The sequence below is a fragment of the Pan troglodytes genome, chromosome X, assembly GCF_028858775.2.
Source record: "Pan troglodytes isolate AG18354 chromosome X, NHGRI_mPanTro3-v2.0_pri, whole genome shotgun sequence".
Lineage (NCBI taxonomy): Eukaryota > Metazoa > Chordata > Mammalia > Primates > Hominidae > Pan > Pan troglodytes.
The window spans coordinates 88,621,826-88,693,914 of record NC_072421.2 but is presented as its reverse complement, the minus strand read 5'-3'; positions in this window follow the sequence as shown (position 1 = coordinate 88,693,914).

Sequence of the window (72,089 nt, the reverse complement as noted above, 5' to 3'; positions counted from 1 at the left end):
CATGACAGGAGAGTCCTTTTTAACCCCTCTCCCCCAGCGGGTCTCCAGATTGAAATGGGGAGCTGCCTGGAGACTGAGCAAAGGTACTGCTCAAGCCCACATGGAATCAACAAGCTTTTGATACCCAAGCAGCTCCATGCCAGCCACCACCGCCTTGCCAAGGAGAGAGGCCAGGCACTTTTGCACACTCCCAGGACAGATACTACCCTCAGGACAGATGCCACTCCCATTGTACAAAGCAGCAGGCGGATGACACATTACATGACCCTTCACCTCCATTGAACCCCACCAAATTGGGTTAGTCTGCTTTGGAGACAGGCCTCCAGCACACCAGCCCCATCCCCACCTGAACACTGCAACTGAAGCTTAACTCCCAGAGGCTGGTAATATGCTCTCTGCAGCCTCTGACACTGCTGCCTTTGCCTCTGCTATCCATGGGCCAGGCAGGGAACATGGAGGCAGGGCACTTTTAGGCCTGTCAAAGTAGATACCAAAATCAGGGCACAGAGGCATGGGCAGACTATGCAATGCATGATCCCCCACCTCTGTGGTTTCTTCCCATGCAGGGCTTGCCTGCTTCAGTGACAACCTTGTGGTGCAGTGCAGCTCCCCTTCCCCAAGTTGAACACTGTGACCACAGCTCAGCATTCCTCTGAGAGCCTAAGTGCTACCACGCCTGCCTCTGCCACTGCCAACCACAGGCTAGGAATGTAATGAGGAGGTGGGGCATTTTTGCATGCGTGTAAGACAGAACCTGCAGCCACAGTGTGGAGAAGAAGGCAGACTGCACACTGCGTGACCCCTTGCCTTTGTAGCTCTTTTCCAGGTGGAGCTTACTTACACAGTAACAGTCTCCCAATGCACCCACCCTGCCCCCATCTGAAGACTGTGGCTATAGCTGAACTTCCAGGGCCACTGATAGGCCATCCTGGGCATATGTCACTGCTGCCTCTGTCCACCCCTGCCACCCTAGGACCAGGGAGGGTATGGGTAGGCCAGGCAACTTTACATGCTCCCAATGGTGAAACCCAGTGCCACTTCTATGGCAGGAAACTGCAAGCAGGCCATATGCCCCGCAGCTGCCAGTTTTCACTGCCCCAGCCGTGGGGTCCTAACTTTCCCAGTAAGAAGCTCACAGTACAGCCATCCTGCTCTTTCCTGACCATTTCACCTGCAGCCCAGCCTCTAAGGCCTGTGATCTTCCCTCTGACTTCCACTGCCTGAGCATTCTCCCTGCCCTAACCTGACTGTTCTGTCAGTGACCCAGAGACAAATCCATCCCTCCTAATCACAGCAGCTCCTAAATTCTGGGCTGATATAATCCTGGTCTAGCCCCTTCTGGACTCATATATGCCATCCAGTGGGCCACTTAGGGGCCTGAAAGTCAAGAAGTTATCTAACCTGGTCCACCACTCCTGGCACCTGACTACCCACCAGGAGGTCAGGCCAGCCCAACTAGCGGATACCATCACAACTGCTGCCCACGTGCATGGGTCAAAAGGTGGAGCCCCTACCCTCCTCAGCACAAAGCAGCAGCCTTACGACATTGGAGAAGAGGTGAGCCATAAAGCTGTCTGTACTGGGCTGAGTGAAGAGGTTCCATCCTGAAACCACTCCCACAGAATGCTACAGTACAGGCATTTCCATGTGTCTCAGCTACACTGTAGCCTGAAGGTAGACAAAAGTGTGAATCTGAATCATAAGCAGTGGGACAGGAGTGTGATAGAAAAGCTAATCACATTCCTGCGTATCTAGCACATGGAGCTGGAACAACCATTCACCCCATGCAATGACCTCAGTGCATCTCACCAGGAGCTCCCCCAGCCACCCCAGTCATCTGTGCTTGTCACTGAGGAAACTGTGAGGAAGTCAGGGAGTCATGCTCTGCTCAGCTGTGTTCCCCCCACCACACTGAACCTGAAGCTCAGGGTACTAGGTATTCCAATGTGCAGCGCATCACCTAAGGAAAGTAGAAAATACTTCAAGTTAAACACAAATCAAATACACACACAGCGGCTCCTGCCTCTATTGCCTCTTAAGCATAAGCATCACCTACTGGCCTGCAGGTCAAACTGCACAGACCAAGAAAAAGCCTGCTGACAGAAGTGCAAATAGCTATAGGAGCAAAGACAAAGGCTCTACCCGACATACTCTATAGTCACACTCCCTAAAAGAAGAATATATATATTAAGGGTGGCGGGGGGGGGGGGGGGTGGAGAGAGAGAGACAGGGAGAGAGAGGGGGAAAGAGAGAGAGAGAGAGAGACCATCCAAGCAAAAATAAATTCAAAAAGAAGTGCCAACTTCTCCAGATGAGAAGGAAGCAGCATAAAAATTCTGGCATCATGAAAAACCAGAATGTAGTCACAACACCAAGAAATCATACTAACTCTCTAGCAACGGACCCTAAAAACATTTAAAACTCAGAAATGACAGATGATGTATTCAAAGCATGAATTACAAGGAAGTATAATGACGTCCAAGAGAAGGTTGAAAATTAACACAAAGACATCATGAAAGCAATTGAGGAAATAAAGGAAGAGATGATAAAGGAAAAACAACAAAGAGAACTTCTCAAAATTAAAAAAAAAATCACTTAAGAAACTTCCAAATACAGTGGAAAGCTTTAACAGTAGACTAGACTAAGCAGAAGAAAGAATTTCAGAGCTTGAAGACCAGTTTTTGAATTAAGACAAACAAAAATAAAGAAAAAATAATTTAAAAAACAAAGCTTTGAGAAATATAGAATTATGTAAAGTGATCAAACCTATGACTTATAGACATTCCTGAGAGAGAATAAAAAGTAAGCCATCTAAAAAAAATAGTAATTCAAGAAAACTTCCCTAATCTCTCTAGAGAAGCAGTTGTGCAGATACAAGAATTTTAAAGAAAACCTTCAAGATATTATAAAAATACACACATGAACAAGGCATGTAGTTATCAGACTATCCAAGGTCAATGGTACAGAAAAATTCTTAAAGGCAGCCAGAGAAAAGGGTCAAAACACCTATAAAGTTTATATGGTTTGAATCTGTGTCCTCATCCAAATCTCGTGAAACTATAACCCTCAGTGTTGAAGTTGCGGTCTGTGGGAGGTAATTGGATTATGGCAGAAGTGTCTTGTATTAGTCAGGGTTCTCTTAGAGGGATAGAACTAATAGGATATATATATATATATATATATATATATATATATATATATATATAAAACTATACATATATATAAAACTACACAAGCTGTCAGTGGCTTTACTATTCCAGGGTCTGGAAGACAGTGGTCATTTTGGTACAGCTCCTATATAACATATATATAATATATTCCATATTAACTTACATGATCACAAGGTCTCAGAATAGGCTGTCTGCAAGCTGAGGAGCACGGAGAGCCAGTTCGAGTCCCAAAATTGAAGAACTTGGAGTCTGATGTTCAAGAGCAGGAAGCATCCAGCATGGGAGAAAGTTGTAGGCTGGGAGGCTCGCCCGTCTCGTTTCTTCATGTTTTCCTGCCTGCTTTATATTCACTGGAAGCTGATTAGATTGTGCCCACCAGATTAAGGGTGGGTCTGCCTTCCCCAGCCCACTGAATCAAATGTTAATCTCTTTTGGCAACACCCACACAGACACATCCAGGGCTAATACTTTGTATCCCTCAATCCAATCAAGTTGACACTCAGTATTAACCATCACATTGCTCATGAATGGTTTACCACTATCCCCTTGTTGCTGTTCTTGTGAAAGCGACTTTTTATGAGAACTGATTGTTTAAAAGGGTGTGGCAGTTTCTGCCTCTCTCTCTTGCTCCTGCTCTGGCCATGTAAGATGTGCCTGCTTCCCCTTTACCTTCTGTCATGATTGAAAGTTTCCTGAGGCCTCTCCAGAAGCCAAGCAGATGTCAGCATCATGCTACCTGTACAGCTTGCAGAACCGTGAGCCAATTAAGTTTTTTTCTATATAAATTACCCAGTGTCAGGTATTTCTTTATAGCAATGTGAGAACACACTAATACAGAAAATTGGTACCAAGTAGTGGGACACTGCTATAGAGATTTCTAAAACTGTCAAAGCAATGTTGGAACTGGATAATGGGCAGATGTTGGAAGATTGTGGAGGGCTCAGAAGAAGACAAACATGAGGGAAAATTTGGAAATTCTTAGGGACTTGTTAAATTGTTGTGACCAAAATGCCTATAGTGATATGGACAATGAAGTCCTGGCTGATGAGGTCTCAGATGGGGATGAGGAACTTATTGGGAAGTGGAGCAAAGATCACTTTTGTTATGCATTAGCAACGAACCTGGTGGCACTGTGCACCTGCCCTAAGGATCTGTAAAACTTTGAACTTGAGAGTGATGATTTAGGGTATTTGGTGGAATAAATTTCTAAGCAGCAAAGCATTCAAGGTATCACCTGGCCATGTCTAACAGCCTATGTTCATAAGTGTGAGCAAAGCAATGATGAAAAACTGGAGCATATATTTAAAAGGGAAGCAGAGCATAAAATTTTGAAACTTTGCAGCTTGGTCATGCATTAGAAAAGAAAAGCCCATTTTCATGGGAGGAATTCAAGCAGGCTGCAGAAATTTGCATAACTAAAAAGATTGCAAATGCTAATACCCAAGACAAAGGGGAAAAGGCCTCAAAGCCATTTCACAGACCTTCATGGCAGCCCTTCCCATCACATGACCAGAGGCTTAAGAGGAAAAGATGGTTTGGAGGGCCAAGCCCAGGGCCCCGCCACCCTGTACAACCTCAGGACACTGATCCCTGTATCCAAGCCTTTCCAGCTCCAGCCATGGCCAAAAGGGGCCAAGGTACAACTCATGCTGCTGCTGCAGAGGGTGCAACCTATAAGCCTTGGCAGTTGCTACAAGGTGTTAAATAGAGTCCATAGAGTTAAATACGGTCCATAGAGTTCAAGAGCTGAGTCTAGGGAGTCTACTACTAGATTTCAGAGGATGTGTGGAAAAGCCTAGATGTCCAGGTGGAAACCTGCTGCAGGGGCAGAGCCCTCATAGAGAACTTCTACTAGGGCAGTGGGAGGGGAAATGTCAGGTTGGATCCCCCACACAGAGTCCACACTGAGACACTGCCTAGTGAAGCTGTGACAAGATGACCACTGTCTTCCAGATCCTGGAATAGTAGAGCCACTGACAGCTTGTACCATGCACCTGAAAAAGCCACAGGTACTCAGCACCAGCCCATGAGAGCAGCTGCACAGGCTGTTCCCTGCAAAGCCACAGGGGTAGAGCTGCCCAAGGACGTGGGAGCCCACCCCTAGCATCAGTATGTCCTGGATGTGGAGCATGGAGTCAAAGGAGGTTATTTTGGAGCTTTAAAATTTAATGACTGCTCTTCTGGGTTTCAGACTTGCATGGAGCCTATATCCTCTTTCTTTTTGTTGATTTCTCCCTTTTGGAACAGGACTATTTAGCCAATGCCTATCCCTCCATTGTATCTTGCAAGTAACTGACTTTTTTTTCTTTTATTTTGCAAGCACATAGGTGGAAGGGACTAGCCTTGTCTCATATGAGACTTGGGACTGTGAACTTTTGCATTAATGCTGGAATAAGTTAAGTCTTTGGGGGACTGTTGGAAAGGCATGACTGTATTTTGACATGTGAGAAAAACATGAGATTTGGAGGGGCCATTGGCAGGATGATATTGTTTGGATCTGTTTCCTCACCTAAATCTCATGTAGAATTGTAGCCACCAATGTTTGAGGAAGGGCCTGGTGGGAGGTAACTGGATCATGGCAGTGGTTTCTCATGAATGAGAGCACCATCCTTTTGGTGCTTTTCTTGTGATAGTGAGTTCTCCTAAGATCTGGTTGTTTAAAAGATTTTGGCACCTTCCTCCTCTCTCTATTACTCCCACTCTGGACATATAAGCCAAGCCTGCTTCCCCTTTGCCTTTCACCATGATTGGAGGTTTCCTGAGGCCTTTCCAGGAGTGATAAGATACCAGTATCATGTAACCATGCAACCATGAGGCAATTAAACCTCTTTTTTTTTTTTATAACCTATCCAGTCTCTGGTATTTTTTACAGCCATGTTAGAATGCACTAATCCAAAAGTAAAACTTATCTGATTAACAGCAGAATTGTCACCAGAAACCCTAATAGCCAGGAGAGATTGGGGGCCTATTTTTAGCCTCCTTAGAGAAGAAGAAAAGAATGTCAGCTAATAATTTTCTGTGCTGTCAAACTAAGCTTCATAAATGAAGGAGAAATGTAGTCATTCTCAGACAAGTAAACTCTAAGGAAATATGTCACCGCAAGACCATTCCTACAAGAAATGCTTAAAGGAGTTTTAAACATGGAAACATAAGGATAACAATCACCATCAGAAAAGCATACACAGCTATAAAACTCATAGATCTTATAAAAAAAAACCTGCAGAATTGAAACAGAATTAAAACATCTCACTTGCAAACATCTCACTACTTTAGGAACAAAACTTCACACATCAATATTGACCTTGAATGAAAATGGCCTTAATGGCTTACTTAAAAGATAGAGACTGGCAAATTGGATTTAAAAAAATGATAATAAGACCCAACCATCTACTGTCTACAAGAGATCCATGTACTGTTTCAAGGTACATTAGGACTCAAAGTAAAAGGGTAGGAAAAAAAATCACACAAATGCAAAATAAATGTGATCAGGAGTAATCTTTATCATATTGGATAAAACAGATTTTAGGCCAACAGCAGAAAACAAGACAAAGAAGGCCATTATAACATAAAGGTTTCTACGCAACAGAAAGATTTAACTATTCTAAATATATATGCACCCAACACCAGAGCACCCAGATTAAAACTAGTACGACCCAACCTAAGAAAACAGATTAACAACAGTACAATAATAATAGCGGATATCAACACCAAACTGACATCACTAGCCAGATTAATGATGCAGAAAATCAACAAAGCAACTCTGGATATAAACTGGACTACTGACCAAATACACCTAATAGACATTTATAGAACATTTTACTCCCAAACCACACAATACATATTCTTTTCACCTTTGCACAGAATATCCCCTGAAATTTACCACATGCGTGGTAAAAAACCAAATCTCAATAAATTCAAAAACATCAAAATCATGTCAAGCATCCACTTTGACCACAGTGGAAAAAATTAGAAATCAATTCCAAGAAGAACTCTAAAAACTAAACAAGTACATGGAAACTAAACAACTTGCTCCTGAATGGCTCCTGGTTAAACAATGAAATTAAGACAGAAATCAACAATTTTTTTTAACAAGAATGAAAATAGAGACAAAACACACCAAAACAGCTGGGATACAGCAAAACCAGCGCTCAGAACAAGTTTATAGCATTAAACACCTACATCAAAAAGCTAAAAATATTTTAAATTAACAATGTAGGGTTGCATCATAAGAAAATAGAAAAGCAAGAACAAACAAAACCAAAAGCTAGGGGAAAAAAAGAATTAACAGAGAATGCAGCAGAATTAAATTTAAAAAAACTATCCAAATAATCTGTTTCTTTGAAACAGTATATCTGGTTCTTTGAAAGAAAAAACAATATTGACTGACTGCGAGCTAGACTAAACTAGGAAAAAAAGAGAAAAGAAATGATAAAGGTGACATTACAATTGATATCACAAAAATACAATAGATCATCAGAGAATCCTGTGAACATCCCTACATGCACAAACTGGAAAACCCAGAAGAAATGGATATTTTGCTGGAAACATACAACCTCCAAGACTGAACCAGGAAGAAATAGAAACTCTGAACAGATCCATATTGAGCAATGAAATCAAATTAGTAATAAAAATATCTTCCAGCAAATAAAAGGCCAGGACCAGACAGATTCACAGCCAGTTTTTAACCAAATGTATATAGAAAATCTGATACCAAAATAATTTCAACAAAATTGAAGAGGAGGGATCCCTCTATAACTTATTCTACAAATCCAGTATCACCTTTGTACCAAAACCAGGCAGGGATACAACAACAACAGCAAAAAGGATAGCACAGACCAATACCCTTGATGAACATAGATGCAAAATCCTCAACAAAATACTAGTAAATTCAATCCAACAGCATGTCAAATAAATAATTTATTATGATCAAGTGGGTTTCATCCTTGGAATTGTGTGTGTGTGTGTGTGTGTGTGTGTGTGTGTGTGTGTAGAGAGAGAGATTATCAGGCTCAATCTATATTCCCACTTCAGCATCCTTAGCAGCTGGAATTACAGGCAAGAGTCACCATGCCTGGCCTGATTAGTGATTATAGCAAGGTTGCAGGATATAATGCAAGATTAATATAAAAAACAATTACTTTCCTATATACCGGCAACAAACAAGAACAACCTGAGTTTTAAAATACAATACCAATTACGTTAGCATGCTCCAAAATGAAATGTTTAGGTATAATTCTAACAAAATGTGTACAAGATTTTTACAGGAAATTTACAAACTCTGTTGAACAAAATCAGTGAAGAACTTAGTATATTTGGAAATATTTGCTGTTCATAGATAGGAGACAAATATTTTAAAGATGTGAGTTCTTCCCAATAATCTCTGCAAGTTATTTAGTGGTTATCAGCAACTTGATCCTAAAGTTTATATGAAAAGGCAGAATATCCAAAATAGCCAGTACAATAGTAAGGATAAACAATATGGTAACGAATCCTTAGAGATATGCAAATGTAAACCTTAATGATAAACCAACTAACACTCATTTTAATGACTATTATGAAACACACACACAGGCATACACACAACAGAAAATAACAAATATTGGTAATAATGTGGTGAAACCCTTTTGGACTGCTGAAAAGAATGTAAAACAGTGAAGACCCTATGAAAACCGTATGGCCGATCCTCAAATAATGTAACATAGAATTACTATATATTAAAGCAATTTTATTCCTCAGTATATATCCAAAAGGATTTAAAGCAATGTTCAAATAAATATTTGCACATTTATGTTTAGGACAGCATTATTTACATTAGCCAAAAAATGGAAGCAAGGCAAGTGTTCATTCATAGATGAATGAATACACAAAATGTGGTATAAACATAAAAGAGAATACTTGTTAATCCTAAAAAGACAGGAAATTCTGACACATACCACAACATAGATGAACCTTAAATACAGTGTGTAAGACTTAGTAAAATAAGCCAGTAACAACAGAATAGAGTTATATGAGGTGTCGATGAAAAGAGTCTAACTCAGTAAAATATTTTAAGAGATTCATTCTGAGCCAAATATAAGTGACCATGGCCCAAGACACAGCCCTCAGGAGGTCCTGAAAACATGTGCCCAAGGTGGTCGGGGTACAGCTTGGTTTTATATATTTTAAGAAGGCATGAGACATCAAATACACCTAAGAAATACATTGGTTTGGTTCAGAAAAGTGGGACAACTCAAAGCAGGGGCTTCCAGGCTATTGGTAAATTTAAACATTTTCTGGCCGACAATTGGTTGAGTTTATCTGAAGACCTGGGATTAATGGAAAGGAATGTTCAGGTTAAGATAAAGGATTGTGGAGACCAAGTTTTATTGTGCAGAGGAATCTCTCAGATAGCAGACTTCGGAGAGAGAGAGAGCAGGTTGTAAAATGTTTCTTATTGAACCTAAAAGGGTTCCTGGCTTTTAGTTGATTATCACCTGTATGGGAAAGAAAGGAGAGAAAACAAAGGGGAAAAGATATTCTCTATAGAACATGAATTTTTCCCACAAGAGACTTTGAAGGGCAATTTCTAGGTATAAGGAAATATATTTTGGGGTAAAATGCTTAGATTGTTCCCTTGCTATGCCAGAGTCACTTTGGAAAGTAAGTCACAATATACAGGGTTAAATAAAACCCATCTAATGAAAATTTATGGTTTGTAGGGCATGACTCCCCAGACCCCTTAGAAAGGAATTTGGGCAAGATAAAAAATCAGAGCTTAGTCCTCAGAGGTAACTAGAGTAGTCAAATCTATAAAGAAGAAAAATAGAACAATGCTTCCCAGCAGTTGTTAGTAGGGGAAAATGGTGAGTTACTGTTTAAGGGATATTGGGTTTTAACCTGAGAGGAAGAAAAATTTCTGGAGATGGATGTAGCAATGGATGAACAACAATGTGAATACACTCAATGCCACTGAACTATACCCTTAAAAATAGTTAAAATAGTAAGTTTTAAGTTATGTACATTTTACCACAATAAAAAATGTACAAAGAAAAATAGAGAAGATTGAAATTTACAGAAAATATCATAAAGGAGAATGCAGACATGATAAATTTTCCCCCAGTGATGAGTATGTGTTGCTGGACACAAATTTAAGAAAAAGCAGAAACTAGGAAACACCATAGTCCTAGTGTCTCGGTTCTTTCATGCTTCTGTCACAAAATACCACAGATTGCATAATCCATAAATAATATTTATTTCTCATAGTTTTGGAGGCTGAGAAGTTGAAGTTCAAAGCATGAGCATGTCAGTTGTCTGTTTAGGGCCCTCTTCTCAGGGTTGATGCTGTCTAGGTGCCCTAACATGGTGAAAGGGCAGAAAGAAAGAGGCAGCTCTCCGAAGCCTTTTATAGACATTAATCCCATCCATGATTCCAGCCTGGAGGATCCATGGGCATACAACTCAAACACAAATTCACATCAGAATTGGGATGACTACAGAGATCTAACATGGTGGTGGGGCCACCCATTGCATTGGGGCAGGTCCACACATCCCAGTGTATCTAAAAGGTAGGATCCCAACTCCAGTGTGTCCAGAAGAGAAGGCTGGGCCCTGACCCAGTATGTCTGGAAGGTGTGCCCATCTCCAATTTCCAGTTGGCCTGGAGGGCAAGCACTAAACCAAAGAAGATTATTCTCAAGCTGTAAAATTTAATATTATTTGCCCTATTGTATTTCATACTTATTTGGAAACTATTAGTTTTTATTCTCTTATATTTCTCCATTTTGGAATAAGAATGCTTATCCTATGTCTGTTTAACCACTGTATTTTGGAAGCACATAACATGTTTGACTTTACAATTTCACAGTTGGAGAGCAATGTTTCACAGAATAAAACTTACCTTGAATTTCACCCACAAACAATTTAGATGATATTCAGATGAGACTTTGTACTTTACAGTTTTGTGTTGGCGCTGGAAGAAGTGAAGACTTTTGGGGCTCTGGTGATGTCATGAATGTATTTTGTAGGTAAGAAAGACAAAAATTCAGGGGGATCAGGGGAAAATGCTATGATTTGAATGTTTGTATTCTCCGCAAAATTCATATGTTCAAATCCTAACCCTCAAGTTTATAGTAGTAGGAGGTATGGGGGTAAAACTGTCATGAATGAGACTAGTGCCCTTATAAAAGAGATCCAAGAGAGATTCCCCATCACTTCTGGTATGTGAGTTTACAGTGAAAAGGTGGCCACCTATGAGAAAGTGGGCCCTCATTAGACACCAAATCTGCTGATGCCTTCATCTTGGACAGCACCCCCCTCTCCAAAATTGTAAGAAACAAATTTCTGTCATATATGAGCTACCCACCAGCCTAAAAAGACTAAGAGAGTTAACATTTGTTTTTTCATGGGATACCTGGGTTTGTACCTTATTCTCTAAATACACTTGTTAGTAATTTTCTGTTGCCATAACATTATTCCATAGACTAGATAATTTATATATAAAATATTTTCATTTAACTCACAGTTCTGGAGCCTGGGACATCTACGAGCATGGCACCGGCATCTGGTAGGTGCCTTCTTGCTGAATTGTAAAATGGTGGAGGGCATCACATCACCAGAGGGCAAGAGTGTGCCAGATCAGGTCTCTCCTTATCTTCCAATAAAGTCACTAACCCATCATGAGGATCCCACACTCAGGACCCCATCTAACCCTAATTACCTCCAAAAGGCCCTACATCCATCTATACATGATCAATATATAAATTTGGGGATTAAGTTTCAAACACATAAACTTTGGGATACATATTCAAACCACAGCAATATTTATATTTTAAAACATATTTTCATAATAAGTAAAATAAAATAAGAATATTCATACTGGGAATGTTAGAAATCACTGTATAGAACATGACCTTGAAACTATAAGGTTAAATATATTTTGAAGCAGGTTTACACAGATGACTAATATAGTCATAAAATAATTTAGTGTACCACCCAGATAATATCTTACTTTGAGTCATGTAAGTGCCCAAAACCCTACAAAATCCTGAGATAATCAATAATTAATAAATACATGTGGAACAAACTCAAAAAGGAGAAAAATGTACATAGAATAAATACATTTGGAACAAATTCAAAAAGGAGAAAAATGTATATAGAATAAAAAATTAATAAAGAAAGCCAACAACCATAAGAAAAGATGATCATATCACCAGTCACTAAGGAAATGCAAATCAAAACCACAATGAGATATTACTTCACACCCATCAGAATAGTTATTTTAAAGAAAATAAAAAGTGGCTGGACGCGATGGCTCATGCCTGTAATCGCAGCACTTTGGGAGGCCTAGGCAGGTGGATCACCTGAGGTCAGGAGTTCAAGACCAGCCTGACCAACATGGTGAAACCCCATCTCTACTAAATACAAAACATTAACTGGGCATATTGGTGCATGCCTGTAATCCCAGCTACTTGGGAGGCTGAGGCAGGAGAATCGCTTGAACCCAGGAGGTGGAGGTTGCAGTGAGCCAAGATTGTGCCATTGCACAATCTTATTGCCTGGGCAACAAGAGTGAAACTCCCTCTCAAAAAAAAAAAGAGAAAAAGAAAAACAAAAAGTAACAAACATTGATGAGGATGTGGAAAAATCAGATCACCTCTGCACTGTTGGTGGGAATGAAAAGTCGTACAGCCAATGTGAAACACATTATGGTGATTCCTCAGAAAATTACAAATATTACCATAGGATCAAGCAATACCACTTCTGAGTATATATCCAAAAGAATTTTAAGTAGGATCTCAAAGAGATATTTGTACACCCACATTTATAGCAGTGTTATTTATAATGAACAAAAGGTGAAGCGATCTTAATGTCATATGCATGTGTGATTAAACAAAATGTGGTATGTCCATATAATAAAATATTAGCCTTAAAAAAAAATCTGACACATTACACAACATAGATGAACCTTGAGGATGTTACGCTAAGCAAAATACACAAGTCACAAAAATGCATATACCATATAGCTCCACTTAAATGCATGGACTAGTCAAATTTATAGAAACATAAGGTAAAATGGTGGTTGTCAGGGGCTCAAGAAGGGAAAAATGGGCAGTTGTAATTACTGGGTATAGAGTTTCAGATTTGCAAGATGAAAAAGCTTAACAGATTGGTTGCACAATTATGTGAATGTATTTAATATTACTGAATGGTAAACCTACATGTTCTGCACATATATCCCATTTTTTAGAAGAATTAAAGTAAAATAAATAAATGCTTTTAATATAAAAAAAAGAAAAAAGTCTCATGAGATTTTTTCTATTGAACCAAGTTCCATCAAAGCCAATGTAAATAAGCCTATATAAAAAATAATTATCCTTGCTGCACTTTATACAAATAATCTGGCCAAGTATAATAAAGCAAATTGATTCTACCATGATTTGTCTTTAGTAAAAATGGGAAACAGGAGAGAGAAAAATTAGGTTTCAAAAACTACAATACACCTGTTGTTAGATCCTAGTCTTGTCTAATGTTTTTCAGTTTTTATTATTTTCTACAGTTTGGGCTGAATTATAATTTTTCCTGGCAACAAATCTTTAAAATAATATTTTCATTTTTTCTTCTTTCTTTTCCTTTTCCCCCAATTTTTCCTAACTTGAAATCATTAAAAACTAAGCTGTGCTTTCATTAAGCCCTACAAACTATAGCTAGACAACTTAAATTTTAGAAGAAAATAACAGCAGCCTATTTACATACATAAGCCACTTTCATACCTGCCTAATGATGAATGGACTTCAGAGTTTTGTGGCCTATATTGATTTTCTAGTATTGTTCTTTTGTTTGTTGTTTTTATTCCTTCCTTCCCCTATGTTCTCTTCCTAGGACATGACTTCACAACCTGATAAAAACGAGCTTTCCTAATAACTCATGACCTACCTGTCTAGGAATAAACCATCCTAGCCATGCGAGATCAGAAGAAACCTGAGACCAGAGACTCATTTTCTTCTAAAATGCTTTCTCCAAAAAATTTTTTAAAAGAGAGAAAATGTGAAAGGAATAAAATCTTGGGGTCCCCAAATCACTAAGCTAAGGGAAAAGTTAAGCTGGGAACTGCTTAGGGCCAACCTGCCTCCCATTCTTTTCAAAGTCACCCCTCTTCTCACTGGGATAAATGCATACCTGATTGCCTGCTTTGGAGAGGCTAATCAGAAACTCAAAAGAACGCAACCATTTGTCTCTTATCTACCTGTGACCTGGAAGCCCCTTCTCCACTTTGAGTCATCCTGCTTTTACTTTGAGTTGTCCTGCCTTTCCAGACTGGACCAGTGTTCATCTTGCATATGTTGATTGATGTCTCATGTCTCCCTAGAATCTATAAAACCAAACTGTGTTCTGACTACCTTGGCACATGTCATCAGGACCTCCTGAGGCTGTGTCCTGCGTGCACGTTCTCAATCTTGTCAAAATAAACTTCCTAAATTAACTGAGACCTGTCTCAGATTTTCAGGGTTCACATCTTCTTTACCAAAAATACTTCTTTATATCTTTAACTTTCTTTACATCTCTTATTTTATGGTAACTTTTACCTTGTTTTATACATAACCTTTAAATAAGCCTTTAATTAGACAAAGATATTTGCCTTTTAATAAGAACTTTTTTAAAAAAATGGTTTTCTATAATTTTTAAATTGGAAATTACTCAGATACCTGATATCAATTAATAACTTTGAGATCCTAAATTATGACAAGTTTGTTTACAAGCATTTATTAAAATACATTTAACTGATTAATTTATTCAATATTAATCATTTACCTAGATTACTTACAAAAACTGTGATAGTCAATATTTAAACTTATTTCTTTGTTAACTGTTTTTACACCTGTGAATTTCAGGTATTTACTTAAGAACCTTAAAGTTAAATATAAGGGTCTTTTTAACCAATACCTCAAGATTTAGCTGTTTTCATTAAACCAACAACATTCCATGTCTTATTTATCAAAAATTATGCAAGCAAAGATCATTGTGTCTTGGGCTGGGTTTTATACTTATATAACCCTTATGGCAAATCGTATAGTATTCTACAGGAATAAGCATGAAACCACTTGATCAACAAATGGAAATAAAAATGCTATCGATTCTTAAGAAATTTCTAATATTATTTGATACGTTTTGGGTGTGTCCCCACTCAAATCTCAACTTGAATTGTATCTCCCAGAATTCCCACGTGTTGTGGGAGGGACCCAGGGGGAGATAATTGAATCATGGAGGCTGGTCTTTCCTGTGTTATTATTGTGACAGTGAATAAGTCTCATGAGATCTGATGGGCTTATCAGGAGTTTTCACTTTTGCCTCTAGCTCATTTTCTCTTGCCGCCACCATGTAAGAAATGTCTTTTGCCTCCTGCCATGACTCTGAGGCCTCTCCAGCCATGTGGAACTGTAAGTCCAATTAAACCTCTTTTACTTCCCAGTCTCAAGTATGTCTTTATCAGCAACATAAAAACAGACTAATACATATTTTACCTATAACTTTAAGGCCAACTTATTTATTAAAGATTTTACTTAAGTCATGTGAACTTGAAAAAGCATTTAGTTAGGCTTTTCTTTTAAGTATTTGATTTAGATTCTTTTATTTTTTAAGCCAATTAATTAGAGCACTTTTATATATTTTTAGTAGTGAAATATTATTTACACAGCACATAAACACATAGACATATTAGGCATGATGAATCTTATAGATTCATAAGACCCCTTTTCTTTTTTCTTTTTTTTTCTCCTATCATAGGCTTTCAAATTCTTCATAACCTGATTCACCTCCTTAGGCAGTTGTCAGCTAAACAGCCTTAACTCTGAATATTAAAGGAAACAACTCTTAGGTAAAAATCAGATACCAAAATTTACAAAGAAAAAAAGTCTGGTGTGCTAGAAAAAAATTAAAATGGATTTAATTGTCAATTAAACATATAATTATAGAAATTATAAAGGCATTTTAAATATACGCACACACACAAACACACACACACACACACACACACACTCAGATCACAGAGATCCTATAGCTTTTATTTCAGAACTTTAACCATGAGATAAATACAAATTCACCAGCTTGCAAAAAAAAAAAAAAACCTGTTAAATCCAAACAATGGTTTTTATTGCAGTAGAAAAAGTAACAGCAGATTTAAAGCAGGCAGAAAAGAAAAATAGAGAAAAACAGAACTTAGGAACTCTATAGTTTGCAGATCTACCTTAGGGGTATTTTTCCTCAATGTAAGTGTGCACAAAGACCATAATACTTCCATTTTATATGAACTCTGGCAAGTAGAGGTGTCATAAAGCCAATGGAGTGCCCCAAAGGAGGGTCATTCTTTTTTTTCCCCCCATTCTTAGACTGTTTCCCACTTTTTTTTTTTTTTTTTTTTTTTAGAAGGAACTGAGCTATGGCCTAGGGCTTTTGTGGAGTGGGTTGAAATGTGTGTTAGTGATGGCATTGGCTGCTGCCATCATGCCGGCTGCAGCAGGGAAACCCAGCTGGGCCTACACACTCTACGGAGTGAGTTCAAGCCCTGCCCCTTCTGAGTTGGGAAGGGAGTTCCTTGTGCTACTGCAGCTGCCCAAACCCCAAAGGGCAGCTGCAGACCCAGTCCTCCTTTACAGAGCAAGCAGGAGCCCCACCCTCCTGGGCGGGGCTGCACCTACCCAAACTGCAGCTATGGATCCAAGCCTCTGAGTGCTCTTGGCGGAGCCAGGAACAGGCCAGATCTGCTTTCCCGGTGCAGCTTCAGCCTATGCACCTGTGGCTGCAGACCTAGGCGTTCTGTTCCAGGAAGAAGGCAGGAGCCGGTGACAAGAGGGAGGGAGCCCTACCCCTTTTCAGTTGGTGGGGCGGGAGCTCCCAGGTGCAGCTGCGGCCACCCTCCTAGACACAGGACCCAGGCATCTCTGCAGCCTGCGCCCTCAGAGGCCCCAGGAAGGACCCCCTCATCCCTGCAGGTTCAGGGGTGTCTGCTTCCACCTGCCTGACCACTCTCCTCTCCGGTCACCTTCTCCAATTTCAGAGCAGGCTTTGGGCTGAGCCCCAGGGGCCATGAATGACAGCAGGAGGCAAACTGGTTCCTGGGCAGAAGAGGCTTGGTCCCCAGTAAGGCCCCACATTCAGGCCAGGGAGGGCATGAAGGCTGGGGGCTGGGCTACCAGTCCTGAGGACTGGAGTGGGGACTCAGGTGCCTCTTCTGGGCCCACCCATGGCTGCCCATGGACCAATCAGCATGCACTTCCTTCCCTCTGAGGTTTATAAAAGCCCTGGGCTCAGCCACAGCGGGGCAGAGGATGGCCAGAGGATGAAGAGAGCAGAGGACGGACAGACAACCAGCTGCAGAGAGGAGTACCCTCTCTGCTGATGGCTGGAGATGATGGGATGACCAGCTGCAGAGAGCTGCAGAGACAACCTGCCATGAAAGAGGTGCTACCTTCTCTGTTGAGAGCTTCAGAGACCTGCAGCAATGTCAAAATGACTTGCTGCAGAGAGGAGTCACCCTCTCTAGAGCCTCCTCTCTGCTAAGATCTGAACGTTTCACTGGGCAACCTGTCTATAGAGAGGAGCTACCCACTCCTCTGAGCTGTTCTAACATCAAATAAAACTCTTCTTCTTCACCTTTCACTTGTTTGCATACCTCATTATTCCTGGAGGTATGACAAAAACTCAGGCAAAGGCGCTGCGGCCATAGAGGTTTCCAATAAGAAAAATTGACACCCCAGATATCCTGTAAAATTACCACTGAGTCATTGCTGCCCTCTTACATGTATCTTTCCCTCTCCAGAGGTCTAAGCCCCTTCAGCAGGGCCCAAAGTATGAAGCAACCAGCTCCTGTATACACTTCCAGGACGAGCCTATTTTGAACTAATTTCATTGGGGGTTCCCTGTAGGGCTGCTGTAAATCACGGAGGGTCAACACCCCAGACAATCCCACGAGGCCCCCAGTAACCCAGGGTGCCTTTCAGCTGGAAGGAACAAAATGCCCTTTCTTTTCCAAGCTGAGTAAACTCAGTCTCTCATTTACCTATGAAAACAACAGTACCTCATGAGGTACTGCATGAGTACTGCATGAGGTCAGTTCCTCATGCAAATGCGCCCAGCCAAGCCAAATCAAGATTAATTTCGGGAGAAAAAGCAATGGAGAAGACCCTTTAAAATGCACCTCTGAACTAGAATTAGGATCCTTAAACAACAACTTCCTAGAAGAGCAAAAATAAAAGCTCAGAATAAATCAAGGACCTTTAATCAAAGGGAGGTTCTGGGCTCAGGAGGACTTAGCAGTTCCACCAGAGGAGAAGCTCAAAGTCGTGGAGGCTTCAATGGGCCCCTGCTGATACCTTAGCTCTGAGTTTGGGCAACTCCTTTGGAGTCCTGAGACTTCTCTGAGGCCCCACGTGTTTGGGTGCCAAATTATTATCGATGAAAAGAGTCAAAATCTGTAAAATATTTGAAGAGATTTATTCTGAGTCAAATATGAGTGGCCATGGCCCATGACACAGCCCTCAGTAGGTCCTGAGAACATGTGCCCAAGGTGGTCAGGATGCAGCTTAGTTTTATACATTTTAGGGAGGCATGAGACTTCAATCAAATACATTTATGAAATACATGTGTTTGGTCCAGAAAAGTGGACTTGAAGTGGGGCGTCTTCCAGCTTATAGGGAAATCTAAAATTTTTCTGAGTGACAATTGGTTGAGTTTATCCAAATACCTGAGATCAATAGAAAGGAATGTCTGGGTTGCAATAAGGTTGTGGAGGTGAAAGTTTTATCATGCAGATGAAGCCTCTAGGTAGCAGGCTTTAGAGAGAATAGATTGTAAAATGTTTTTTATCAGACTTAAAATCTGTGTTGATATTAATGCCAGAGAGGTATAATAAGGATGTCTGACCCCTATTTTCGATCATGGCCTGAACCAGTCTTTCAAGTTAAATTTTAAGAGCCCTGTCTGAGGAGGAAGTCCATTCAGATGGTTTGGGGCCTTAGAATTTTAATTTTGGTTTCCACAGTGCATTGCCAGCCAAGAAAACTCACCTGAGCTTTAGTTTCCATATTTTTGGAGGGCTTCATTATATAGGTATGACTGACCAAATAATTGGATATTTGAGCTCAATCTTCAGCCTCATTCCATTCTCTGGAGGTTAGACAAAGATATCAAGTAGCCCAAAGCCCCAACTCTCTGATGGTGTTTTGCTTTTTCTTTTATGACCAGCCCCCATTCTGTTGGTCATTTTATTACCATAAACTATTTAGCGTTCTGACACGATGTACCTCATTAGCATAAACTTAGGTTGGTTCCATATCCCACAATGAATAACAAAAACCTTCTGTCATTTGAAAAACTCCAGGGGTTTAGAAGTTACCTCTCAGGAACCAGGGACAAAGTCCCAGACAATGATGTTGTTTATGCAAGTTTTCAATAAACAAACTGCATGTGGAGCATAGTTCTAATTATTTCAACATATTTTAGTGGAAATATAATGGGAAATATATGCAAAATTATTATATGTGCCAATTTCTCTGTTGTTGGATTGTATTCTTTATGTTTTTATTTTCTACTTTTCTAAAATGAGCATACATTAAATGTATAATTACAAATATATATATTAATTAGAAATGACTTTGGAAGAAATGCATTTGGAGAAAAGTGTTAGTAAAGGTGATATTTCCTTTCTTGGAATTGTTTTAGATGTTTTTCAAGTTACTGAAAATTGATTAGAAAAAGTCTTAAGGTAAAACATTCAAAATTCTATTCCATAAAAGATATTGAAAATATGTGAAATCTTTTGATCTACTAATGTGAGATATAGTCGCTTTTAAATAATAAATTTCTTCTTTGGTAGATCCAGTAGCAGGCTTTGTTTTCAAAAAAGTGTCTTTGCAAATTGCATAAAAGATATTAAAGTAAAAGCATCTGAACTGCAGTAGTAGCTCTCAACATAGTTATTATCTTGCACTATGTTAAAATTTGAACTTAAAAATGATTCTTAAAACTAGTATATGTAATGAATGTCTTATTAGACAACATCTTATTCTCTACATCTCAGCATGTTCAACTATAAAAATATATGCAAATTATTCCTTTTCAAACCAGAATGTGAGGAACATCTTGAATCATCACAGGAGACTAACAAATTATACAGTGGTGTTCACTTAAATGAGTACCTGTTAAAGAGCTAAGGCACTTTTGTGGAACACTTAACTCTATGAATCAAACCAAAATATATACAGAAAATACATGTGAATGATTTTTCAATACAAATGAATATTGAAAATGCTGTCTGTTTGAAAATGCACAAACACATACACACATATGAATCCAAGATAAAAGTAAAAATAACAAAAATGACTTGAAAAAATAATAAAATAAACGTAACTGTGTATTATGTATACCTGAATCAAGTGCTCTTCAGAGAAGGCTTGAAAATGGTTTAGTAATTTATTTCCAGTCAATATACGAAATGAAGAGAAGAGAGAAGACCAGAAACCTATCTGAGGTCAAAAATAAAATCAATGGTAAAATCAGGCTCCTAGTTATTAACTTTACTCCCAGAGAGAACCATTATATTTGTTCTTCTATTTTTCAGGTCATGTACGACCACAGAAAGATTCTTTGTAAAAGCTCTTAATACAGAATGGAGAGCTCTGTTTGCTCATTTTTCTTATGTTTTAACAAAAATATTCACGTCACTACATTTTTATATGTACATTTGCCTTGTTAATCAAGAAACATGCATCCATTAATTTTTTAAAAATGTGTGTGTGTTTTTCACAATTCATAGGGTAACAATAAATACAAAGTTCTCTCTGTAGAAGCAAGAAAATTAGAAATTAAAAACCTATTATAATAAAGTAAGCTTATAATCTGAACAGACTTTGATATTTCATTTTAATCAAGAGGTAAACCAATTTATTTAAGAAAAACATGCAAAAGTTCATGAGAAGTAGCAATTTACTAACTGTATGAAGATATATCTTCTTTGTACCTGTAAGATAGCTCATAAAAGCACTGCCAAATCAGAATATTGTGGCATTGACATTAAGGCATATTGTTTCATATAGTCTCTGACTAAGCTATAATTATGCATATTTTCTGGAGATAATCTCTTATCCCAACTAGTGAAGTTATAGAATGAATAAAATATGCTATAGAGCCTAGAGAAGTAGGTTAAATAAACAACATAACCTTCATCCTACAATTCTGATTACAGCTTTCCAGGTTGTCTCTTTGTTCTGGCTTTAAAATTTAGTTGTTTTTCACAAAGAGGTTGCAATTATGCATTTTAGCTATTCAGTGTCTGTGACACTTGCACAAACTACTTTGTGAGAGTATAAAACATTTAAAATCAATGTTGCATTCCTTGCGTTCCTATTTTGAATTTTTTCTCCCGTGTTTATTTTTAAACTCCAAGCACAAATTTAGAAAAAAGCCTTAGGTGAGTAAATGTATATTTGCTTGTTCAATATTTATAATGTAATTTATTTTAAAATATTCTGGTAATTGAAAAATACTGCGATAAGAAAAATATACGCACATAAAATAACAAAGAAAACAATAAAAGAATAGAAATGGTGATCATACTTATATTCACTTTAAATAACCTGAGAAACCTCATATAACTGTAAGCAACGTTAAAAATCATGTATTTTAAAATTATCATTGTCACATCGTCCAAAATATGTGGTCCCATATTAAGTAACACTAACCAGGTTTTGATAATTCTAGCATATTTCAAATCGTTCATTGCATTTCTGGCTCATGTTAAGTTGAGAAGTCATACCAAGGAACTATTTATTTCAGCTTTTGGCTCTTATTCATGTATGAAGTTCATAACGTAGTTAAATTAGCCACAAATTGAACTGTGATTACACAGTAAAATGCAATGTGAACAATCTACTTGTGTAGATTTTTTAGTCTCAGTTGATGCTTGCTTTCAGAAATCATTTTTAAAAATTGATAAAATTTTAACTCAGTTTCTTTTTGATTCAAAAACAAATTAAAATATGTCTTCATATTACTGATTTACTCTGCCAAGAAAAAATTATATGTTTTATGAAATTCTGTTTTTTCTGTCAGTATGATAATTGAGAGAATATAAGGTTGTCCTAGGTCTTTATTACATATTTAAAAACTGTTTTCAAGGAGACTGCTTTTATGTTTTCCCATATAATATTTATTATATACCAAACATTTATATTTTCAAAATGTACAGCTAGTATTGAGGGAATGAGAAGATCACATAAAAAAGAAAACAATGAACAGACCATTGAAAAATTAATGGACTAAGTAAATAGATTATATTGGGGAAAAGAAAAAAAAAGGAGAAAACTAACATATATAAAGAAGAGAATGGAATAAAATGGTAATTAATCTTGCTAAAAGAGTGAAAATACACCTTTAGAAGTTGATTCAAACTGTTTTATCAAAATATAAACATAAAAGAAGAAAATGTTATTTCCTATAAATTACATAAATAATTACTCACTAGGTTTATTTATTTGTTCTTAATGGGAAAATATCTTCAAAAGGTCAAGAAAGACATAATTTCTAAAATGTGTTTTCAATATTCAAGAACATTGCTCATGATTGACCAAAGGTAGTAACTTGAAGAGAAAAAAAAGGCATGAGAAAAAGTGGGTTCTATACTTTTAAAAGTTGAAATTATATTCAGCAGATTTATGCTTTCATAATTTGTAAAAAGTTTAATTTTTATATATTTTCATTTATTTTTCAAGTATTTTTTCTAAATTTTACTGAGTATAATTTCCAATGGGGTTTAGACTATCCAAGCTTTAATCTGGTTATTCATCATTCAGAAGTAGAGTAACCTTCCAATACAAAAATGCCTTATATCAATGTTATTTGTTGGTTGAAGACTTTAAAATGAAAAATTACACATCACTTATGCTAGTGGGTAAATTCCAGATATATTAATTATTACTACAAGTTATAGATAATTTACTAACTTAAAGATAGCAGAGCTATGAGTTATGAAAGGTTACCAATAAGTAGAAATAAGTAGTGTTTTCAGATTTTGTCCATTGACTATATTGTTTGTGTAACATTTCACAACATATGTGGATGACTTTGTCTTTATTCTGGCTCTTAATGTTTTTTCTAAGTTTTAAACACAGTACTGTGACCGGAATTGGTGGGTTCCTGGTCTCACTGACTTCAAGAATGAAGCTGCTGACCCTCACGGTGAGTGTCACAGTTCTTAAAGATGGTGTGTCCGGAGTTTTTTCCTTCAGATATTCAGATGTGTCCAGAGTTTCTTCCTTCTGGTGGGTTTGTGGTCTCGCTGGCCTCAGGAGTGAAGCTGCAGACCTTCACGATGAGTGTTACAGCTATTAAGGCAGTGCATCTGGAGTTGTCCATTCCTCCTGGTGGGTTCATGGTCTTGTTGTCCTCAGGAGTGAAGCTGTCCTCAGGAGTGAAGCTGCAGACCTTTGCGGTGAGTGTTACAGCTCATAAAGGCAGAGCAGACCCAAGCAGTAAGCAGCAGCAAGATTTATTGCAAAGAGGGAAAGAACAAAGCTCCCACAGTGTGGAAGGGGACCCCAGCGGGTTGCCACTGCTGGCTCCGGCAGCCTGCTTTTATTTCCTTATCAGGCCCCACCCACATCCTGCTGATTGGTCCATTTTACAGAGAGCTGATTGGTCCATTTTACAGAGGAGAGCTGATTGGTCCATTTTGATAGGGTGCTGATTGTTGCGTTTACAATCCCTGAGCTACACAGAGTGCTGATTGGTGCATTTACAATCCTCTAGCTAGACATAAAAGTTTTCCAAGTCCCCACTAGATTAGCTAGTCACAGAGCACTGATTGGTGCGTTTAGAAACCTTTAGCTAGACACAGTGCTGATTTGTGCATTTACAAATCTTGAGCTAGACACAAAGTGCTGATTGGTGCATTTACAAACCTTGAGTTAGACACAAAGTGCTGATTGGTGCATTTACAAACCTTTAGCTAGACTTAAAAGTTCTCCAAGTCCCCACCTGATTCAGGAGCCCAGCTGGCTTCACCTAATGGATCCCACACAGGGGCCGTGGGCAGAGCTGCCGGCCAGTCCCGCACCGTGCGCCCGCACTCCTCAGCCCTTGGGAGGTTGATAGGACTGGGCACCATGGAGCAGGGGGCAGCACCTGTGGGGGAGGCTTGGGCCATGCGGGAACCCACCGCAGGGGGGCTCGGGCATGGCGGGCTGCCAGGTCCCAAGCCCTGCCCTGCGGGAAGGTGGCAGAGGCCCCACAAGCATTAGAGCGTGGTGCGGGTGGGCCAGCAGTGTTGGGGGACCCAGCGCCCCCTCCGCAGCTGCTGGCCCGGGTGCTAAGCCCCTCACTGCCTGGGGTCGCTCTGAGTATGGGGCTCGCTGAGTCCATGCCCACCCGGGACTTGCGCTGGCCCATGAGCACCACGCGCAGCCCCGGTTCCTGCCCGCACCTCTCCCTCCGCACCTCCCCACAAGCAGAGGGAGCCGGCTCCAGCCTTGACCAGCCCAGAGAGGGGCTACCACAGCGCAGCGGTGGGCTGAAGGACTCCTCAAACATGGCCAGAGCAGACGCTGAGGCCGAGGAGGTGCTGAGAGTGAGTGAGGGCTGCTAGCACGTTGTCACCTCTCAGTACCATCTTAAATCAATTTAACTAATAACAAAAAAAACCTTTATTTTTCAAATGTTATTTATTAAGACAATAGATTTCTCACAATTTGCAATTTGAGTTTAGAAAATGTATCTCAACTGTTTTTTTCCCAGAATCATCCAAATCACGGGAAAGGAGATAAATTATTATCTACCTAAAGTAATGGGCTAGGGAGGAGCTTCAAGATATCCAATGGGGCATATCTCAACTATAACCATAATTTATTTTGTAGACTTTTTAATTTAGTGATCAATTTTCTCTCTAAAATTAGAATAACTCATCAGATAAATTCATTAAAAGTATATATAACATACAGAGTATATATACAGTGTATATGGTATATGTATATTACATATGAGAAATACTTCCTTGTATTTTTATATTAGCCCTAAAATGAAGAAATGATTGATTTTATAAATCAGCGTGGACCTGAGATGAGAGTGTCAAAAAGAATAAAACTGACAAAAAAATCCCCATAACTTCTGAAGAGGGTCAGAATCAAGAACAATTCACCTAATCACCCAGGCTTATAATTTTTAATTAATTATCTACTATGAAAGGAATTATATTAACACCAAAACATAACAGTATTTTTTTCTTTTTTTTAAATTTATTTTATTTTAGGTTCTGGGGTACATGTGCAGAATGTGCAGGTTTGTTACATAGGTAAACCTGTGCCATGGTGGTTTGCTGCACCTACCAACCCATCACCTAGGTATTAAACACCACATGCATGAGCTATTTGATTTGATGCTTTACCCTCTGCCACACCCCCCCCGACAGGCCCCAGTGTGTATTGTTCCCTTCCCTGTGTCCATGTGTTCTCATCGTTCAACTCCCACTTATGAGTGAGAACCTATGGTGTTTATTTTTCTGTTCCTGTGTTAGTTTGCTGAGGATGATGGCTTCCAGCTTCATCCATGTGCCTGCAAAGGACATGATCTCATTCCTTTTTATGGCTGCATAGTGTTCCATGGTGTATATGTACCACATTTTTTTATCGAGTCTATCATTGATGGTGATTTGGGTTGGTTCCAAGTCTTTGCTATTGTGAATATTGCTACAATAAATGTATGTGTGCATGGATCTTTATAATAGAATGATTTATATCCCTTTGGGTATTATACCCAGTAATGGGATTGCTGGGTCAAATGGTATTTCTGGTTCTAGATCCTTGAGGAATCGCCACATTGTCTGGCACAGTTGTTGAGCTAATTTACTTTCTAACCAACAGTGTAAAACCATTCTTATTTCTCTGCAGCCTCTCCAGCATCTGTTGTTTCCTGACTTTTTAATGATCGCCATTCTAACTGGCGTGAGATGGTATCTAAGTGTAGTTTTGATTTGCATTTCTCTAATGACCATAAACTGAACTTTTACCATTGTATTACAAAGGTAGTAATGCTTACACATTTGGTTCATCTGATGAACTAATAATTTAGCTGCTACATATCAAAGCTGTCAGTGCACTGATTATATCTCCCATGGAAGATATTTTTCATCTTTTGATTAAATGAAAGTTTCCTGTATGAAACCAAATTTCATACAGTTCTAAAAACTCCTTTAGAAAGTTACCATTTTAGTTTTGTTTTCTAGGCTAAAGCAATTTACTGTCTACCATCATATGTCTTATGTTTCAAAAAAATGCCTTTTTTTCTACAGAAAAAAAGTTATAAAATTAAATATAGGTTTAACAAGTAGGATTTCAAGATTATACATGGTGGTTTTGTGCTAGTTAAAAAAAAGAATATATAATGTTTTTACCAAATGAGAACATTATGTATAAATATATATACATATAATACATATTTAACATTGAGTTTTTAACTGGGGTAAAGGTTGTGGTATAAAGCATGAAAAAGAAGAGAGCTGGGAGGCATTTCAGGCATTGTGAAAGCATCTTTATTCACATCACAGCCTTGTTACATACAGAACAGTGAGGATATGCTTTCATATAACTGGCTATATCTCCCTAATTGGCTATATAAATTTCATTAATGTCATTGCTAACTTATAGAGTAGTAACACATAAAGGATCTTGACTGCTTTCAAATACTATGGATAATAAAAAAATAATTAAACTTGCCATTCCACTTTGTGTATTTAAGTATTATAACTAATTAATTAAGCTATGTTGACTATTATGAAGTCACAGGCAAGCAGAAAGAAATGGTCTTGATCAAGTTCTAGTCAGTAGTCCTGTGGTAAACTGACTGCATGATGCATGTATCTGCTTCCTGTTGTTTGCCTGGATTCATGTGAGAGGTTTCCACCAGGGGATGCATCTGTAGTCTGACAAACTATGTAGATAGATATTGTAAATTGATCTGACCACATTCTAGAACTGCAGATTAATTTACTTGCCATTGGTACACTTGGTCTTATAACTCAGCCACTTACTCAGCCTAATCCTAAAGTTATTCCTTCCTGTGAATTGGAGAATGGTATCTTCAAATAAAGCTTCAAATAGCAAACATTTCATAAAGATCAACTCACCTTGAGATAACTAAAAGGTTCTTTCTACTTCAGCTCATTCTAGATGTCATTTCTCTCACAAACATCTCTGACCTACCCTTACTTCCATTTATTGCTTCATGCATAACTATTCATTAGTTTCTCACAAAACTAATCTCTGCTTGCAGAGATTGTTCTGTTTGAGATTTTTCTAAACCCCTAAGTAATAATCAATTCATGTAATAGAGAAGTTGAAACTTTCTGTGATAGTCTTAATGACTTCTTTATGATAAAAGATATTTAAAGAAATTATCCTGAGAAGAAACATTTGCTAAAGAATTTATCTTTCTTTTCAATTTACCTCCCAAATGCAAAAGCATGATAGGATGAAATAGTAATACGTGTGAAAAAAATATTTTTCCAAATAAGAAAAGCCCCTCTGGCATTCTTTCTGCAGGGAATAATAGACCCAACTATAGCTTTATATTGATGAAACACAGTTGGGTGGTCAATGCATTTTCACAGTGGAATGAGACTCAGTAGGTCTTTTTCATCTCTACTTCTAGATTCTCTGATCAAATATCAATACTTGACAATTTTAACCAGTTATATTTAAAAAACAGAAAACTACACATTGGAAAGAGAAATAAATACATAAATAAAATGTGTACAAGCAATGTGTACTCAAACTAAAAGTTCTGAATAAATTGTAGGGGATGGTATATTTAAGGCCTTACCCTTAAATTATAAGTTCCTAAACAGGAACTGCATATAAAGAGTTGTTTTTCTTACTTAAAGTTTTATCAGATTTTTTTTTTATTAAGTAGATTATATTGTTCTACTTAATAAATAGAGATATATGGAAACATATAAAAATGCTCAACACCATTGGTTATTAGGGAAATGCAAATTAAACCACAATGCACTACACAAGTATAAGAGTAGCAACAAAACAAACCACACAGATACCTGACAAGATCAAATTCTGGTTCGGATGCAGAGCAACAGGTTTATGGAAAGTTTTAATAACATAACTAGAAATAGCTACTTCCAAATTTAAAATATGATTAGAACTTTTATTGTCACTTAAATTGGACAGAAGATGAAAGTTTAGACAGATAATCTTTCACTTAAAGTTAAATGCAGTGAGAAGGAAACAGCCTATTAATAACATTTAACGTATCTACAGCTAGCATCTATACATAATGGTGAAAGAATGAATGCTATTGTAACATCAGGGTCAAGACAAATATCTGCTTTCACTACGCCTATTAGTATCACATTGGGGATCTTCGCCTGCAAAATAAGACAAAATGAAGAATTGACATACAGAGTGTATACTAAGAAACAAAACTGCCTCTATTTTCAGAGGACATGTCCATCAACATACAAAATGTACAAAAAGTTCTTAGATCTCATAAGTGAACTTAGCAAGGTCTCGTAATACAAGGAAAATATACAGAAATCAATCATATTATTATATTACAGCAATTAATACTTGGAATTTGAAGTTTTTAAATGACATCAGTTACAATAGTACTAAATATAATTAAGTACTTGGGTATAAATTTAACACAACATGTGAAGAATGTCTGCACTGAAACTTACAAAACACTAGTGAAAGAAGTCAAATATCTAAATCAATAGAGATGAAAAAGATATTTTTCATGTTCATGAATTAGAAGATGCAATATTGTTAAGATGTCCTTTTTTCTCATTTGCTATATGCACTTAACGATATTTCTATCATAATCCCAGCAAGCTTTTATTCAGATATCAGAAGCTGATTCTAAAATATATATGGCAAAACAAAGGAACTACAATAGCTAAATCAACTCAGAAAAAGAAGAAAAAAGCTAAAGGGCTCCCACTATCCAATTTCAGGACTTATTATAAAATTATAATAATTAAGACAGTGTGGTATTGGAAAAAAAGATAAACATACACATCAACGAATAGAATAGAAAGTTGAGAAATAGGCTTATATGAATATCATTTATTGCTTCTTTTTACAAAAATTCAATAATTTAATAAAGAATTTTTCAATAAATATTGCTGTATCAATTGTAAATCCCTATGCAAAATAATTAACCACAGCATATACCTGATACATTAGCCAAAAATTAACTGAAATATGCAATTTACCAAAATGTATAACAAAACTATAAAACATTTAAAAGAAAACATGAGGCAATATACATAATCTTTAGTTTAACAATAAGATTTAAAGATAAAATGCAAAGCATGATCTACTTTAAAAATGTTAAATTAGGCTTTGTCAAGATTAGAATACTTTGCTCTGTAAAAGACACTGTAAGGAGAATGAAAAGGTAACACACAAACTAAGAGAAAGTATTTGCAAATCAAATAACATATCCAATAAAATCTTACATGCACAATATATAAATAACACTAAAAAGTCAACAATAAGGAAAAAAGTGACAAAATTAATAAATTTTAATAAATTTAATAAATTTTTTAAAAGTCTAAAAAGACACTTCACCAAAATAGATATGTGAAAGCATATGAAAAAATGCTCAACATTATTAGTTATTAGGCAAATGCAAATTAAAACCACAATGTACTACACAAGTATTAGAATGGCAATAAGACAAACATACACACACCTGACAAGATAAAATTCTGGCAATTATGCATGTTAACAGCAACTTTAGTTGCTAGATGATATGCAAAATTGTTCAGCCACTTCTGAAAATGGTTTAGCAATTTTTTACAAATGTAAATATACATTTATCATATGATCCAGTAATTCCACACTTAGATATTTAACAAAAAGAATTGGAAACTCCTATTTACTAAAAGCATGCAAACACATGTTTATAGCACTTTTTCTTATAATCACAAAAGGAAGAACCAAGACATGCTTCAACAGGTGAATGGATAAACAACCTGTAGTATATCCATAGAATGTAATAGTACTCAGCAAGAAAAAGGAACGGTTGATTCACACAACAGTATGGCTAAATCTGATATACATTTTGCTAAGTGTTGTATTATTCCATTTGAAAGGCATTTGGGTAAAGGCAAAACTACAGGAATGATAAACAGATCTGTAGTTACCAAGGATTGTGAGAAGGAAGATTGCTTGACTACAAAGAGGCCACGCAGGAAAATGTTAGGAAGATGGAGCTGTTTTGCATGGCACTACGGTGGTGGATACATGACTAAGCATTTTTCAAAACCCATAGAACTGTACAACACAAAAGATGAACTTTATGGAAATTGCAAAAAAAAGAAAAAAAAAACAAAAGCAGGATGTCAGGAAATCCCAGGATGGATTGCAGACAAGAAAAATGAACCCAACTGTATTATAAATGTATAACATAACTTCACTGAAGGGGTTGAAGAGAAAAATAACAAACCTAAGTAACTTTGGCAACCAGTGTTTTGACTAGATACAATAAACAAGGAAGGCAAGAATAAACCCTGTGGGGCATAACTAGCTGAGAAATATCAGTGTTTAAGTTAACATAGACATGAATATATAAATACAGAAATAACTATAGATGTATGTATTTATGTATGGGTTAGCATACATGCACTCATACATATTCTTTCTGGCTCAGTACACAAAGGCGGCTTAGAAAGGAAAGAAAGAGGGAAGGAAGAAGGAAGGAAGAAAGGAAGGAAGGGAGGGAGGGAGGGAGGAAGGGAGAAAGGACTCATGCTAAAAAGACACAGGAGCCAACATGAAAGAGCAGCTCCAATGACCAAATCTGAAAAAATTTGAGAAACAAAATTAATAATGATAGTTTTGGATTATACGCTAGAAACATAAAGATTAGCAGTTCCATGGTTTCTCATTGTGGTTTTGATTTGCATTTCTCTAATGACCAGTGATGATGAGCTTTTTTTCATATGTTTCTTGGCTGCATAAACGTCTTCTTTTGAGAAATGTCTGTTCATATACTTTGCCCACCTTTTGATGGGGTTGTTTGTTTTTTTCTTGTAAATTTGTTTAACTTCCTTGTAGATTCTGGGTATTAGTCCTTTGTCAGATGGAGAGATTGCAAAAATTTTCTCTCATTCTGTAGGTTGCCTGTTCACTCTGATGACAGTTTCTTTTGCTGCACAGAAGCTCTTTAGTTTAATTAGATCCCGTTTGTCAATTTTGGCATTTGTTACCATTGCTTTTGGTGTTTTAGTCATGAAATCTTTGTGCATGCCTATGTCCTGAATGGTATTGCCTAGGTTTTCTTCTAAGGTTTTTATGGTTTTAGGTCTTACATTTAAGTCTTTAATACATCTTGAGTAAATTTTTGTATAAGGTGTAAGGAAGGGGTCCAGTATTAGTTTTCTGTATATGGCTAGCCAGTTTTCCTAACACCATTTATTACATAGGGAATCCTTTCTCTATTGCTTGTTTTTGTCAGGTTTGGTAGATGGTTGTAGATGTGTGGCATTATTGCTGAGGCCTCTGTTCTGTTCCATTGCTCTACATATCTGTTTTGGTAGCAGTACCATGCTGTTTTGGTTATGGTAGCCTTATAGTATAGTTTGAAGTCAGGTAGTGTGATGCCTCCAGTTTTGTTCTTTTGGCTTAGGATTGTCTTGGCTATATGGGCTCTTTTTTTGGTTCCATATGAAATTTAAAGTAGTTTTTATCTAATTCTGTGAAGAAAGCCCATGGTAACTTGATGGGGATAGCAAAGAATTTATAAATTACTTTGGGCAGTATGGCCATTTTCACGATATTGATTCTTCCTATCCATGAGCATGGAATGTTTTTCCATTTGTTTGTGTCCTCTCTTATTTCCCTGAGCAGCAGTTTGTAGTTCTCCTTGAAGAGTTCCTTCACATCCTTTGGAAGTTGTATTCCTAGATATTTTATTCTCTTTGTAGCAATTGTGAATAGTAGTTCACTCATGATTTGGCTCTCTGGTTGCCTACTATTGGTGTATAGGAATGTTTGTGATATTTGCACATTGATTTTGTATCCTGAGACTTTGCTGAAGTTGCTTATCAGCTTAAAGAGATTTTGGGTTGAGATGATGGGTTTTTCTAAATATACTATCATGTCATCTGCAAACAGAGACAATTTGACTTCCTCTCTTCCTATTTGAATGCCTTTATTTCTTTCTCTTGCCTGATTGCCCTGGCCAGAACTTCCAATACTATGTTGAATAGTAGTGGTGAGAGAGGGCATCCTTGTCTTTTGCCGGTTTTCAAAGGAAATGCTTCCAGTTTTTGCCCATTCATTATAATATTGGCTGTGGGTTTGTCATAAATAGCTCTTATTATTTTGAGATACTTTCCATCAATACCTGGTTTATTGAGAGTTTTTAGCATTAAGGAATGTTGAATTTTGTCAAAGGCATTTTCTGCATCTATTGAGATAATCATGTGGTTTTTGTCATTGGTTCTGTTTATATGATGGATTACGTTTATTGATTTGTGTATGTTGAACCAGCCTTGCAACCCAGGGATGAAGTAGGCTTGATTGTGGATGGATAAGCTTTTTGATGTGCTGCTGGATTTGGTTTGCCAGTATTTTATTGAGGATCTTCGCATCAAAATACATCAGGGATATTGGCCTGAAATTTTTGTTGTTGTTGTTTTGTCTTTACCAGGTTTTGGTATCAGGATGATGCTGGCCTCATAAAATGAGTTAGGGAGGAATCCCTTTTTCCTACTTTTTGGAATAGTTTCAGAAGTAATGTTCCAGCTCCTCTTTATACGTCTGGTAGAATTCGTCTGTGAATCTGCCTGGTCCTGGGCTTTTCTTCGTTGGTAGGCTATTAATTACTGTCTCACTTTCAGAACTTGTTATTGGTCTATTCAGTGATTTGACTTCTTCCTGGTTTAGTCTTGGGAGGGTGTATGTGTCCAGGAATTCATCCATTTCTTCTAGATTTTCTAGTTTATTTGCAGAGAGGTGTTTATAGTGTTCTCTGATGGTAGTTGGTATTTCTGTGGGATCAGTGGTGATATCCCGTTTATCATTTTTTAATGTATTAATTTGATTCTTCTCTCTTTTCTTCTTTATTAGTCTTTCTAATGGTCTATCTATTTTGTTAATCTTTTCAAAAACCTGGATTCATTAATTTTTTGAAGAATTTTTCATGTCACTATCTCCTTCAGTTCTCCTCTCATCTTAGTTATTTCTTGTCTTCTGCTAGCTTTTGAATTTGTTTGCTCTTGCTTCTCCACTTCTGTTCATTGTGATGTTATGGTGTTGATTTTAGATCTTTCCCGCTTTCTCCTGTGGGCAATTAGTGCTATAAATTTCCTTGTAAACACTGCATTACCAGTGTCACAGATATTCTGATATGTTGTGTCTTTGTTCTCATTGTTTTCAAAGAAATTATTTATTTCTGCCTTAATTTCCTAATGTACCCAGTAGTAATTCAGGAGCAGATTGTTCAGTTTCCATGTAGTTGTGCAGTTTTGAGTGAGTTTCTTAATCCTGAGTTCTAATTTGATTAAACTGTGGTCTGAGAGACTGTTATGATTTCCATTCTTTTGCATTTGCTAAGGAGTGCTTTACTTCCAATTATGTGGTCAATTTTATAATAAGTGCGGTCGGGTGCTGAGAAGAATGTATATTCTGTTGATTTGGGGTAAAGAGTTCTGTAGATGTCTATTAGGTCCACTTGGTCCAGAGCTGAGTTCAAGTCCTGAATATCCTTGTTAATTTTCCGGCTCCTTGATCTGTCTAATATTGACAGTGGAGTGTTACAGTCTCCCACTATTATTGTTAGGGAGTCTAAGTCTCTTTGTAGGTCTCTAAGAACTTGCTTTATGAATCTGGGGGCTCCTGTATTGAGTGCATATATATTTAGGATATTTAGCTCTTCTTGTTGCATTGGTCCCTTTACCATTATGTAATGCCCTTCTTTGTCGTTTTTGATCTCTGTTGGTTGGAAGCCTGTTTTATCAGAGACTAGAATTGCAATCCCTCCTTTTTTTTTTTTTTTTTTTTCCATTTGCATGGTAAGTATTCTTCTATCCCTTTATTTTGAGCCTATGTGTGCCTTTGCATGTGAGATGGGTCTCCCGAATACAACACACCAATGGGTCTTGACTCTATCCAATTTGCCAGTCTGTGTCTTTTAATTGGGGCATTTAGCCTGTTTACATTTAAAGTTAATATTGTTATGTGTGCATTTGATCCTGTCATTATGATGCTAGCTCGTTATTTTGCCCATTAGTTGAGATTGTTTCTTCATACTGTCAATGGTCTTTACAATTTGGTGTGTTTTTGCAGTGGCTAGTACCAGTATTTTTCTGTCTATATTTAGTGCTTCCTTCAGGAGCTCTTGTAAGGCAGGCCTGGTGGTGACAAAATCTCTCAGCATTCACTTGTCTGCAAAGGATTTTATTTCTCCTTCATTTATGAAGCTTAGTTTGGCTGGATATGAGATTCTGGGTTGAAAATTCTTTCTTTAAGAATGTTGAATATTGGCCCCCACTCTCTTCTGGCTTGTAGGGTTTCTGCAGAGAGACTTGCTGTTAGTCTGATGATCTTCCCTTTGTGGGTAACCTGACCTTCCTTCTGGCTTCCCATAACATTTTTTCCTTCATTTCAACCTTGGTAAATCTGACGATTATGTGTCTTTCTGTTGCTCTTCTCGAGGAGTACCTTTGTGGTGTTCTCTGTATTTCCTGAATTTGAATGTTGGCCTGTCTTGGTAGGTTGGGGAAGTTCTCCTGGATAATATCCTGAAGAGTGTTTTCCAACTTGCTTCCATTCTCCCTGTCACTTTCAGGTACACCAGTCAAACATAGGTTTGGTCTTTGCACATAGTCCCATATTTCTTGGAAGCTATTTTCATTTCTTTTCATTTTTTTTTCTCTAATCTTGTCTTCAGGCTATATTTCATTAAGTTGATCTTTAATTTCTGATATCCTTTCTTCCACTTGATCGATTTGGCTATTGATACTTGTGTATGCTTCACGAAGTTCTCGTACTGTGTTTTTCAGCTTCATCAGGTCATTTATGTTCTTCCCCAAACTGGTTATTCTAGTTAGCAATTCCCCTCATTTTTTTTCCAGGTTCTTAACTTCCTTGCATTGGGTTAGAACATGCTCCTTTAGCTTGCAGGAGCTTGTTATTACCCACCTCCTGAAGCCTACTTTTGTCAATTCATCAGACTCATTCTTTGTCCAGTTTTGTTCCCTTGCTGGCAAGCAATTGTGATTCTTTGAAGAAGAAGAGACATTATGTTTTTTTGAATTTTCAGCCTTTTTGTGCTGGTTTTTCCTCATCTTCGTGGATTTATCTACCTTTGGTTTTTGATGTTGGTAACTTTCAAATGGGGTTTTTGTGTGGATGTCCTTTTTGTTGATGTTGATGCTATTCTTTTCTGTTAGTTTTCCTTCTAACAGTTAGGCCTCTCTGCTGCAGGTCTGCTGGAGTTTGCTGGAGTTCCATTCCAGACCCTGTTTGCCTGGGTATCACCAGCGGCAGCTGCAGAACAGCAAAGATTGCTGCCTCTTCCTTCCTCTGGAAGCTTCATCCCAGAGGGCCACCTGCCAGATGCCAACCAGCACTCTCCTGTATGAGGTGTCTGTTGACCCCTGCTGGGTGGTGTCTCCCAGTCAGGAGGCATGGCGGTCAGGGACCCACTGTAGGAGGCAGTCTGTCCCTTAACAGAGCTCACTCACTGTGCTGGGAGATCTGCTGCTCTCCTCGGAGCCAGCAGGCAGGAAAGTTTAAGTCTGCTGAAGCTGCACCCACAGCCACCCCTTCCTCCAGATGCTCTGTCTCAGGGAGATGTGAGTTTCATCTATAAGCCCCTGACTGGGGCTGCTGCCTTTCTTTCAGAGATACCCTGCCCAGAGAGGAGGAATCTAGAGAGGCAGTGTGACTACAGCAGCTTTGTGGAGCTGCAGTTGGGTCTGCCCCGTTTGAACTGCTTGGAGGCTTTGTTTACACTGTGAGGGGAAAACCGCCTATTCAAGCCTTAGTAATGGTGGCTGCCCTTCCCTCCACCAAGCTCTAGTTTTATCTATAAGCCCCTGAGTGGGGCTGCTGCCTTTCTTTCAGAGGTGCCCTGCCCAGAGAGGTGGAATCTAGAGAGGCAGTCTGGCTACAGCAGCTTTGCTGAGCTGCAGTGGGCTCCACTCAGTTTGACCTGCTTGGCGGCTTTGGTTACATTGTGAGGGGAAAATCACCTACTCAAGTCCTCAGTAATGGTGGATGCCCCTCCACCCACCAAGCTCTAGCATCCCAGGTCAACTTCAGACTGCTGGGCTGGCAGCGAGAATTTCAAGTTAGTGGATCTTAGGTTGCTGAGCTCTGTATTGGTGGGATTTGCTCGGCTAGACCACTTGGCTTTCTAGCTTCAGCCCCCTTTCCAGGGGAGTGAACAGTACTGTCTTGCTGGCATTCCAGGTGACACTGGGGTATTAAAAAAATCTCCTGCAGCTAGCTTGGTGTCTGCCCAAACAGCCACCCTGTTTTGTGCTTGAAACCCAGGGCCCTGGTGGTGTAGGCACCCGAGGGAATCTCCTGGTCTGCAGGTTGTGAAGACCATGGGAAAAGTGTAGTGTCTGGGCTGGAATGCACCTTTCCTCAAGGCACAGTCCCTCATGGTTTCCCTTGGCTAAGGGAGGGAGTTCCTTGACCCCTTGCACTTCCCAGCCTGAGGCAATACCCCAGCCTGCTTTTGCTCACTCTTCGTGGGTTGCACCCACTGTCTAACTAGTCCCAGTGAGATGAACCAGGTAATAACTTGCCTTCTGCATTGATCTTGCTGGGAGCTGCAGACAGGAGCTGATCCTATTCGGCCATCCTGCCAGCCATCCCTCAACAGTATTTTTTAATTTGTTTATTATTGGTGGTTTCTTGTGAATATTATGCATTAATTTGGTAAATACAGGCTCTTTTATGACGGACCATAGTTCTGATTAAATGTAACCCTTATGATAAGCAGAACTTGATTTACCGAGCACATTTGATGAGCCATAATTAAAATTTTGGTAACCAAATTAGATAAAGGAATAAGCAACTCCTCCAGAATGGTGGCTAAATAGGCTTATTTGTGCCCCACTTGTAGAGACACTTCATTTACACAATCATAGAAGCTTGTTTGTGTAATTTTTTGTTGTTGCAAAAATTCGCATTCTATTTGAAAGCATTTTAAGACAATCTGAACATTGGTATGTATAATAATATGTATCTTATTAATAAGTCACTAGGCAAAAGTGAAATGGCTTCTTTGGGCTGAGTTTGAAAAAACATTATTGTAAATAAATTCAGTTCCTGAACAACAATGATTATTAGTTTTATTTACTGCCACTAATTGCTAAAAGAGTTCCCAAATTATTGTCTTATCAAAATCATTTTCTGTTTCAGAATAGCATAACTAAATTGCAGAAAAGAGCTGATCTCCATTTTTTAATGTTAAAGAATATGAAAGTCCAACAACAAGTGAGCACACATAATATTAAGAATATCAAATATTTATGCCAAGTGGAAAAACTAATTCTGATACTTGGCCACACTTTTTATGAGCATGAAAAACATTGTTCGAAAACTTTTCTTTATGTTTCGGTTGATTTTTTTTCCAATCTGTGTAGCCACCTAATTTTCACACACAAAAATAAGTTTTGGGTGCATGGAGAAATCTCTTAGAAATGGGGGAGAGAGAGTATTAACATCAGTATTTATAAACTGATAGAAATATATGAGCTTCAGAGCTGTAGGGAAAGCAGTATTTATTTCTTCATGAAGTATCATTGCAACTAACACCTAAGTAGTATTGTGGTTTATTGATAAATGGAACAAAATGGTTTTTATGCAACAATTAACATTAATATTGACCTTACAATAAGAAGTTTTCGTCTTAAAACAGTAAAAACAAAAACTCTAAAAAAAAAAAAAAAGAAAAGGTACACATAAGATTAAAAAAAGGTGCACTTTCTAACCCTGAGTATGTACATTTTAGCTAAGATAAATAACTTCTTATGTTTTTTAAAGACAAAAACGTTGATAATTTTAAAAAGTTTAGTTGCATGTTGGTGACATTTTACCACATTTCATACGCATGAATTGTGCATTACATTTTTAGAAATTTTAAAACTGCCTTTTTAGTATGATAAGTTCTCTATGCTTTCAAGAGCATATGTTTTTATTAAAAATTAAATAAGGAAGAAATCTAAGTGCTTAAATAAGTTTGTTCAATCAAGAAAAGTCCTTGAACAATGAACAAGCCAAAGAAGATATCAAGAAAACAGTCTCATTCATGATAGCTATTTAAAAAAAAAAAAATTCCAGGAATAAATTTAACCAAGTAAGTTAGAAAAATTATAAGAAAAATTATAAGTTAATAATGCAAGAAATTGAAGAGGACACAAACAAATAAAAAGACATCCTGTGCTTATAGATTGGCAGGACTAGTATTTAAAATGAAGATACTACCCAATGCAACCTACAGATTAAATGCAATCTCTATCAAGATACAAGCAACATTCTTCACAGAAATAGAAAGAAAGTTATTAAAATTTGTATAGAACCACAAAAGACCTCACATAGCCAATACAATCCTCAGCAAATTGAACAAAGCTGGAGGTATCACACTAACAGACATCAAAATATACTACAAAGCTACAATAACCAGAATAGCATGGGACTGTCATAAAAACAGACATATAACCAATGAAACAGAATAGAGGATCCAAAAATTGATCCAAATATTGATAGCCAATTGATTTTTGACAAAGTTGCCAAGAACACTCATTGGGGAAAGCACAGTCTCTTCAATAAATGGTGCCAGGGAAACTAGATATCTATATGCAGAACAATGAAACTACACTCCCTCCTCACTCTATACACAAATAAACTCAAACATAGATCAATGACCTAAATGTAATTCTGCAAAAGATAATATACAAGGAACTCAAATGTCTCAACAGCAAAAAAAAAAAAAAAAAAAAAAAGTCTGATTAAAAAATGGGCAAATAATCTGAACAGATGTTTCCCAGGGGAAGATGTATGAAAGGCTAGAAAATATATGAAAAGATTCTCAGCATCACTAATCATCAGGAAGTTGCAAGTCAGGAGCACAACGAGGTATGATCTCACTCCTGTTAGGTTGGCTATTATTAAAAAGACAAAAAATAACGAGTTCTGTTGAGGATGCAGAGAAAATGAAACTGTTATACACTATTGGTGGGAATGTGGAGTGGCGTAGTGCTAAGGAGAGCATTTTGTAGGTTGCTCAGAAAACTACAAATAGGTCAAGCGCAGTGGCTCACACTTGTAATTTCTGCACTTTGGGAGGCTGAAGCAGGTGAATCACTTGAGGTCAGGAGTTTGAGACCAGCCTGGGCAACATGGAGAAACCCCATCTCTACTAAAAATACAAAAATTAGCTTGGCATGGTGGTGGGCACCTGTAATCCCAACAACTTGGGAGGCTGAGGCAAGAGAATTGATCTAACCCAGGAGGAGGAGGTTGCACTGAGCCCAGATCATGCCACTGCAAAACCAGCTCATGATTCAGCAATCCCACTACTGAAAATGCATCCAAAGTAAAGGACATCATTATATCAAAAAGATGTCTGCACCCTCATTTTTGTTCACAATGACCAAAATATGGAGTCAACATAGGTGTACAGCAAAAGATGAATAAATAAAGGACCTGTGGTATATATACACAATGGAGAGCTATTCAGCCATAAGAGAGACTGAAACCCTGTCATTTGTGGCAAAATGAGTGGAACTAGAGGACGTTATGTTGGGTGACGTAAGGCAGAAACAGAAAGTTAAACACCACATGTTCTCACTCATATGTGGAAGCTAAAAAAAACAAGATTTCACAGAAGTAAAAAGTAGAACAGAGAATACTAGAGGCTTTGAAGGGTGTGGGAAATAAAGAGATAGAAAGAGTTTTGTTAAAGGAAGCAAAATCATAATGAGATAGGAGTAATAATCTGTAGTGTTCTATACCAATGTAGGATGTTAACAATAACATATTATGTTTTCAAATAACTAGAAGCAGAATATTGAAAATTTCCAACACAAAGAAATAATATATATTTAAATTGATGGATATGTTAACTACACTGATCTGATCACTATACATTATATGTATCAAAATACCACTATGTACTCCATGAATATGTACAATTATTACTTGCCAATTTAAAAAGTAAATTAAAATAAAAATTAAACTTCTAAATTTTGTTTGCAAACATGTTCCCTCTATTTTCTGCTTCTTACCAAATTATTTTCACAAAAACTCTTATTAAAATTAAATCTGGAGGCTTTCTTCAGGTAGTTTCAATGAATCCTAATAAGAAACATCTTTCTGGGCTGGCAAAATGGCTGAATAGGAACACCTCCGGTCTGCAGCTTCCGGCAAGATCAATGCAGAAGAGGGTGATTTCTGAATTTCCAAATGAGGTACACAGCTCGTCTCATTTGAACTGATTAGACAGTGGGTGCAGCCCACGGAGGGTGAGCAGAAGCAGGGTGGGGCATTGCCTCACCTGGGAAGTGCAAGGGGTTGGGGAACTCCCTCCCTTAACCACGGGAAGCCGTGAGGGGTTGTGCCATGAGGAATGGTGCATTCTGGCCCAGACACGATGCTTTTCCCACAGTCTTCACAACCCGCAGACCAGGAGATTCCCCTAAGTGCCTGCACCACCAGAGCCCTTGGTTTCAAGCACAAAACTGGGCAGCCATTTGGGCAGACAGCTAGCTACAGGAGTTTATTTTCATACCCCAGAGGCACCAGGAATGCCAGTGAGACAGAACCGTTCACTCCCCTGAAAAGGAGACTGAAGCCAGGAAGCCAAGTAGTCTGGCTCAGCACATCCCACCCCCATGGAGCCCAGGAAGGTAAGATCCACTGGCTTGAAATTCTCACTGCCACCAGAGCAGTCTGAAGGTAGTTTACACTTACAGTGTAATCAAAGCTGCCTGGAAGTTTGAACTGAGAGGAGCCCACCACAGCTCAGCAAAGCTGCTGTAGCCAGACTGTCTCTCTAGATTCCTCCTCTCTGGACAGGGCATCTCTGAAAGAAAGGCAGCAGCCCCAGTCAGTGGCTTATAGATAAAACTCCCATCTCCCTGGGACAGAGCACCTGGGGTAAGGGGCGGCTGTGGGCACAGCTTCAGCAGACTTAAACGTCCCTGCCTGCTGGCTCTGAAGAGAGCAGTGGATCTCCCAGAATAGCACTCAAGCTCTGTTAAGGGGCAGACCGCCTCCTCAAGTGGGTCCCTGACAACTGTGCCTCCTGACTAGCAGACACCTCCCAGCTGGAATCGACAGATCCCTCATACAGGAGAGCTCCAGCTGGCATCTGGTGGGTGCCCCTCTGGAATGAAGCTTCCAGAGGAAGGAACAGGCAGCAGTCTTTGCTGTTCTGCAGCCTCCACTAGTGATACCCAGGCAAACAGGGTCTGGAGTGGACCTCCAGCAAACTACAGCAGACCTGCAGCAGAGGGGCCTGACTGGTAGAGGGAAAATTAACAAACAGAAAGAAATGAAAGGAATAGCCTCAACATAAACAAAAAGGACATCCACACAAAAATCCCATCCAAATGTCACCAACATCAAAGACCAAAGGTAGATAAATACACAAAGATGAGGAAAAGGCAGCGCAAAAAGGCTGAAAATTCAAAAAACCAGAATGCCTCTTCTCCTTCAAAGGATCAGAACTCCTTGCCAACAAGGGAACAAAACCAGGCAGAGAATCAGTTGATGAATTGACAGATGTAGGCCTCAGAAGGTGGGTAACAACAAACTCCTCTAAGCTAAAGGAGCATGTTCTAACCCAATTCAAGGAAACTTGATAAAACGTTAGAGGAATTGCTAACTAGAATAATCAGTTTAGAGAAGAACAAAAATGACTGATGGAGCTGAAAAACACAGCACAAGAACTTCATGAAGCATACACAAAGTGTCGATAGCCAAATCGATCAAGTAGAAGAAAGAATATCTGAGATTGAAGACCAACTTAATGAAATAAAGCATGAAGACAAGAATAGAGAAAAAAGAATGAAAGGGAATGAACAAAGCCTCCAAGAAATATGGGACTATGTGAAAAGAACAAACCTATGTTTGTCTGGTGTACCTAAAAGTGTCAGGGAGAATGGAAGCAAGTTGGAAAACACTTTATAGAATATTATCCATGAGAACTTCCCCAACCTACCAAGACAGGCTAACATTCAAATTCAGGAAATACAGAGAACACAACAAAGATACTCCTCAAGAAAAGCAACCCCAAGACATATAATTGTCAGATTCAGCAAGGTTGAAATGAAGGAAAAAATGTTAAGGGCAGCCAGAGAGAAAGATCGGGTTACCCTCAAAGGGAAGCCCATCGGACTAACAGTGGATCTCCTGTCAGAAACCGTACAAGCCAGAAGAGAGTGGGGGCCATTATTTGACATTCTTAAAGAAAAGAATTTTCAACCCAGAATCTCATATCCAGCCAAACTAAGCTTCATAAGTGAAGGAGAAATAAAATCCTTTACAGACAAGCAAATGCTGAGAGATTTTGTCACTACCAGGCCTGCCTTACAAGAGCTCCTGAAGGAAGCACTAAATATGGAAAGAAAAAACTGGTACCAGCCACTGCAAAAACATATCAAATTGTAAAGATCATCGACACTATGAAGAAACTGCATCAACTAATGGGCAAAATAACCAGCTAGCATCATAATGACAGGATCAAATTCACACATAACAACATTAACCTTAAATGTAAACAGGCTACATGCCCCAATTAAGATACAGACTTGCAAACTGGATAAAGAGTCAAGACCCATTGGTGTGCTGTATTCAGGAGACCCATCTCACATGCAAAGACACACATAGGCTCAAAATAAAGGGATGGAGGAATATTTACCAAGCAAATGGAAAGCAAAAAAAAAAAAGCAGGGGTTACAAATCTAGTCTCTGATAAAACAGACTTTAAACCAACAAAGATCAAAAGAGACAAAGAAGGGCATTACGTAATGGTAAAGGGATCAATGCAACAAGAAGAGCTAAATATCCTAAATATGTATGCACCCAATACAGGAGCCCCCAGATTTGTAAAGCAAGTTCTTAGAGACCTACAAAGACACTTAGACTCCCTCACAATAATAGTGGGAGACTCTAACACCCCATTGTCAATATTAGACAGATCAACAAGACAGAAAATCAACAAAGACATTCAGGACTTGAACTCAGCTCTGGACCAAGTGGACCTAATAGACATCTAGAGAACTCTCCACCACAAATCAACAGAATAAACATTCTTCTCATCACCACATCACACTTATTGTAAAATTGACCTCATAATTGGAAGCAAAACACTCCTCAGCAAATGCAAAAGAATGGAAATCATAACAGTCTCTCAGACCACAGTGCAATCTAATTAGAATTCATGATTAAGAAATTCACTCAAAACTGCACAACAACATGGAAACTAAACAACCTGCTCCTGAATGACTACTGGGTACATAACAAAATTAAGGCAGAAATAAATAAGTTATTTGAAACCAATGAGAACAAAGACACAATGTACCAGAATCTCTGGGACACAGCTAAAGCAGTGTTTACAGGAAAATTTATAGCACTAAATACCCACAGGAAAAAGTGAGAAAGATCTAAAATTGACACTCTAACATCACAATTGAAAGAAATGGAGAAGCAAGAGCAAACAAATTGAAAAGCTAGAAGAAGACAAGAAATAACTGAGATCAGAGAAGAACCGAAGGAGATAGAGATAAGAAAAACCATTTGGGATTATGTTAAATGACCAAACCCAAGAATATTTGGTGTTCCCAAGGAAGAAAAGAAGTCTAAAAGTTTGGAAAACATATTTGAGTATGATGGTTGTTCTTAATTCATTAACTAAAAAGACACTATGGAATCCATTTCCACCAGAATCACACTAAGGATTAATATCATTCAACAATTTTATTTATGTCTTATATAATGGAATAGACAACTGGATATTTTAAGAGAATTTTTGGAAATGAAAATATTTAATAATAAAGACATTAAAGAAAGTTTGAGCTTTAGACTCCATCATAAACTATCAGTTTCACTTTAGCCAACACATTGTTGTCACATCTTTCTACATGTGCATATTTGAGTATTCAGCATTTTGCCATATGGTTATAAGAATATTCATGAAATACTTTGGGAATTTTTAATGTTTGAAAGGAAGAGGTTTGGTCTATATTTGCACATCTGGCCTTTTTTAAATGTTCTATTTATTTCAAAGAGCAAATATTTTTCAAGCAGCATGGAATATAAGATATTCTAAAAGTCTCTGCAACTAAAAATGAAGTACATCCTGGGTGAATGATCACTGGTATGTACTTTAATTTATTTCTGAGCTCCTTATATATTAGAAAAATCTCTACAAGGAGGGACATGAAAGCACCATCTGAAACTAGAATAGGAATGTATGAACTATATAAGAAAATACAGGGCCAGGCACAATGGCTCATGCCTGTAATCCCAGAGGGTGGATCACCTGAGGTCAGGAGTTCAAGACCACCCTGGCCAACATGGCAAAACCCTGTCTCTACTAAAAATACAAAAAAAAAAAAACAAATAAATCAAAGAACTAGTTATCTGAAATAACCACACAAAGAAAGAAAAACATATTTAGATGACCAAAAACTTCAGATTTAAGTAATATCACATACAGAACATAACCTAGCTATGTTTGAAAAAGCTAATAAAATAAATGAATGAATGATGAAATAAAAAAATAAACAAGGAAAAAGAGACCAACAAGGGCAGAAAAATTGGGAAAACAATAGAATTTCTAGAAATGAAAAGTATTCTGATCGGGATAAGATCTCTGTGGAAAAAAATAAAATATCAATTGATGGTTTAAATATTAGTAGATATTAATTATCTACTAATAATTAAATATCTAGATAGACATTTAATTATCTAGATAGATTAAATATCTAGATAGATTAGTAGATTAAATATCTAGATAGATAGATATCTTTAGATATATATCTTGGCCAGGCACAGTGGCTCACACCTGTAATCCCAGCACTTAGGGAGACCAAGGCGGGCAAATCACCTGAGGTTGGAAGTTTGAGACCAGCCTGACCAAAATGGAGAAACCCCATCTCTACTAAAAATACAAAATTAACCGGGCATGGTGGCACATGCCTGAATCCCAGCTACTCGGGAGGCTGAGGCAGGAGAATGGCTTGAACCCGGGAGGCGGAGGTTGCAGTGAGTGCATATCGTGCCATTGCACTCCAGCCTGGGCAGCAAGAATGAAACTCCGACTCAAAAAAAAAAAAAGAAGATTATATATATCCAGACTGCAGCACAAAAATATATGGGGATGGAATGTAAGAAAGCCAGGTTAAAAGTAATGACAGTAATGAGAAAGTGTCAATGTACAATTACGTGTCATTTAATGATAGGGATACACTCTGAGAAATGCATCATTAGGAGATTTCATCATTGTGCAAACATTATAAAGTGTACTTACATAAACCTAGATGTTATATAGTCTAGTGTATAACTAGCCTACATGGTATGGCCTATTGTCCTAGACTACAGACCTGAACAGTGTGTTACTCTACTGAATACTATAGGCAATTGTAAAACATTGGTAAGAAGTATTTGTGTTTCTAAACATATCTAAACATATGAAAGTTACAGTAAAAATATGGTATTATGATTTTATGGGACCACCTTTGCATATGAGGTCCATCATTGGCTGAAATACTGTTATGTGGCCCATGACTGTAAATCTAAAGAGAGTAACAGTAGAAGATAATAGAAAAAAAAATGGAGAAGAAATATTAAAAGCAATACTGGTTGCGAATTTTCCAGAATCCAAAAGAAACTTAAATATACAGATGTGTAAGGCAATAAATAAAAAAACAGTTTAAAGAAACTTTTACACACGTCCTGGACAAATGAAGTGTAAATGAATGAAGAAATGATGTGGGGAGCAAAAATAACCATATATTTAAGCTTGCGTGCATTGGTCAACCAGTACCAAATATTTGCAGCCAATGTCATTTCTGTTTGAACCAATATTGTTCCTCATTGATCAAGGCCCATGTCATACCACTTTATGAAGGAAAGAAAGGAAGGAAGTAGAGAGGGATATTAGGAGAGAGTGAGGGAGAAAAGGAGGGAAGGAATGAAGGAAGACAGGGAGGGAGGGAGGGAGGGAAAAAGAAAAGGAAAGGTAAGAAAGAAAAGAAAAAAAGTGTTTAAAACTTGAGAAAAAATGTCCACAATCACTGCGGCAGGAAAGAGGGTGTGAGGCAGAGGTCGTGAACTGAGTCTGAAAATACTCTATCACAAAAATCAACTTTATTTTAATAATTAGATTAAGAATGACATCAAAACTGTGAATGAAGAATATCAGCATGGAGATAGCACATCTTTTACAAACCTGATACCGGTAATACATCACTTCCACTTTCATGAAAGACATAGTGCTATGTTTCACTAAACCCCTACTTTTTTTTTTTTTTTTTTTTTGAGACGGAGTCTCACTCTGTCACCCAGGCTGGAGTGCAGTGGTGCCATCTCAGCTCACTGCAAACTCCAGATCCCAAGTTCAAGCGATTCTCCTGCCTTAGCCTCCCAAGTAGCTGTGATTACAGGCTCCCGCCATCACACCAGGCTAATTTTTGTATTTTTAGCAGAGACGGGGTTTCGTCATGTTGGCCAGGCTGGTCTTAAACTGCTGACCTCAGGTGATCCCCCCGCCTCAGCCTCCCAAAGTGCTGGTATTACAAGCACGAGCCACTGCGCCCGGCCTTACCCCTACTATTTTTAACATAGTACCTCACATAGCTTTTGCCAATCAGTTTTGGTACTTGAAATGTTCCTTAGTAAAGATTCTAGATGTAGATAATGATAAAATTAAAACAGTATTTAACAAGATTTATGGGAATAGGCTAAAGCTATCATTAGATTAAATTCATAACCTTATAAATGATATTCCCCCCAAAACCGAATAAATGCATGATGAAACTAATGCAAGAAATTAAAAAAAAATCAATTCATAATTAAGGAGAGAAGTAGGAAGACATTAATGAATTAGAAAATAGAAAATAAATAAAATTATAAAAGGGAGAAATCCTTTATTAAAATACACAACATATAATCTCTTAATGTCCTAAGATACAAATAAAAAAATATGAGAACAATGTATAAATACAGAAATAGTGGAAATTTAAATTCTTCATTCAAACAACACTGTGAATTAATGAATTAAACCACTTAGAGCAAAAAAGAGAAAAAATAAACTAAATGGAAAAGAATAAACACATTGACAATATGTCACTTTACCCCACAAATACAGGGTAGACCCAGATGTTAACATAAGACTCTTCTTAAAATTACTAAGGAATAGATAATGTCTATGCTATTTAAACTATTCCACAACACATAGTTGAATGACATCTTCTCATCCTATTTTACTTTAATTCTGTATAAAAAAACCTTGATGATGAAAGCAAAAAATGAGAAAATAAGCCACATAAAATCTCAAAAATGTTAATGCAAATATGGTCTAGAATACATTAAGAGATGTGTAAATAAATCTTACCAGCCAGAAAAAGTATAATTTAGCAAATATGATTGAGAATATATCAAAGGACAAAACAACATAACTGGCCATATTAACCAGCCAGTTATCAAAAAATACCTTGACATTAAAAGGGCTTTTTAAATGAGAATGTGAATAATAGAAATGTAAAATGGCATGGCATGTTGTCAAAGACTAAAGAAAAATAGAAATAATTAGTGTCGGTCAAGAAATGTGAAGCGTAAATTTATATACCCGAAAACATTTTAGTATAATAGTATTTAAAATTGGGTTAGATTTGAGCAAGCAATACTCTTCAAGGAATTTATATTAGTGGTCATTGATCACATATGAAAATATCTATATGCCAAAAATGGCCACAGAAAAAAATAACAGAAAAAAGATAAGAGCCTAAGCATCTATTGGTAATCATTGAAAAGAGATTTAGAATATATATATATATCTGTATAGCTATGAAAACTATAGGCTTTAAAAATAATAAAATAGATTTGTGTTACTGATATCTAAGTTATATACCAAAAATAATTTAATGCTTAAAGGCAAAATGCATGACAGTTTGTGTAGTGTGAAGCTATTAATATAAAATTGCACTTGGGTATCTCTGTAGAGGAAGAAAATATGTAGATAGGGACGGAGAAAGAGAGAGAGAGATTAATATCAATTGATATTTAGAACTATATTTTCCAAAGTGTTTTTAGTAGTTACTCTAGGTGCTAGAAGTTAGGGGGATTTTTGTTTTCTTCATTATGTTTTTCCGTATTAAATTTTTATAATGAACATATATTAATAGTACACTAAAATGTCTGGTCTATATTGTGCAGCTAAATTGTTTTTTTCTCAGAGGATACTTGGGTAAACGGAGGGCAAATTCTTTGAAGCTTCATATCTTCTTTGTTCTATAACTTCCATACCATATAACACTGTAATTTTGGGGTGTTCAATAAATAGTCACTGAACAGTCATGGTACACAAAGAATAGCTCCAAATGATTGCTAAAACCCCCAAAAGCTGAACTAGAATTCAGAGTGATCCTAAACATTAGTAATGTATTTTTTCCAAATAAGACTGACCTCTGAAATGACATACAAAATAAAATGAATAATAATAAAATGAAAAACACTATCATTTACATAAAATATAAATTAACATACTTAGATATAATAGCAGATAAATTAAATGTACAAATATGTTTTAAAAGCTAAATAGAAGAAAATATATATGGAAGTCTGAAAGAGAGTTAGCCTCATCCTCAACAAACATACACACAAACACACACGAAAACACAAACAAATTTTTTTTTATAAAAGTTTAAGATGTCTAGCCGGGCGCAGTGGCTCACGCCTGTAATCCCAGCACTTTGGGAAGCCGAGGCGGGCAGATCACCTGAGGTCAGGAGTTTGAGACCAGCCTGATCAACATGGGGAAACACCGTCTCTACTAAAAATACAAAATTAGCCGGGCGTGGTGGCACATGCCTGTAATCCCAGCTACTCGGGAGGCTGAGAGGCAGAAGAATCGCTTGAACCCGGGAGGCGGAGATTGCGGTGAGCCGAGATCGCGCCATTGCACTCCAGCCTGGGCAACAAGAGCGAAACTGCATCTCAAAAAAAAAAAAAAAAAAAAAAAAAAAAAAAAAAAAAAAAAGTTTAAGATGTCTAAGAACCTTGTTTTCCTTAAAGAAACAAAGCTGAACTAAGAAGCTAGTATTTGTGTTATTCATTTAATATCTGCGAAGATGGCAAATATAATCTTCAGATCTTCAAATAGTACGTAGACTAAAAAACAAAAAATATCAAGTTTATTACCTGTAATGAGAAAATTGTCACTGTTTTCTCTATTTATTCTAATTCTTCTTTCAAAGCATGTTTTTTCAAATCAGTATTTAATTTTAAAACTAATTCATATTCTGAGGATAGGAAAGAGGAAATTTAGTCCTTAGAGGTCTTAATGTAATATAATTATAAATTTATATTTTCAATTTTTAAAATTAAAAATATTAAATTAAAAAAATATTGCTCCGATGTATATTTATGTTTATATGATTTTCAGTATTTAATTTTAAAACTAATTCATATTCTGAGGATAGGAAAGAGGAAATTTAGTCCTTAGAGTTTCTTAATGTAATATGATTGTAAGTTTATATTTTCAATTTTTAAAATTAAAAATATTAATATTGCTCCAATGTATATTTATGTTTATATGATTTTCAGTTTAGTTGTTAGTTATGCATCTTATAGCTTAAAACATGTGAAGATTCTGAAATGGAAGCAAAGAAGTAATTTATGTCATTAGGCATGTAAAAATTATTCAGAGAATTATAACTAGCTAGTACACACATTGATCAAAGAAAGAAGAAGAAGAAAGAAGTTTCAGATGTCACTTATAAAATTTAGGGTGGATATAAGAAAGTATTTTATTTATGTGTTTAATTTTTGTGGATACATAGTAGGTATATATATTTACGGGATACATGAGATATGATACAGGCATACAATGCATAATAATTACACCAGAGAAAATGGAATATTCATCAACTCAAGCATTTATCCTTTGTGTTACAAAAAATCTAATTATACTCTTAGTTATTTTAAAATGTACAATTAATTTTTTACCATATTCACCGTGTTATGCTACCAAATACTAGGACTTATTTATTATTTCTAACTATTTTTGTATCCGTTAATCATTCTCACTTACCCTCCACCCTCCCACTACCCTTCATAGCTTCTAGTAATCATCTTTCTACTCTGTATCTCCATGAGTTCAATTGTTTTGAGTTTTAGATCCCACAAATAAGTGAAAACATGTAATATTTGTCTTTCTGTGCCTGGCTTATTTCACTTAGCATAATGACCTCCAGTTCCATCCATGCTATTGCAAATGACAGGATCTCATTTTTTTGTAATGGCTAAATAGCACTTCATTGTGTATACATAACGCATTTTCTTTATTCATTCATCTGTTGATGGATATAGGTTGCTTCCAAATCTTGGCTATTGTAAATCATGCTGGAATAAATGTGAGAGCCCAGATATCTCCTCAACATACTGATTTCCTTTCTTTTGAGTATATACCTACGAGTGGGATTGCTGGATTGTATGGCAGCTCTTTTTAGTTTTCTGCTTAACCTCCACACTGTTCTCCACAGTGATTGTACTAACTGTAATTCCCACCAACAGATAAAGGTGATTAAAAACAAATAAAAATGGATTTTTACAGGGTTTTTGAATAAAACAGAATATATTTTTTCATTTTTTCTTTTTTTTTAATTTTATTTAATACATTTTTAAGCCACAGAAAAAATGTAGGAAGTGTACATCTTTCACCCAGTTTCACCATTTCGCTTGATTTCTTTCTTTCTCCTTTGTATATTTGTGCATGCATGTATTTGTGACTCTGTGTGGGCTTAAATATATAAATATATGTAAGTATATATAATTAATATATTATATATGAAAGTATATATAACTAATATATATAATTATTTTTTCTCAAGCCATTGAGAGTAATTTGCAACTTTCATGACACTTTATCCCTAATACTGCTAGCATCTGTCTTCTAAGAGCAAGGATATTGTTTTACATATCTATTATACAATTTCAAATAAAGAAAATTTAAACATAGTATAAGGTATTGACAACTCGACAGTTTATAAAAATTTCACTGATTTTCCCAATATTATCTTTAAAATATGATTTTTTTAATTCATGAATCAATTCAGGATTGAGCATTGCATTTAGTTGTCATGCTTTCTTTTGTCTCTATTAATTTAGAAGACTTCTCCAAACATTTTTTTTCTCATGGCATTAACATTTTTAAAAAATTCAGAGCTGTTTTGTAAATTGCTCTCACTTTTGATTTGTCTGATTGTTTTCTCATGATTAGAGTGAGCTTGTGTGTTTTTAGCCAGAACCTCAGAGAAGTCATGTATATTTTCCTCATGGCATCACATCATGAGGCACAGGACGTCAATTTGTTCTAATACTGATTTTAATACTGATTAACTTTTACCACTTCATTGCAGTTGTGTCTATTATATTTCTCCCACTGTAATGGAATCTCTTCCTCCCCTTTGTAATTGGTAAATAATCTCTGGAAAAATCCCTAAATTATATACCCCTTATTTAACCTAGAGAATGGTTACTTTTAGAAATAGTAAGCTCCACGTGCCATAGTCTAGAAAAAACTAAATCAAAGAGTGTTCCATACATAAGATGATCTTAAAAATTGAGAAACCTCATGTTTCCATTGGAATAGATAACACCTTGGAATATATAATATCAACAAAAACATATGAAAATATCCCAGTGCAAAAGCAGGAAAAATTTGCTACAAATATGTTACATGAACATATACAAAATGCTATGGACTGGAAAAGTCCCAAGTTATTCTTCAAGAAAGGATCCTGTGAGTTCTGAATAATATAATTTCCATATAATAGAGATCTAGCTAGTGAATATTCCAGCTAGTGTAATAAACTCCCTTAGATTTTCTTAGAGAGATAAAATATGAACGAGCAGAAAAGAGAAAGTGTGGTTTCTTCAGATATTAAGAATATTTGAAAAGTTTCTGTGTAAGAAGTTATTAAAAATGAGTCAGCATGGAAATTTAAAAACAAGATATTTGAGTTTATCCTCATATTTGCTTCAAGAGCCAAAAAATCGACAGGAGTATTAACAGAGCAATTAGTTAGTGAGAAAGATGACAGTGGTAGCCACAGGGGATTGGTTACACAGAGGAGGAGTAACTAGGTAAGTAAATATATTTACATGACCCTTATTTCTCCTTGCTGAAAAAGAGAATTAGAAATAAGAAAAGAGATAATATTAGACTGAACCCTGTGGTGGTGAGGTTTGGGATTGAATTAGCATCCAGATATCAGTTTCAAAACACCATTTTCCTCTAAAAAGAACCAGAATTTCTTGGAGCAAGGATAATTCTAGATCTGGGGCACGGAGAGCACAAGAAAATCCTCATACATATTCTGATTCTGGTAAAGAAGGACATGCTTAAGAAATGATGGGGATGTATCAAAAGGATATTGGAGGCAGTTTAAAGGGTCTCCTACTGCTGAATCAGACAATTAGAGCATTAAAATAAGTAATTATTGTAGCATATTATAACCCACTAAATAAATTACAAAATTATGAAACCATAACTATATAAATTAATAAAGAATAAATCAAACATTAGATAGAGAATGGGATATTTACATCCATTAAATTATTAAAATACTTTATGATTACAAAGAGGTAAAAACACAAAGTTTGCAGTGGAGAAGTCTTGTGAATACTCTATTAAATGATCAAAATAAACATCATTAGTGATAAAACTAATTAAAATGGCATGCCACCTCATTGATCACAGTAAAAAGAAAACAATATTTCTCCCAGGATAATGCTACAAAAGATACATGGCCTGAATCAAATTATAAGAAACCATCAAATAAACCCAAATCGAGAGACAAACTACAATGTAACTTGTCTGTACTTTTCCATAGTGCCAAGATCATGAAAACCAAAGAAGGAGAATAAGGAAATATGATAAATAAAGTGAATGTGTATATTCTGAAATGAATCATTTCACTAGAAAGGGTGTTATTTGGACATTTGACACAATTTCAATGGGGTCTGATGATTAGCTGTTAGGATTGTGTTTAGGTTAATTTCCCAATGTTGATAGTTGTACTGTGATCCATTGTCCTTGTTGATAGGAAATCTGCACAAAACAAGAGCTGGGGTTCATGGGGCATCATCAGTCAGCATTTCACTCTCAAATAGATTATAGAAAAAGTTATTTGTACTATACTTGCAAATTTTCTTTAAGCTTCAGGCTGTTTCATAATTTTAAAAAAGCACAAGACATCTATCTGAATAGATCATATTTTCCTTATTTAAACACTTTTGGCAAATTATTGCAATCATTTTTGTTGCTTATTTTATTTCAGTATGTGAAGAAGAAAAGGATAAACATGCATTTTAAGAATGCAATAAAGGTTTCAGACAGGAGTATAGTTTGAATATTCAATGTACAGCTCTAAGATTAAAATAAGCATGGAAACTTTTGGTTAAGTAAGCTTGATGGGTGCCCAAAAATAGTCTCAAGAGGATAATTTGACCAAAAGATAACTTATTGAAAACTTCCAGGCAAATTTTTTTTAAAAAATGAAAGATATTTTTAAGTTGATAATTTGTAAACTATCCCTATTAAAATAATATAGAATAAAGTAAATTAAGCCATTTTGATTTATCTTCCTCCCTCTGCCTTTTCTGTTCTTATTGTTATAATAAATTCTGGTTCTTATCATTACAATATTCAAATGTCCTAGCACTAGTACAGTATGTAGCAGAAAGGCAGTTTTCATATTTTCTCCTAGAGGTTGTGAGAACATGCAAATGAATGATGTGTGAATTGCATGTATTTATGTAAGCCATCTTACATCCCCTCTGAAAAAATATGGGATCAAAATTACAAAAGCAAATATATTAACAAATAAAGAAAGAAACTTTGGAGATGCCTGGTACATAAATATTTTATTAAGACTAATGTCAAGCAAAGATATTGGAAAAGAATAAAGGAACATAGCATATAACCTGCTAAAAGAGAAGGATCAAATCAGAATATATTTCAATGGGCTCAAATCTCAGAGATTTAGCTTATCTAAAAGAAATATGGGGATTCACAGAAAAGCTGGAACATTTGATTTCACACTGAAATTGCAAAAAAAAAATGTAGAAAAGTGATAGCTTTGGACATAACTGAATCTATAAGGAAACAACAATTATATAGTTATATATAGTGACTATACATGGGAGTTAGAAAATAATAAATAAGAAAAGCAATGCAGATTATAATTATAAAGAAGGATGAAAACACTAAATCAGAACTAATTGCTTTTTTTTCTTTTTTCTTTTTTTTAAGATGGAGTCTCGCTCTGTCGGCCAGGCTGGAGTGGCGATCTCGGCTCACTGCAAGCTCCGCTTCCCGGAGCTTGCCATTTTCCTGCCTCAGCTTCTGGAGTAGCTGGGACTACAGGCGCCCGCCACCACGCCCGTCTAATTTTTTGTATGTTTTTTAAGTAGAGATGGGGTTTCACCGTGTTAGCCAGGATGGTCTCGATCTCCTGACCTCGTGATCCGCCCGCCTCCGCCTCCCAAAGTGCTGGGATTACAGGCAAGAGACACCGCGCTCGGCCAACTAATTGCTTTTTTTAAGAGGGTGGAAGACAGCAGGTTATCTGGTCCTGACGACAATACATAGAATAAAAAAACAAAGGAATAAAATAAAGACAAAAATACAAAATTGAACTTGTAAGGGAAAATGTATGTTAAACTAAAAGGAAGTTTGCAAAGATGCTGATCTTTAAAATTTATATATATTAGAAAGGGCATCCACTTAAAATGAAAATATTTGTTAGAGGATTAAGTCATAAAATTAATTTTAAGAAAAATCCCCGTGCCCACTTTTAAACAACAACAACAAAAAAGCTGGTTCAGTAGCAAGAATATTTGGTAAGTTAATCATAAAAGATAAATAATAGTTTCAGATCATTTTTCGCAAAGGAAAAGGAAGAAAAGATAAATAAGTAATACAATGAGGAAAATCTCTTGGGCTCCGTAGGACTACACAATCATAAATATTAGTTAACAATTTTTAAAGACGGCAGTATGTGAAGAATCAAGGAGTAATAAAACAAGAAAAGTAAAATATAGAATATTTGGATTCACGAAATGATAATATGAGCTTTAACCACAACAAAACACAACTTCATGAAACATTATTTCCATTGTGAATGATGAATGATGCAATGATTGTGTCTAAGGAAAGCATTATTGTCTGATTCACATTGCAAGTAAAACAAATGCTAATTTACTATGCATCACTGCTATTGTTGTCAGTGGGCCAGTTCAAGTTCTTGATTTAACCGCACAAAACAATTTGAGAGCAAATTCAAAGTAAGAGTAGGCAGAGAAGCTTATTGTAAACAGAAAGCATACTCTGAGAGTATGCTGGCTGCCAAAGGGAGAGACAGCAGCTATCACCTTAAGAGGAATTCCTTGTATGGGATTTGTACATACATACCTACATATTTATTTATTTATTTATTTATGCTTATTTGTATTTGTTCTTTTAACTTTTATTTTAGGTTCAGGGGTACATTTGCAGGTTTGTTGTATAGGTGAACACATGTCATGGGGGTTTGGTGTACAGATTATTTTATCACCGAGATACTAAGACTAGTACCTGATAGATCTTTTTTTTCTGATCCTCTCCCTCCTCCCACCCTCCACCCTCGAGTAGGCTCCAGTGTCTGCTGTTAGCCTCTTGGTTTCTATGTGTTGTCATTATTTAGCTCCTACATATAAGGGAGAACAAGTGGTATTTGATTTTCCATTCCTGCATTAGTTTGCTAAGAATAATGGTCTCCAGCTCTACCCAAGCTACTGAAAAGAAAATTATGTCATTCTTTGTATGGCTGCATAGTATTCCACGGCCTATAGGTACCACATTTTTCTGTCCAGTCTACTGTTGATGTGCATGCGTTTAGGTTACTTAAATGTCTTTGATATTGGGGATAGTGCTGCGATGAACACACACATACGTATGTCTTTATGGTAGAACAATGTATTATATTCCTTTGGGTATATAGCCAGTAATGAGTTTGATGGGGAAAATGATAGTTCTGTTTTTAGGTCTTCGAGGAATCAGCACACTCTTTTCCACAATAATTAAACTAATTCACACTCCCAACAGCAGGGTAAAAGTGATCCCTTTTCTCTGCAACCTTGCCAGCATCTGTTATTTTTTGTCTTTTTAATGATTAGCCATTCTTACTGGGTGAGATGGTATCTCATTGTGGTTTTGATTTTTATTTCTCCAATGGTCAGCGATACTGAGCTTTTGTTCATATGCTTCTTGGCCACATGTATGTCTTCTTTTGAAAAGTGTCTGTTTATGTCCTTTGCCCACTTTTTAATGTTTTTTGTTGTTGTTGGTTTGTTTGTTTGTTTTTGCTTATAAATTTAAGTTCTTTCTAGATACTGGATATTAGACCTTTGTCAGATGAGAGTTTGCAAAATTTTCTCCCATTCTGTAGGTTGTCTGTTACTCTGTTCATAGTTTCTTTTGCTGTGCAGAAGCTCATTAGTTTAATTAGATCATATTTATCCATTTTTGCTTTTGTTGTAATGGCTTTTGGTGTCTTTGTAATGAAATCTTTGCCAGTTTCTATTTCCAGAATGGTATTTCCTTGGTTATCTTATGTTGATTTTATAGTTTTAGCTGTTACATTTAACTCTTTAATCCATCTTGAGTTGATTTTTATGTTTAGTGTAAGGAAGGGATCCAGTTTCAATCTTCTGCATATGGCTAGCCAGTTATCTCAGCACTATTTATTGAAGAGAGTCCTTTCCCCATTGAATGTTTTTGTCACCTTTGTCAAAGATGAGATCATTGTAGGTATGTGGCATTATTGCTGGGCTGTCTGTTGTGTTCCATTGTTCTCTGTGTCTGTTTTTTTGTTTTGTTTTGCTTTGTTTTACCAGTACCATGCTGTTTTGGTTACTTTAACCCTGTAGTATAGTTTGAATTTGGGTAACATAATGCCTTCACCTTTCTTCTTTCTGCTAAAGATTGATTTGGCTATGCAGGCTTCTTTTTTGTTTCATATGAATTTTAAAATAGCATTTACTAATTTTGTGAAGAATGTTATTGGCAGTTTGATAAGAATAACTTTCGAATCTGTAAGTTGGTTTTGGCAGTATGGCCATTTTAAAGATATTAATTCTTCCTACCCATGAGCATATATTTTTTTAAATTTGTTTGTGTTGTCTCTGATTTCTTTGAGCAGTGGATTGTTATTTTTATTGTAGAGATCTTTCACCTCCCTGGTTAGCTGTATTACTAGATATTTTATCTAATTTGTGGCAATTGTGAATGTGATTGCGTGCCTGATTTGGCTCCTGGCTTGGATGTTGTTGGAGTACGGGAATGCTACTGATTTCTGTATGTTTGTTTTGTATCTTTAAATGTTGCTGAAGTTGTTTATCAGCTCTCAGAGCTTTCGTGAAGAGACTATGGGGTGCTTTAAGACATAGAATCATGTCATCTGCAAAAAGGGATAGTTTGACTTCCTCTCATCCTATTTGGATGTGTTTTAGTTTTTCTTCTTGTCTGATTGCCTGGTCAGGACTTTTGTACTATGTGGAATAGTGGTGGTGAAAGAGGGTATCCTTGTCTTGTGCTGGCTATAAATCAAAATGCTTTCAGCTTTTGCCATTCAGTATGATGTTGGCGGTGGGTTTGTCACAGATAGCTCTTATTATTTTAAAGTATGTTTCTTTAATGCATAGTTTATTGATCGTTTTTTTACATGAAGGGATTTTGAATTTTATTGAAAGCCATTTCTGCATCTACTGAGAAAATCATATGTATTTTTCTTTAGCACTGTTTACGTGATGAATTAAATTTAGTGATTTTTGTATGTTGAACCAACATTGCATCTCAGGGATAAAGATTACTGGATCATGGTGGATTAGCTTTTTGATATGCTGCTGGATTTGATTTGCTAATATTTTGTTGAGAATTTTTGCATCTTTGTTTATCAAGAATATTGGCCTTAAGTTTTCATTTTTGTGTGTGTCTCTGTCCGGTATTGATATTGAGATGATGCTGGCCTCATAGAATGAGTTAGGGAGGGGTCCCTCCTCATTTTCTTAAGAATAGTTTCATTAGGAATGGTACCAGCTTTTCTTTGTATACCTGGTATAACTTGACTGTGAATCCATCTGGTTCTAGGCCTTTTTGGGTTGTTAGTACATTTATTACTATTTTAATTTCAGAGCTTTATATTGGCCTATTCAGGTATTCAGTGTTTTCTGTTTCAGATTTTGAAGGGTGTATGTGTCCAGGAGTTTACCTGTTTCTTCTAGATTTTCTAGTTTTTGTGCATAGAGGTGTTCATGGTAGTCTCTGATAGTTATTGGTATTTCTGTGGGGTCACTGGTAATGGCTTCATTCTTTCTAATTGTGTTTATTTTTATCTTCTCTCTTTTCTTCTTTATTAGTCTAACTAGTGGTCAGTCTTATAATTTATTTTCTAAAAGCCAACTCTTGGTTTTGTTGATTGTGCATGGATTTTTAAGCCTCAGTCTCCTTCAATTCAGCCTTATTTTGGTTATTTCTTGTCGTTTTGTAGCTCTGGGGTTGGTTTGCTCTTGCTTCTTTACTTCTTCCAGTTGTGACGTTAGGTTGTTAATTTGAGATCTTTCCAACTTTCTGATGTGGGTGTTTCTTGTTATAAATTTCCCTTTAACACTGACATAGCTGTTTCCCAGAGATTCAACTATCTTGTCTCTTTGTTCTCATTAGTTTCAAAAAACTTGATTTCTGCCTTAATTCCATTATTTACCCAAAAGTCAATCAGGAGGAGGTTGATTAATTTCCATGTAATTGTATGGTTTTGAGCAATTTTCTTTGTATTGAATTATATTTCTATTGTGCTGTGGTCTGAGAGTGTGACTGGTATGATTTCATTTTTTAAAAATTTTATGAGGATTATTTTATGTCTGATTATATGGTCAAGTTTGGTGTATGTGCTATGTGGTGATGAGAATAATGTACAATTTGTTGTTTTTGGATGAAGAGTTCTGCAGATGTCTATTAGATCCATGTGGTCAAGTGTTGAGTTCAGGTCCTGAGTACCTTTGTTATTTTTCTGCTTGGTTCTGTCTAATACTTTCAATGGAGTGTTGAAGCCTCCAACTAGTATTGTATGGATATCTAATGAGGAGCTTATTTCTCCTTCACCTACTAAGTTTATTTGGCTGAATATGAAATTCCTTGTTTAAGATTTTTTCTTTAAGAATGTTGAGTACAGGCTCCTCATCTTTTCTGGCTTATAGAATTTCTGCTGAAAGATCTGCTGTTAGCCTGATGGGGTTCTCTTTGTAGGTGACTTGCCCTTTGTAACTGCCTCTAATATTTTTTCTTTCATTTTGTCCTTGGAATGCCTCATGATTAGATGTCTTGGTGATGGTCTTCTTGTGTAGTATCTTGTAGGGGTTCTCTGCATTTCCTGAATTTGAATGTTGGCCTCCCCAGCGAGTTTGTGAATGTTTTTATGGACAATATCCTGAAATATGTTTTCTAAGTTGCTTGCTTTCTCCTCATTTCTTTAAAGTACATACTCCAATAAGTCATAGATTTTATCTCATTATGTAATCCCATATTTATCGGAGGGTTTGTTTGTTCCTTTTTATTTTATTTTTTTCATTTTTATTTCTGTCTTATTTCAGAGAGCTTGTCTTCAAGCTCTGAGTTTATCTCTGCAGCTTGGTCTAGTCTGCTGTTCATACTTGCAATTTCATTATGAAATTCTTATAGTGTGTTCTTAGCTCTATCAGACTAGTTTGGTTCTTTTTTAATACTAACTGTTTTATCTATAAGATCCTCCATCATTTTTTGTGATCCTTTTCTTCCTTGGATTGAATTTTCATGTTCTCCTGAATCTCAATGATCTTCATTTCTACCCATATTCTGAACTCTACCTCTGATATTTCAGCCATCTCAGCTCAGCTGAGAACCCTTGCTGGGGAACTACTGTAGTCATTTTGAGGAAAGGAAACACTTTGGCATTTTGAGTTGCCAGTTATTGTGTTGGTATTTTTCTCATCTGCACTTGTGGGTGTTTCTTTAACTGCAGTGTAAACTGAGTAGTCAGTACACTCCTTTTCTTGGTGTTTTCAGATGGTTGAGGCTCTGTACATGGCCTTTATCAGAAACTGAATTCTTGTCTTTGGTTTCAAAGGAAGGTATGCTTAGAATATAGTTTTGGTGTTTAAGTTTTGGTGTGTGATCCAGTAGGTGCTGCTTAGGCATAATGGTTAGTAAGTAAGTGCTGGTTCTGTTATGTGACTCCTGTTTTTCTTTTTCTTTTTTCTTTTTTTTTTTCTCTTGATTGCAGCTACATTCTCTCTTAATGCTCTGAAAATGTGGTCTCCTCTCCCATTTGAGTGCTGGTTACAGATCTCAGCTTAGCAGTTTCGGGCTGCACACCCAAGCCCTGGAATAATCTCAGGCTTCATTTTTCCTCCCCAGCTTGGAAGCAGCAGGGAAAGGGAGCTTAGCAGCAGTTGTGGTCAATGCTACTCCACTTGTTCTGGGGCTCCAACCAAGAGAGATGTAAAGCTTCAGTCAATCAGTGTGATTGGCTTAGAATGGGGTGGCTGCACTGTGGGCCCAAACTGGGGTCACTTCCTGGTGATAAGCAGTGGAGTGTGTGTGATCTGTGGGAGACAGCCTGGCCTCTCCTTAGGGCAACTACAGCTTGCTTGAGGTATGGATAAGGCACTCAGGATCTTTGCTGTTTCCTTAGTCCAAGGGCAGCATGGGCAGTTTCACTGGAGAGGCAATGGCAAAAGGGATTTCTGTCTTCCCTGGGAGCTCCACCTATGAGAAAGGCAGAGCCATTGCTACTGGGAGTATTCAGCCAGTGAGTGGGGGTAGCTTTACTGCTGGCCTGAGCTAGGGGCTGTCATTGTCAGGGAGAAGGGTGTCTAGGGCTTACAGAGAAGAGAGACAGGGTTGTTCTCCATATGTTGGCTGAGATGTGCTGTAAGCCCAGGTGAAGCCCTCAAGCTCTTTGTTTCTTCCGCCGACTGAGGTCAGATGGGACAGATCCACTGCTGTGGCAGTGGCAGAGGGGCTGTCAGTTGGCTCTGGGAGCTCCTACCCACAGAAACTCAGAGCCACTACCAGTGGGTATGCTCAGCAATGGTTGGGGTGGCTGTTCTGCATTCCTGAGCCAGGGGACCTACCTGGTGAAGAGGGGGCATGGGGGCTCCCAGGAAAGAGAGACTGGACTCCTCTATGTATGCTGGCTGCACTGTACTGGAGGTGCCAGTGTAATGACTATTGTCTTTGTTCTTTTCCCAGCTTGAAGGCAATTAAGGCAGTACTACTGCAGCTGCAATGGTGGAGGGGCTGTGGATTGAATCTGGAATTTCCTCCTTGGAGAAGGCAAAGACAGGGGTTAGGCTGGAGTCCCAGGTCAGGAGGTCCTGCACAGTGAGGACAAGTGTGGACAGGGACCTGCATGGGGAACAGTCAGGCCACTTTTCTGTGGGGCAGCTGCACTGCACTGGGGGTCTGTGCCGAGTTCTAGTCGCCATGGATTCTCCAGAGGCCGAAGGCAACAGTGGCAAAGTATGTAAATAAGTAAAGATGGCAACCCACTCCTCCCTTTGGGATCTCTGTCTCAGGGAGGTTCAGAGCTGCTGATGGCCCAAGAACTCCAGCAAGGAATGGCTAGATTCTCAGATCTGGAGGTCCTGGCCAGTGAGGAGAACGGGGATAAAGGCCTGCATTAAAAACAGTCTGGATGCTTTTTTGTAAGGCAGCTTCAATGTGTTGGGGGTCCCAGAAAGACCCTAGTTACCTCAGAATCTCCAGAGCATGAAGGTAACAGACAGAAAAGCATGAGAGCTAACAAAGATGACATCCCACCCCTCCCTCTGGGAACTTTGTCCCAGGGAAGTGTGGTGCTATTACTGGCCTCAGAGTTCCAGTAGGAGGTGGCTGGAGTCCCAAATTAGTGGTCTTTATTCTCTGAAGTAGAGTGGAAGCAAAGCCTTCAGACTGGCGCTGCTTAGCCCTTCGGGTTCAGCCCCTTTCCCCAGGGTATGTAAGGGAGCCTAACCTCCCCCTTTGCTGGAACTGCAGCTACTAATGCTGTGAAGCCCAGGATCCAAGGCTCCCAGGACACTGTGTGCTTGAGTGGTGGCTCTATCCAGACACCACGTAGCTCTTCATAGCAGTCTGAAGGCCCTGGTTGAGTGGGCTCCTGAGAGAATCTCCTGACCCAACAGAGGCAAAGATACATAAAAAAAGTGTGGGTCCCTGAGATTTCTCACTCACTTGCCATTTCCCCATGGCGGGGACTCCCTTGGCTCAGTGCCACTTCTTTGTTGGCAGTTGTTCAGTCTTGTTTCTCTCCATTCTCTGTGGGTCAAGTTGTTTTCTTAATGAATCCCATTGTGTTCACCTGAATGTTTTAGTGGAAGGTATAGTATTTACTCACTACTGTTTCTTCTCTCCATGAGGACGGCACACATTAGCTGCTTCTAGTCAGCCATATTGACCCTCTCCCTACATATTTATAAAATACTGGTGAGGTAAGCTATGCAAAGGCAGATCTGCAGTTGGCACATGCACTCAGCGTCTACAAACTCTAACATACATCACATGTGTTATTAGCATATAAAACCTGCACCTAAAGGTGTGTTTTACTGTTAAAATGAGAAAACAGTCACTATAAGCTAAACCTTGAGCCCAGCTGAGCAAGTAGGACAAAGAAAGAAAAAGAAAATTCTTAGCTCCAAGGCAGAAATTTGTAGCTATTAATTTCTTGGGATTCTTGTGCAGATTGGCTGGATATTGGAGAAGATACATCAGGAATAAGGAGTTTTTGTTCTTTTTCCTGGACCTATATCAGGTATCAGAACCTTGTAACTATCTTGCACTCTGCTGGTATCCTGTGGGACTGCTTATCTTGCAAAAGAGTTAGGTGCTGACACAGAAGGGTGCTAGGGATGGAGCCTGCAGGGCTTCAAACAAGGGATCCCGTCAGTATTGCCATCTAACCTAACTTATTCTGCCCCATTATGAAATTCAAGATGTATCAATATTAAAATAAATTTTCATTGTTTATATTTCGTGTGTATAATGAAAAAAATACATATTCCCCCAAATAAATGTGAGCTGTGAGCTTTATGACTACATATATAAACAATACTCAAAACAATATTGTTGCCAATATTAGCTAGTGTAAACTGAAAAGTATCTGAGACAGAACATAACACATATTTACAGAATATCCTACTAAAGAGCTGCAGAATATGAATTCTTCTCATCAGCACATAGAACATTCTTTGAGATACATCATATGATAGGCCACAAAACAAGTCTCAATAAATTTAAAAAAATTAAAATTATATCAAATATCTTCTCAGACCACAGTAAAATAGAATAAAAAATCAACTCCAAAAGAAACCACAAATCCATGGAAATTAAACAATCTCCTCCTAAATAATTTTTAGGTTAACAATAATGTCAAGATAAAAATTTAGAAATGTAAACATCGAAATGAATGATAATAGTGACAAAAGTTATGAAAATCCCTACAAAACAGCAAAAGCACTGCTAAGAGCATTTGCAGTGCTAAATGCCTACATCAAAAAGTCTGAAAGGACACAAACTGACTACCTAATTTCACACCTCAAGAAACTAGAGAAACAAGAGCAAAACAAATCCAAAGCTAACATATGAAAAGAAATAAAGATTAGAGCAGAACTAAATGAAATTAAAACAAAAAATCCCAAAAGATCAATAGAACAAAAAGCTGCTTCTTTGAAAAGAAACAAAATTGATAAGCCGTTGGCTAGATTAACCAATATATAAGAGAATTTCAAATGAGCTATAGTGAAATGAAACTGGAGACTTTACAGCCAACATACAATATCAACACAATATAGAAATACATACAACCAACATAATATAGAAAGACAAAAGACCATTCAAGACTACTGTGAACATTTCTATGTACACAAACTAGAAAATCTAGAGGAAATAGATAAAGTCCTGGAAACATACTACCCTCCTAGAATAAAGGAGGAAAAAATAGCAACCCCGAACAAACCAATAACAAGCAGCAAGATTTAATCAGTAATTTTTTTAAAATGCCAAGAAAAAAATAAGCCCATGGCCAGATAAATCTAGAGCTACATTTTATCAGACACTCAAAGAAGAATTAGTACCAATTCTACTGAAACTATTCCAAAAGATTGAGAAAGAGGTAATCTTCTCTAAGTTATTCTATGAACCCAGTATCACCCTCATACCTAAACCAGTAGTGAGCATAACAAAAAAAGGAAACTACAGACAAATTTTCTTCATGAACATAAATGCAAAAATTCTCAAAGAAATACTAGCTAACCTAATCCAACAGCACACCAAAAAGATAATATGCCATGATCAATTATGTTTCATCTCAGGGATACAAGGATGGCTTAACATACACAAGTCAATAAATGTGACACATCACATAAACAGAACTAAAAAGAATTATACAATTATCTAAATATAAGCAGAAAAAGCATGATAAAATCTTGTATCACTTTATGATAAAAACACTCAACAAACTAGGCATAGAATGAACTTATCTCAAAATAATAAAAGCCATATATGACAAACCCACAGCCAACATCACACTGAATATAATGATTTACCCTAAGAACTGGAATAAGAAAAGGATACCCACTTAGACCACTTCTATTCAACAGAGTACTGGAAGTTCTGGCCAGAGCAATCCGGCAGGATAAAAAACATAGGGCATCCCAATTGGAAAAAAGAAAGTAAAACTATCGCCATTTGCTAATGATATAATTTTATACCTATAAAACCCTAAAGATTCCTCCAAAAGAATCCTAGATTCGATAAACAAATATAGTGAAGTCACAAGATACAAAATCAATGTACACAAATCAATGGCACTGCTATACACCAACAGTGACCAAGCTGAAAATCAAATCAAGAAGTCTCTTTTACAATAGCTGAAAAAATATAAAAATATCTAGGAATATAAGTAAACAAGAAAGTGAAGAATCTGTAGAAGGAGAAATACAAAACATTGCTGGAAGAAAACAGAGATGACAGGTTGGGCACAGTGGCTCACGCCTGTAATCCCAGAACTTTGGGAGGATGAGGCGGACAGATCACGAGGTCAGGAGATCAAGACCATCTGGGCTAACACAGTGAAACCCTGTCTCTACTAAAACTACAAAAAATTAGCCGGGCATGGTGGCACACGCCTGTAGTCCCAGCTACTCAGGAGGCTGAGGCAGGAGAATCACTTAAACCCAGGAGACGGAGGTTTCAGTGAGCCAAGATCATGCTACCGCACACCAACATGGGTGACAGAATGAGACACCATCTCAAAAACAAAACAAAACAAAAAAACAGAGATGACACAAACAAATGTAGATGCATCTGATGCTCATGGATAGAAACTCAATCAATATTGTGAAAATCACCACACTGCCCAAAGCAATCTACAGATTAAATGCAATTTCCATCAAGATACCAACATTATTTTTTACAGAACTAGACAAAACAATCTTAAAATTTATATGGAATCAAAAAAGAGCCTTAATAGGCAAAGGAATGCTAAGGAAAGAGAACATATTTGGAAATATTACACAACCAGACTACAAGTTATATTACAAGGCTGTATTTACCAAAATAGCATGATACTTTCATAAAAGTAGGCACACAGACCAGTGAAACAGAAGAGAATACTCAGGAATAAGGTCAGATACTTATAAACAACTGATATTTGATATAACATACAAAAACATGAAATAGAGAAAAGGCATTCTATTTAATAAATTGTGCTTAGAAAACTCATGAGCCAGCCTGGGTGCGGTGGCTCACACCTGTAATCCAAGCACTTTGGGAGTCTGAGGCAGGTGGATCACCTGGGATCAGGAGTTCGAGACCAGCCTGGCCAACATGGTGAAACCCTGTCTCTACTAAAAATATAAAAAATTAGCCGAGTGTGGTGGCATGTGCCTGTAATCCCAGCTACTTAGGAGGCTGACGCGGTAGGATTGCTTGATCCTGGGAGGCAGAGGTTGCAGTGAGCCAAGATCATGCCACGACATTCCAGCCTGAGCAACAGAGCAAGACTCCATCTCAGAAACAAACAAACAAAAAAACAAAGAAAGACAAAAGAAAACTGGCTAGCCACATGTAGAAGAATGAAACTGGATACCTATCTTTCACCTTATACAAAAATCAACTCAAGATGAATGAAAGATGTAAATCTAAGACCTGAAACCATAACAATTCTAGAATATATCCTTGGAAAAACTCTTCTGGATATTGGCCTAAGCAGAGAATTCATGACCAATATCCTGTATTAGTCTCTTCTCCCATTGTGATAAAGAAATACCTGAGGCCAGAACATTTATAAAGAAAAGATGCCTCATTGGTTCTTGGTTCTGCATACTGTACAGGAAGCATGGTGACATCAGCTTCTGGGAAGACCTCAGGGAACTTACACTCATGGAAAAAGTTGAAATGGGAGCCAGCACAACACAAGGCTGGAGTAGGAGAAAGAAAGCGAAGAGGTGCTACACCCTTTTAAACAAGCAGATCTCATAATAACTCACTCCCTATCATAAGAACAGCACTGAGGAAATGGTGCTAGCCAATTTATGAGAACTTTGCCCCCATGATCCAGTCACCTCCCACCAGGTCCCACCTTCAAAACTGGGGCTTACAATTAGACATGAGATTTGGGGAAACACAGATCCAAACCTTATTATTCTGACTGTGGCCTCTCCAAATCTCATGTCCTTCTCACATTTCAAAATACAATTATTCCTCCTCAACAGTTCCCCAGAATCTTAACTCATTCCAGCATTAACTCAAAAGTCTAAAGGTCAAAGTTATCAGGCCACTGAGCCCAAGCTAAGCCATCATATCCCCTGTGACCTGCATGTGTATATCCAGATTGCCTGAAGTAACTGAAGAATCACAAAAGAAGTGAAAATGGCCTGTTCCTGCCTTAACTGATGACATTACCTTGTGAAATTCCTTCTCCTGGTTCATCCTGGCTCAAAAGCTCCCCTACTGACCACCTTGTGTCCCCCGCCCCTGCCAGTCAGAGAAAAACCCCCTTTGACTGTAATTTTCCACTCCCTACCCAAATCCTATAAAACGGCCCCACCCCTATCTCCCTTTGCTGACTCTCTTTTCGGACTCAGCCCACCTGCACCCAGGTGAAATAAACAGCCTTGTTGCTCACACAAAGCCTGTTTGGTGGTCTCTTCACATGGACGCGAGTGAAAAGAGTCTCATCTGAGATAAGACAAGTGTCTTCCACCTATACGCCTCTAAAATCAAAAACAAGTTATTTACTTCCAAGATACAATGGTGATACAAGCATTTGATAGATACTTCCATTTTAAAGTGGAAGAGTTGGCCAAAGAAAGGAGCTGCAGGACCCACGAAGTCCAAAACCCAACAGGGCAGTCATTAAACCTTAAAGCTCCAAAATAATCTAGCTCACTAAAATGCTAATTAGGCAAAAACAGGAGGTAAAGAAATAGCCAATCATCTATCACCTGAGAGCACAGTGGGAGGGACAATGATTGGGACATAAACCCAGGCATTCAAGCCTGCAACGGCTACCCTCTTTGGGTCCCCTCCCTTTGTATGGGAGCTGTTTTCACTCTATTTCACTCTATTAAATCTTGCAACTGCACTCTTCTGGTCCGTGTTTGTTACGGCTTAAGCTGAGCTTTCGCTCGCTGTCCACCACTGCTGTTTGCTGCCCTCGCAGACCCACCGCTGACTTCCATCCATCCAGATCAGGCAGGGTGTTCACTGTGCTCCTGATCCAGTGAGGCGCCCATTGCTGCTTCCGATTGGGCTAAAGGCTTGCCATTGTTCCTGCACTGCTAAGTGCCCGGGTTCATTCTAATCAAGCTGAACACTAGTCACTGGGTTCCACGGTTCTCTTCTGTGACCCACAGCTTCTAATAGAGCTATAACACTCACTGCATGGCCCAAGATTTCTTTCGTTGGAATCCGTGAGGCCAAGAACCCCATGTCAGAGAACACGAGGCTTGCTACCATCTTGGAAGTGGCCCGTGGCCATTTTGGAAGTGACCCACCGCCATCTTGGGAGCTCTGGGAGCAAGGACCTCCTGGTAACACTTTAACTCCATGTCTCACATACAGGGCATACTGGTGCAAAGGGTGTGCTCCCAAGGCCTTGGACAGCCCCACATTTGTGAATTTCCAGGTTCAGCCCCCACAGCTGCTTCTTATAGGCTCTGCAGCTTTTCCAGAAGCACAGTGCAAGCTGCCAGCATATCAACCATTCTGGGATCTGGAGGATGCTGGTCCTCTTTTTACACCTCTGCTAGGCAATGCCTCAGTGGGGACTCCATGCAGGGGATACAACCCTACATTTCCCCTTAATGCTTCTTTATTAGAGGTTGCCCATAAAGGCTCTGCCACTGCAGCAGGCTTCTGCCTAGACATTCAGGCTTTTCCATACATCTTCTGAAATCTAGGTGAAGGCTCCAAATTCTCAACTCTTGCACTCTGTGCACCCACAGGCTTCAACACCACATGAAAGCTGCCAAGGCTTATGGCTTGCACCCTCTGAAGCAGCACCCTGAGTTTTACCTGAACCCCTTTGAGCTATGGCTGGATGGCTGGAACTGAAGTAACTAGCATGCAGGGAACAGTGTCTTGAGGCTGCATAGGGCAATGGGGCCCTGGGACCAGCCCCGGAAATCATTATTCCCTCCTAAGTCTCAGGGCATGTAATTAAAGGGGCTGCAATGAAGGAATCTGAAATGCTTTGTTGGCCTTTTCCCCATTGTCTTAGATATAACCGCTTGCCTTCCTTTTAGTTATGCTGATTTCTACAGCGTGCTTGAATTACTCCCCTGAAAATTGGCTTTTCTTTTCTACCACCTAAGTGAGCTGCAAATTTTCCAAACTTTTATCCTCTGCTTCCCTTTTAAATATAAGTTCCAGTCTCAGGCCATTTGTCTGTTCACATGTATAAACTTAGGTGGTTAGAAGCAGCCAGGTCACATTTTGGACACTCTGCTGCTCAGAAATTTCTTCCACCCAATACACTAAATCATCTATCTCAACTCTCTCAAGTTCAAAGTTTCTCAAAATCCTAGGGCAGGGGCAAAATTCCTTCAACTTCTTTGCTAAGGCATAACAAAAGTGACCTTAGCTCCAGTTCTCAAAAAGTTCCTCATCTTCATCTGAGACCTCCTTAGCCTGGCTTTCACGGTCCATATTACCATCAGCATTTTGATCCCAGTTTAAGCAGTCTCTAGGAAGTTCCAAATTTTCCCTCATTTTCCTGTCTTCTTCTAAGCCCTCCAGACTCTTTTTTTTTCTATTTTTTTTTAGATGGAATCTCTCTCTGTCGCCCAGCCTGGAGTGCAGTGGCATGATCTCAGCTCACTGCAAGCTCCGCCTGCTGGGTTCATGCCATTCTCCTGCCTCAGCCTCCCGAGTAGCTGGGACTACAGGTGTCCACCACCACGTCCGGCTAATTTTTTTGTATTTTTAGTAGAGACAGGGTTTCACCATGTTAGCCAGGATGGTCTCAATCTCCTGACCTCGTGATCCACCCACCTCGGCCTCCCAAAGTGCTGGGATTACAGGCGTGAGCCACTGAACCCGGCATGACTGTTACATAATTTCAACATTGCTTCTGCATTTTCACGTATCTTGATAGCAATGCCACACTCCTTGGTACCAATTTCCTTTATTAGTTCAATCTTGCATTGCCATAAAGAAATACCTGAGACTGGGTAATTTATAAAGAAAAGAGGTTTAATTGACTCATGGTTCTGCAAGCCGTATAAAATCATGGCAGCATAATCTTCTAGGAAAGCCTCAGCGAACTTACAATCATGGTGACAAGTGAAGGGGAAGCCAGCACTTCTCATGGCTGAAGCAGGAGAAAGAGAGGGAGGGAGGAGGGACTACATGATTTTAAATTACCAGATCGTCCAATAAGTCACTCACTCACTCACTCACTCACTCAACACTCACTCACTATCACAAGAGTAGCACTGAAAGGGTGATGTTAATCCATTCATGCCTCCAACACTGGAGATTACAATTTGACATGAGATTTGGTGGGAACACAGACGCAAACCATATCAGCCCCTGAAAGCAAATGCAACAAAAACAAAAATAAATACATGGGACCAAATTTAATTAAAAAGCTTCTGCAAAGCCAAAGAAATTATCATCAGAAAAAAACAGACAACACACAGAATGGGAGAAAATATTTGCAAACTATATGGTAAACAAAGAACTAGTGTCCAGAATCTACAAGAAACTTTAACAAATTAGCAAGAAAAAAACAAATAATCCCGTTAAAAAGTTGGCAATTGACATTGTGAACTCAAAATATCTGAGACAGGTCTCAGTCAATTTGGAAAGTTTATTTTGCCAAAGTTAAGGACATGTGCCCATGACACAGCCTCAGGAGGTCCCAGTGACATGTGCCCAAGGTGATAAGAGCACAACTTGGTTTTATACATTTTTAGGGAGACATAAGACATCAATCAACATATATAAGTTGTACATTGGTTCAGCCCAGAAAGGTGGAACAACTCAAAGCAGGGTTGGGGTTTCCAGATCATAAGTGGGTGAAGGACAAATAGTTGCATTTCTTTGATTTCCTGATTAGCCTTTCCAAAGGAGGCAATCAGATATGCATTTATCTCAGTGAGCAGAGGGGTGACTTTGTATAGAATGGGAGTCAGATTTGCCCTAAGCAGTTTCCAGTCTGACTTTTCCCTTTAGTGTAGTTATTTTGAGGCCCAAGATTCATTTTCCTTTTACATTTCTCCCCTTTATAAAATCTTTCAGAGAAATCTTTTTTTTTTTTTTTTTTTTGGCTCTGGTCTCAGGTTTCCTCTTATTTCTCATGGCCAGGGTGGTTTATTTCTAGATGGGTAGGTCCCATGTTATTAGACAAACTCACTTTTAGCAGGTTGTGAAGTCCAGTGTTCTAGGAAGAGATAATAGAGGGAGAAAGAGAGAAAAAAAAAATGAACAAAAAATAGAAATCCTGGAAAGTTGATATAGGCCATATTACTCTGCCATACATTAGTAGGTAGGTATAAAAGTGGCTTCTACATGTAAATAGATTGCTGTTATTTTCTTCTGAAGTTTAAGTTGTATGGCTTCTGTTTGTAGGGATTTAAGAAAGCACAGCTTAATATTCAGTGATTTCAAATTAGAAAAAAATTGAGGGAAAAGAAAAGAAAGAAGGAAAAAATATAAAAATGTTACTTTGGAGACTTATAGCCAGGAAAAATTAGAATTCAGTCCAAACTGTACAAAATAATAAAAATGTAAAAACATTAGGCAAGACTAGAATCTAACAAGTTTGCTATAGTTTTTGAAACATAATTTTTCTCTCTTCAGTTTCCCATTTCTCAATTTTATTTTACTTGCTTTATTATACTTGGCCTGATTATAGAAAAGTGCAGGAAGAACAATTATTTTTTAAATGCGCTTTTTAAAAATTGGCTTTGATGAAACTTCGTTCCATAGAAGAAATCTCAGATAAAACTTTTTTAAAGTCGAGCCAAGTCATGGCTTTGTAACATCAAATACCTATGAGTCGGGTAAATTCCTCTGCTCTTGAGATCCCAAGATAATTTGGAGCTCCCA